The following is a 72,089-nucleotide window of genomic DNA, read 5'->3' as shown; positions in this document are numbered from 1 at the left end:
CCTTTCTGCTGCTTGTTGTACCCCTCTCTATGCAGCCTAGCATCCTTCTGGATGTGGCCACTGCCTTGTCATATTGTTTCATCACCTTGAGATCCTCAGACACCATCACCCCAAGGTCCCTCTCCTGAGCTGTGCTTAACAATCTCTCCCCTCCTATCTCACACATCTCCTTTGGATTTCTGTACCCCAAATGCATCACTCTGCATTTCTTTGCATTAAATTTTAACTGCCAGACCTTTGACCATTCTTCTACTTTTTGGAAATCTCTTATCATGGTTTCTACTCCCTCTGGAGTATCCACTCTATTGGCCATCTTTGTGTCATCTGCAAAAAGACCAACTTTTCCTTCTAACCTTTCAGCAATGTCACCCACAAATATATTAAACAGAATCGGTTCCAGTACCGACCCCTGGGACACTCCACTACTCAATTTCCTTCCCTCTGAGTGAATTCCATTTGCCACCAACCTCTGTCGCCTGTAGGCCAACCAGTTTCCAATGCAGTTCACCACTTTGGGTCCTAAGTTCAGCCCTCTCAGCTTATTCATGAGTCTTCTGTGAGAAACCATATCAAAGGCTTTGCTGAAATCCAATTGGATTACATCTAGCACATGTCCTCTATCCAGTTCTTTGGTCACCCAGTCAAAGAAATCAATTAGATTTGTTTGCAGGATTTTTTTTTGGTAAAGCCATGTTGCTTTGAATCTGGCAACCTATTGGATTCTAGAAAGTTAACTATCTTTTCTTTCAGCATCAACTCTGTTATTTTTCCTACCACCGACATGAGGCTTACTGTGCAGTAGTTTTCTCCTTCTTCCCCGTCTCTGCTTTTGTGAAGAGGGACCACATCTGCTTCTTTTCAATCCAGCGGAACCTTTTGTGTCTCTAAAGATTCTATTAAATAAATCCTTAAGAGGAACTGCCAGGATTTCTCTGAGCTCCCTCAGGATCTCGGAATGCATCCCATTTGGCCCCATAACTTTGTCCACTTTCAGATTTTTGAGTTGTTTTCTGTGAATGATGCAATATCAACTCCATTTCCAGATATACACTTGGCAGCTGACTGCAGTCTTTCTCTAGGATTTTCTTCTGTGAACACCGAAGAGAAGTATTTGTTTAGTATATTCACTTTATCCTCATTACTGTCCACATAGCTTTCTCAGGATCTTTCAGTCTTACCAGGCCATTCCCAGTTTTTCTTTTTTCCCCAATATATCTGAAAAAGGTCTTTTCACCTCTCTGAAAAAGGTCTTTTCACCTCTCTTACATCTTTAACCATTTTTCCTTCTGCCTGTGCTTTCACTAGCCGTATTTCCCTCTTTGCTTCTTTGAGTTTAAACTGGTAATCTTTTCTGTGATCCTCTTGTTGCGTTCTTCTTTATTTCTTGAATGCAGCCTTGTTTGCCTTTATTTTTTCAGCTACTTGTTTGGAGAACCATATAGGCTTCCGGTTTCTCTTGGTTTTGTTTACTTTCCTTGTATGAATATCTGTTGCCATATCTATAGCAGCTTTAAACTTGGACCACTGCCCTTCCACTTCTCATATGACTATCCATGCCGTCAGCTCCTTTCTCAGGCATTCCCCCATTTTACCAAAATCAGCATGTCTGAAATCCAGTAATTTGAGTTTTGTGCATCTACACTCTGCTTTTGCTCTTTTATAAAACCATATCATTGTCTTGTCCACAAGGAAGGTGAGCCCTTAGGTCCTGTAAGGCCCCGAAGGACCTCAAAGGACAGCTGTGCAACCCCAAGTCTTCACCCGCGGCGACCGCCGTTCACCAAGGGTTGAGCCCCCAGCTGCAGGCGGTCAATGGGACTTCAGGAACCGTGGGGTTGACGGACTGACCTGGACTAGAACCAGGAGAGAAGAGGGCAGATGGAATAGAGAAGTCCACAACTGGCAGCAGATCGGGGCAGGCAGCTAACAGAGTAGTCAGAGTCAGACAAGAGGTCTAGGCAGGCGGCTTGTAGAGTAATCAAAGTCAGGCAAGAGGTCAAGGCAGGCAGCTAGCAGGGTAAACCAGGGAACAGTCCAAAAGTCCAAAAACAGCAACACTAGGAAATCACGGAACACAGGAACCACGGAGGCTGGCCTCGGGTAAAAGAACCTGAAGCAACATCCTATCTCAGGCTCATTCCTAATACTGTTCGGCAGTCAGCCGCCCAGCCCCCGTAGACATAGCCGGCCAATCAGAACTTGGTTATCGACAAAACCCTTCTGATTGGCTCTGACCGATCTCCCAGGCGGATCTATCATGCTGGCCTTCCAGTCTAACTCCTCTGAGGCGGAGCTTTGGGTTCCCACGCCCAAGAATGAAGAGGACGCCGGCCATCGCGCCTCGGCGCCATTTCCCTTATTGGCGCAAACACAGCCCCCGTGGCCGGTGATCGAGAGTCCGGCAGCCGCGATCGCCGGCCCCCAGCCTCGGGCCCGGAATGGGCGGCCATCACCATGGCGAGTCCCGGCTCCCCTCCGTGACCTCAAGAAAGCTGGCTTTCGTCGAGGTGGACGCCGGCTCCTGCTTCCCGCGGAGGAGCAGCCGGAGGGAGCGACGGATGTGACAGTATCCCCCCCGGATGCCCCCCTCCTCCTGGGTCCAGGTTTTTGAGGATATCGATCATGGAAGGCTCGTACCAACTCCGGGGCATGTACATTGGTAGCCGGCTCCCAGGAATTATCTTCTGGACCGAAATGCTTCCATGACAACAAGTAGAGCAGCTTTCCCCGACGCCTCTTGGAGTTTATAATTTCTTCCACCTCATACTCGGGATCGGGGTCAGCCTCTGGAACAATTGACTCTTTATTCTGTCGATGCCATTTAGACCCCAGAAAGATCTTCAGTAGAGAAACATGGAAGGCATTATGGATCCGCAAAGTACTGGGTAGCCGCAGGCGGTATGTCACTGCTCCAATCCGAGACTGGATAACAAACGGCCCGATGTATCGTGGCCCCAGCCTCCGAGAGGGTACCTGGAACCTCAAGTATTTGGTGCTCAGCCATACCTTTTGCCCTGGCTGCAAAACCGGAGCAGGGCACCGGTGTCGGTCAGCAAACGATTTATACCTGGCAGCTGCTCTCTGTAACTGCTCTCGGGCCATATTCCAGACCTCTCGCAGGTCAGCCAGGGTTTGAGTGACCATAGGCATGGATGAGTCAGAGGGGATGGGCGAAGGAAGCCGCGGATGTTGTCCATACACCATAAAAAATGGAGATTGCCCCGAGGCAGAGTGTTCGCTGTGGTTATAGGCGAACTTGGCCCACGGAAGAAGGGATGCCCAGTTGTCTTGCCGCTTATTGACTAAAGCCCGCAAGAACCCCTTCAACGTTTGGTTAACCCTTTTGACCATCCTGTTGGTCTGCGGATGGTAGGCAGAGGAGAAATGGGTAGCAACCCCCAGAGCAGAACACAGGGCTCTCCAGAATCGTGAAGTGAACTGGGCTCCGCGGTCACTGATGATCCTAACTGGTAACCCATGGAGCCGGAAGATATGTTGGATAAATTGTTGGGCTAACAGTGCAGCCGACGGAAGACCTGGCAGGGGAACGAAGTGTGCCATACGGGAGAACCAGTCCACCACCACCCAAATTACTGTGTGCCCCTGGGAGCGAGGAAGATCGATGATGAAATCCATTGACAATTCCTCCCAGGGTGCTGCCGGAACAGGCAAGGGCTGCAGATCTCCCCAGGGGCGCCCTACCACAGACTTGGTCCGTGCACAGGTCGGGCAGGTCGTGACAAACTGAAGGATGTCTTGTTTCATCTGAGGCCATTGGTACTGTCGAGAAATCAGACGGAGGGTCTTTTGGAACTCAAAGTGTCCGGCCCATACAGACGAATGTCCCCAACGCATTACTTTTTCCCGGTCCTGAGGGGGCACCAGTTCCCGCCTCGAGGTGACCTCTCCCGGGGCCGCACAGAGGCAGGCCGGGTCCAACATAGGATGAGGCTCTTCAATGTCCTCTGGAGCTTCGAAGGCTCAGGAGAGGGAGTCCGCAGGGGTATTCTGTGCAGCTGACCGGAACACAAGTTGAAACCGGAACCTGGTGAAAAACAGCGACCAGCGGGCTTGCTGCGGATTCAGCCTTTGGGCCTCCTGCAGATACAAAAGATTTTTGTGGTCCGTAATCACTGTAAATCGGTGTTCTGCCCCCTCCAGTAGATGTCTCCATTCTTGCAGAGCTAACTTCAAGGCTAGCAATTCTCTGTCTCCCACAGTATAATTGCGTTCCGCAGGGGAGAACTTCCGGGAGAAAAAGAAGCAAGGTTGACGCCGGCCCTTGGCGTTAACTTGAGAGAGAACTGCCCCGGTGCCCAAGGCTGAGGCGTCCACCTCTACCACAAAAGGCTTGTTAGGATCTGGGGCCTGAAGGATAGGAGCGGATTCGAAGGCTTTCTTCAAGTGACTAAAAGCTGCTTGTGCCTCGGCCGGCCAATTCCGAACATCCGCATGCTTCTTAGTGAGCGCTGTCAGCGGAGCTGTCAATTGCGAATAGTGAGGAATAAACTGACGATAGTAATTCGCGAACCCCAGGAACCGCTGCAGCGCCTTCAGGCCTTGGGGTTGAGGCCACTCCCGGATAGCGCGAGGTTTGTCTGGATCCATTCGCAGACCCCCAGGTAAAATAATATGTCCCAGAAACGGCAGAGTCTGCTGATGGAATGAGCATTTGCTGAGTTTGGCAAACAGGCGATATTGCCGTAGGCGCTGAAGAACAGTCCGTACGTGGGCCACATGCTCCTGGGGATCCTTGGAAAAGATCAGGATGTCATCTAGGTATACAATTACCGTTGCGTAAAGCAGGTCTTCAAGCGCAAAGTTTATGAATCTCTGGAACACTGCTGGGGCGTTGCACAGGCCGAAAGGCATCACCCGGTATTCGAAGTGCCCCTCATGAGTATTAAATGCAGTTTTCCATTCGTCCCCCTGCCGGATACGGACTAAGTTGTATGCTCCACGGAGGTCCAATTTAGTGAAGATCTGGGACCCCTGCAGCTGATCAAACAGCTCCGGGATAAGAGGCAGGGGGTATCAATCCTTAACAGTGATGGCATTTAGGCCCCGGTAGTCAATGCAGGGCCTCAAGGAGCCGTCTTTCTTGGTCACGAAGAAGAATCCTGCCCCGGCAGGGGACGTGGAGGGACGAATGAACCCTTTCTGGAGATTCTCCCGGATGTAGGCTTGCATGACCTTCGTTTCTTCTTGGGACAGGGTATAGAGTCGGCCCCGCGGCGGCATTTTGTCAGCCATCAAATTAATAGCGCAATCAAAGGACCGATGTGGGGGCAGCACATCCACTTCCACGGGACTAAACACATCAGCGAACACCCAGTACTCCTCTGGTAGAGCAGCTTGACAGACTGACACAGTTCTAGGAGTGGCTACTACAGCGGGACAGCTGGATTCCCGACCCTTCAAACAGGTCTCAGTACAGGCGCCACCCCAGGCTTGAATCCTCCCTAAAGTCCAATCTATAACAGGAGTGTGACGCCGTAACCAGGGCAGGCCCAGTACCACAGGATGAATGGTGCGGGGTAAAATCAAAAATTGAGCGTCCTCCCGGTGGTCTTCCCCCACCTGGAGCCCCAAAAATGGAGTCACCTCTGTGATAGGCTGAGGTAACGCTGTTCCCTGGATGGATGTTACTTGTAAAGCGGGTCGATAGGGCAGGGTAGGCCATCCCATTTGCCGCAAGAGTTCCTGACAAATGAAATTTCCCCCGGCCTCGGAGTCCAAAAGAGCTCGGGTGTGAACCATCGTCTCCTGCCACCGCAGGGTCACCGGGAGAGTTATCAGATGATCTGGTAGGGGATTCGAGTGTCCCAAGACCCCACCCCTCAGGGCGCCTTGGGAGCGGCGTTTCCCGGCCGTGCGGGGCAAGTGCGGATGAAATGACCGGCCTCGCCGCAATACAGGCGTTGAGTCCTCTCCGATGGGGTTAACCGTTGACGGCCGATGACTATAGGTTCCTCAGAGGTCGCTCTGGATTCATTGGAGCCCCGTCAGGGGGAAGGTACCCGACTAGACCGGGGCCCGCCTCCAGAACTCCTCCGCCAGTCCGCACGGGCTCTGGCCCTTTCCTGGAAACGGGTATCCACCCGGACACAGAGCGAGATCAATGCGTCCAACTGCCCCGGAACCTCCCGGCCAGCCAGTTCATCCTTGATTCGATCCTGAAGCCCCTCCAGGAAGATCGCGGATAGGGACTCCTGATTCCAGCGCAATTCAGTCGCCAGAGTCCGGAACCGGATTGCATAGTCTGCCACGGTCCCTTCGCCCTGTTGGATCTGCAGGAGCTCGAAAGCGGCGGAAGACGGCCTTCCGGGAAGATCAAACACCATACGAAATCGGCATTGGAACTCCTCGTAGTTGTCCAAAAGCGGATCTTGTTCACATAGCGGGGACGCCCAGGCTAGGGCCCGCCCCGTAAGCAAGGAAATGACATAGGCCACTCTTATCTGGTCTGAGGCAAAAGCTTCTGGCTGCATCTTGAAGTATATGTTGCACTGGTTGAGGAACCCCCGGCAGCTTCCGGGGACACCATCAAACCGAGTAGGCTCAGGGAACCGAGGTCCTGGGAAGGACCCTCCCGGACGGGGAACTGCTGCGGTGACCTGGTGCCCCGCAGTGGCCTGGTTCTGCACCTGGACCGTGGTTAGCTGAGAGCAGACATTCTGCAGGGCCCCCGACAGGGCGTTCAACTGCTCCTGCTGCTGCTGGAGAATTTTAGCCAGGTCCCATAGGTCGGGTTGCGTAGGTGAGCTCATGGCTTCAGGTTCCTGTCTTGTCCACAAGGAAGGTGAGCCCTTAGGTCCTGTAAGGCTCCGAAGGACCTCAAAGGACAGCCGTGCAACCCCAAGTCTTCACCCGCGGCGACCGCCATTCACCAAGGGTTGAGCCCCCAGCTGCAGGCGGTCAACGGAACTTCAGGAACCGCGGGGTTGACGGACTGACCTGGACTAGAACCAGGAGAGAAGAGGGCAGATGGAATAGAGAAGTCCACAACTGGCAGCAGATCGGGGCAGGCAGCTAACAGAGTAGTCAGAGTCAGACAAGAGGTCTAGGCAGGTGGCTTGTAGAGTAATCAAAGTCAGGCAAGAGGTCAAGGCAGGCAGCTAGCAGAGTAAACCAGGAAACAGTCCAAAAGTCCAAAAACAGCAACACTAGGAAATCACGGAACACAGGAACCACGGAGGCTGGCCTCGGGTAAAAGAACCTGAAGCAACATCCTATCTCAGGCTCATTCCTAATACTGTTCGGCAGTCAGCCGCCCAGCCCCCGTAGACATAGCCGGCCAATCAGAACTTGGTTATCGACAAAACCCTTCTGATTGGCTCTGACCGATCTCCCAGGCGGATCTATCATGCTGGCCTTCCAGTCTAACTCCTCTGAGGCGGAGCTTTGGGTTCCCACGCCCAAGAATGAAGAGGACGCCGGCCATCGCGCCTCGACGCCATTTCCCTTATTGGCGCAAACACAGCCCCTGTGGCCGGCGATCGAGAGTCTGGCAGCCGCGATCGCCGGCCCCCGGCCTCGGGCCCGGACTGGGCGGCCATCACCATGGCGAGCCCCGGCTCCCCTCCGTGGCCTCAAGAAAGCCGGCCTTCGTCGAGGTGGACGCCGGCTCCTGCTTCCCGCGGAGGAGCAGCCGGAGGGAGCGACGGATGTGACAATCATGTGATGATCACTATTGCTTAGGTAGGTACCCACCTGCATGTTGGAAACACTTCCTCCATTTGTAGTCACCCTTTCTCTTATGGGTTCCGTCACCATTTGTCTGAGCAAAGCACTTTGACAGGCATCCATGATCCCTTTGCTTCTTTCCGATTCTACTGATAGGATATTCCAATCCACATCTGACAAGTTGTAATCTCACAGCAACTGCACCTCCCCTTTCATTCCAAGCTTATGGATATCTTCAATCAGATCCTTGTCCAGCTTTTTCATTTGTGATGGAGGTCTGTATATAACATCCATTTAGCTAAACGTTCCATCTTCTCTTCCCAAGATGATCCATATAGCTTCTTTCTTTCCCCAGGTTCCCTGTATTTCTGCCACTCTGATATTATTTTTCACATACAGTGCCAGTCTTCCACCTTTTCAGCCTTCCTTATCCTTCCTAAAAAGGTTATAGTATGGTCGCATCCCATTCATGGGAATCATTGAACCATTTCTCTGTAATAGCAACAATATCCAAATCTTCCTCAAACATTAGGGCTTGCAAATCTTGAACCTTTTCACTTAGGCTATGAGCATTTGTGCTCATTGCTTTCCATGGGTTATTAAGCCACTTATTGTACTCCTCTGGTTTACATAGTGTTTCCTCTCCCTTTCCATATGTTGGAATAACTTCATAAAAAGCTACAGTCCTAACCAAAGATTTGAGTCCCTCCCCAAGCTTCTGAAATGCTCACTGTGCTCCAAACTTGCTATTGCTGGGTAAGTTTGTACTCAGGTGGATTACATATCAGAATCCTTAATCTCTTCTCGGACTAAATTCAGAACTTCCATTATGCCAAAGAGGGCTTCCTTCTGAAATTCAGTGGCTGTAAAGGAAAGAAGAACAGATCAGAGGGTATCCCCAACACAATATTGCGTACATACATAGAAAGCAGTGTAGTGGCCACAAGAAGAGATTGTGGATGCAAAGTTTATTAAGTGACCCAACAAGGCCGTGTTTTGACATGATGCCTGCATCTGGGGCCATCAATAGTGACATCTTCCAAATCAGCTTTCTAGAGCATCAGTCCAATGTTATACTGTATGGAAACAAAGTGAATTACATGACAGCAGATTACTAGGACAACCCCATATTGAAAGTTACATTGGTTGTGCTGATTTCTGAAGTTGAAGCTTGAAGAATATACTCTTTTACATCTACACAAGAGCACTCCATCTTTGAGTGACAAATTCAAATTCCTCCAACTTGGCTTCAAGTTTCATCATACAGACTGCTTCAAGTTGAGCAATTTCAATACAAGTGTTAATTGATGACAATGTCTTTATAGAGCAGGGTACATTAAAAGGTGCTTTAAATAGGTGATTCCTTACAAAATTACTTTCCATGTGTGCAACAGGATGTCATCTGCTGAGACTAATATCTGATACTGCTGTTGTGCCTTAATTTAGGGCACATTTAAAAAAATATACATTAAATATAAATTTTATTAATCATTTGTTTTTGTCCTTGAATATGCATGTATAATTGTTACCTACTCAGCAGAATATAAATTTTTTTCAATAAATAAATAAATAAGTAAGTAAGTAAGTAAGTAAGTAAGTAAGTAAGTAAGTAGGGCAATTCTATAAGCTAGTGCCTAAATTTATGTGCCAGTAATGTACCTAGTTTATAGAATAGAAGCACTTATGAGCGTGATTGGCACCAATAATTGGCACTTATTCTATAAACAGAACCCTCCCCCCCAATATTCAAAACTATTTAATTGGCCAGGAACAGCTCCTGGCCAGTTAAATAGCATTTAAGCGCCTAACAGTGGAAATTCAGTGGGAGAGAACTGGTTCTTTCCCGTTGAATATTCTGGTTGGTCTGTAGCTGTTAACCAGCTATATCGTGCAACATAACCAGCTAGGTGCAGATATTCAGTACCTAATCAGCCATGCTGAGTGGCCAAAATAGGCTGCTTAATGGCATAGCTGGTTAACTTTTTAGCAGCCAAAATAAAACCTGGCTATTCAATGCCGGTCGCCGGATATGGCCCCAACATTGAATATCAGATTTAAAGCCGGTGGCGGGCAGCAAATGCATTGCCTGCTGGCGGCTAAATATTGGGCTCAGTGTGCCTAAATTGCTGAGGGGGAAACTTTATAAATGGCGCCAAAAATTGGTCATTGATAAAAATTGGCACTCGTTATTCTTTCAAGGACGCTCCAGGTGGAGCGCTATTTACAGAATAACTGAGCGCTGAATTCCATGCTCAACTTTGGGCATGAACACTTACACCAGCTAAAACCTGATGTAGATCCTGGCATGCAAATTGTGTGTGGATCCCCCCCCTATTCTGTAACACTACATGCATCTTTTTGAACACCCCTGACCCACCCATGCCCCTCCCATGGCCATGCCCCTTTTTGCTCATTGTTACAGAATAGCATGCAATCAAAACAGCACCCAAATCATAATTAGTGCCCTTTAACTATTTTGGGCACCTATCTGGAATGCATACCCAATTTTGGGTGCCTTTGATGGAATCCAGGGTTTAGCATTCAACTGTTGGGGGGCATACATATGGGTGTAGCATGGGCATGTCATGGGTGTGTCACCAAGTGATGCATGCAACTTATAGGATGCTATCAGTTGCGCATGTTGCATGGACACACTGTGGTGCACCCACTTATGCCAGCCATTGACATGTCGTAAGTAGCCATGCCTAACGTTTGGCATGACAATGTGACTCTGCACTAGTATTCTAGAATGGTTTAGGCACACTTTTAAGGTATTACAGAATTGGAACCAAGACTGCCCCCTTCTGGTGCCTAAAATGAGGCATCGGTTAATAGGATTGCCGCTATAATGCTTGCGAGCATACACAGTGCTGTAGAAAGACACATAAGAGACCATCCGCTGGAGCTTATAATCTAGTTAATGCAGACAAATATGAAGAGAAAAGGAATAAGATTTAAAGTCTCATAGTAGGTTAATAGGTATGGTTTACCTGAGAACAGGTACTGCTGTATTTACGTATCAAAGATCCTCAATGGTTAGAACTTGGCCTGGCTAATGGCTCAGATAAACGTAGATTATTCAGCTGTCAATGTGAACTTGGCCTGTGACATTCCCAACTGGAGATGATTCGTCTTAAATATCCCAACAGATCTAACCAGCTTCTGGCACACCACCTGCCTTGGCCAGTACATTATATTTGTGCCTCTCAGTTCTTTCTCTCTATTCATTTTAATCACCTTCTGCTCGTTTCTCAAATTGTCACCTTTGAAGACTGAATAAACTATCACCTGTCCCTTGAATCCTCCCTATACTCCACATCTGATGACATTTTTGGCAGGGTTAATTACCTCCTTAGTTTCATACCTGATATTACGTAGCATTCACTGTGTTTTCTGCCATGGAAGCTTAAATAATTGTTGCATATGAATAGGAAGAGGGAAAGAGGGACTTCTCTCTCTTCTTTATAATCTATTTGCACTTTCATTTGTCTTTGCCATGTTTTTTTTATAACAGGAGTCAATGCCTGTCATGCCCTTCATATTCATTATTTAGCTTTATTCATCCCTAATCCCTCTATGACCTGTCCTAGATGGGGGGGGGGGGGGGGGGGGGGGGGGGGGGGGGGGAGGGATGGTTTTCGACTATTCCCTTCCCCCATCTGCCTCATTATTAATAGATTATTATTGTCTCCAGGGTTTTGAATAATGCTGACTCTAAACCCTTCCAGGATTTCTAGCAAGGACTGGGGTGAAATGTTCCTGCCTTAACCAAGGGGGACCAGTGGAGACATATTTGTTGAATAACTCTTTATTTGTAATGTCTAGACATGGAATATGAACAGGATTTTCTACTGACTCCTCATGATTTTATTCTAATCTCAGGTTTCTATGAGAGTTTGGGGCCAGCAGACTCTTCTATGTCTATGCCATTTTTTGGTCTTCGGTTTCTGTGAAACAGTCTCCCTTGCCTTCCTGTCTGATTTCATGATTTCACTGAAAATCTGGGCATTTGGACCCTTTAACTTAACTTAACTCTAGCGTTTTACAGCTATGGTCCTTACAGACCCACAAAGGCTAAAGATTGAAAGTTTGTTCAACAGGAACAGGACTACACTGCCATCTGAATACGTTCAAGTACTAGTAACCCCCATTCCTCTTGGCTTATGAATTAACCATCAACTCCTCAATAACTCACCTGTGTGATTCTGGCCTTAATGTCTACCACAGCTCCTATTTCAGAGCACTGTGACATCTGTGTAGCTCTACAGTTCCTATTATAGAGGTCCACAATTCTTTGTTGAGACTTAACAGATGATCTGGAGGTCTTCAAGTGGAAAGCACCAGGCAGGGCATACTTAAGTACGTAAGTGTTGCCATACTGGGACAGACTGAAGGTCCATCAAGCCCAGTATCCTTTTTCCAACAGTGGCCAATGCAGTTGTACACTTGTCTCTAGATTGTACACCTGTCTTTTAGATTGTAAGCTCCTTGAGCAGGGACTGTCCTTCCATGTTAAATTGTACAGCGCTGCATAACCCTAGTAGCGCTTTAGAAATGTTAAGTAGTAGTAAGTAGCAGTTCACAAGTACCTGGCAAGATCCCAAAACAGTAAAATACATTTTATGCTGCTTATCCCAGAAATAAGCAGTGGATTTTCACAAGTCCATTTTGATAATGGTCTATGGACTTTTCTTTTAGGAAGCTATCCAAACCTTTTTTAAATCCCGCTAAGCTAACTGCCTTTACCACATTCTCTGGCAACACATTCCAGAGTTTGATTATATGCTAAGTGAAGAAATATTTTCTCCGTTTAAAAAAAAAAAATTACTAGTTTGTAACTTCGTTGCGTGCCCCCTAGTCCTAGTATTTTTGGAATGAGTAAAGAAGCAATTCACATCTACCCATTCCATTCCACTTAATATTTTATATACCTCTATCATATCTCCCCCTCAGCCATCTTTTCTCCACACTGAAGAGCCCAAGCCTTTCAGCCTTCCCTCATAGGGAAGTTGTCCCATCCCCGTTATCATTTTCGTCACCCTTCTCTGTTCCTTTTCTAATTCCACCATATCTTTTTTTCAGATGCGGTGACCAGAATTGCACACAGTATTCAAGGTGCAGTCACACCATGGAGCGATACAAAGGCATTATAATATCCTCATTTTTATTTTCCATTCCTTTCCTAATAATACCTAACATCCTTTTTGCTTTCTTTGCCGCTGCAGCACACTAAGCAGAGGGTTTCAAAGTATCGTCAACGATGACTCCTAGATGCTAGTGGTCAAGTTCCAAGATATGTCCAGCAAGAAATTTCTGATGAAAAGTATCCATGCCAAACTGCACTTTCAAAGTCACTTGATTGAAAGACATGCACATGTAATAACCACTTGAATTTCCTGGCACAAATACTATGATAGTAAAACAATGAACAGGAGAAGATTCAAGTAAAACAGAGAGATAAAATATCCATAGACAGAATGGCTTTTGACATTGAATGTTTGCAGATGGCATTCAGTTATGTGTCAAGGATGAGATGGACCAAGCTGCCATTATCTCCATCTTAACTCAATGCATTTTCTCTCTCTGGCTGAGCGGTCATTACTTAGAACTTAACCCACCCTAATCAATTTTGAGCTCTCTTGGGTAAGCAGGAAAGAAAAGGCTCTTGTTGCCCTGCCCTCCTTAACAGATGCTATTTTACAACCTAAATGGGTGGTTCATATTTAAGGGGTACAGTTGGACTATTTACTTTCAATGGAGAATCAAATCTCTGCAGCAGTAAGGTCTTCCTTTATGCATCTGCATCAGATATGATAACTATGTCATTTTATAGAGAGGTGAAATCTGGCCACTACCAGTGATTTCAGTGTCCCTACTTACATTGAATTGTGAGGTCAGGGAGTAAGATTGTATAGTAACTTAGACACTTCCCAGTGGGAGGTGTGTTCAGAACAGTATGATTCTACAAAAACTATGAGCCCAGTTTGGTTTGTGCTCTATCGTAGTAGAACAGCCATACATGAATTTTTGGAAGGGCCCAGGGGTGGATTGGCTGGGACCGCACATTTCCTCCCCCCCCCATTGCCCCACCCTACCCTCACCCCCAGTGTTAAAATTACCTTGACTGGTGGAGCTCTCCAAGCCCTTCCAGCTGAAGATATCTTCCACTGGAACACTCCTGGGCTATGTGAACACTGGGGAAATTGGCAGCATTCTTCCATCTGCTGACCCAATGTGAGTGCACACCCGGGCCCACCCATGGCTACAGCACTGTGAGGCACTCAGAATCTCTTTACATCCCAGATGATCTGGAGCCTGGAAAAGGACCAGAGTTGGAAGCTGTTGAAAGAGAAGTTAGTTCCACACTGCTGGATTTCAGTAAGTGTTCTTAAATTCCCTTTTTGATCCCTCACTGCAATATCTCTTTCAACTAGCCCTAGAGTAATCTCAGCCAGTCTAAATTTCATGGAATATGCATGAAATAGATTAGCATGCCAACAAAGCTAAGGGGTGCTCCAGTACTGGCTTGAGAAACACTCCTATTATTCTGGGCAGATGAGCAGACAAGATCTCATATTTCAATCAATACCCAGAACTTCCTTTCCCAGACTGACAAGTTACCCAGTTCAAGGAAGGAGACTTTTTGACCAGTCTTGGTTTCAAACTTACATCCCAAAGCAGTGTGGTACTTGTAGTCTTTGATTCTACCCATTGCATCAATGCTGAAGATCCCATAATGCATCTGGATGAGGTAGTCATAAATCCAGGACCAGCCTAAAATCTTCTTCCTGGACTTTGTAACTTAGAAGCTTTGAATTCCCCTAGGTCTTCTACCCAGCATCTCAGCCTTGTTATTATCACTGCCTTCTACATCTCAAGTGGGCTTAAAGACTTACATTGCTTTTAATTGTGCTCATTTTCTGCAGTATGGTGTGCCATTTGGAGAAATTAATAGAGAATGAGAAGCAGAAGGAACTATAGATAGTGTGAGCAGTGAGAAGGTGCAGAGAACAAGAGGAGAGACAAATGCCAAGATTGGAACACTTGGAGTGGAGGAGTAGCCTAGCGGTTAGTGCAGTGGACTTTGATCCTGCAGAACTGGGTTTAATTCCCACTACAGCTCCTTGTGACTCTGGGCAAGTCACGTAACCCTCCATTGCCCCAGGTATAAATACATACCTGCATATACTATGTAAACTGCTTTTAATGTAGTTACAAAACCCACAGAAAGGCAATATATCAAGACCCCTTCCCTTCACTCCATCTAGCTTTCAGTCACTAGACCAGAGCCTTCCTTATTCCCTTGGTAACCGTGTTTAATTGGATTGTTATTACACAGGCTTGCCTACAAGGTTTCAGAAGCTAAAGTACCAAGGATTCACAGTGATTATTACAGTAGAATTGCCTAATATGGAGGCAACATGTGCGAATGCAGGACAATTCAAGAAGCTTTTGAAAACTCATTTTTTTGTTCAGGCCTTCGTGTGATGCAGTTGGAGACCAATTGTTATGTTTGGAGGAGGGGGAGGGGTTTGTGTGGATAATGTTGTATTTGTTGTTTTGTTTTGATTGTTTTAAATGTATGTTATGCTGTTAGCCGCTTAGGTTTAAGCAGGGTATAAGTTTTATAAATAAATAAAATGTTCTTGTTGGTATGTGTATTTTTCAATAAAAATTTCAAGTTAAAAAAATGCATTTGATAGTAATCCATAAACACAATCCCCCCAATTTTATAAATGGCACCTAAAGTTGGGCACACAAATACCTGCCCAGTTATAAAATAGGGTTAGTTATGTGGGTAAATTAGCTAATTGGTGCTAACTGGAGTTATGTACCAATAATTGGCATTAACAAGCACTTATTAGCAGTCATATGAGTAACTGATTTGCAGCTAACTTCTTTCTTACACAACTGCAAAGGGATCATTAATGTGGGAGGGGCTCAGGTGTGTCAGGGTCTTCCAACTATTCCTGAAATGCATTTTATAGAATAAATGTATTTACATAGTAGATGATGGCAGAGAAAGATCTGTACAGGTCATTCAGTATGCCCAATAAGATAAACTCATAGCATAAGGTATGATGTAATACTTCATATGTATACCCGATCTTGATATCTTCTTGCCATTTTCAGGGCATAGACAGTATAAGTCTGTCTGGTACTGGCCTTGTTCTTGTTGGAATAATGTATTGTATTTTACATGCATTGCCTGTCACCAATTTTTTTCTCTGTGATTACTCTGTGACCTCTGATGTGAATTTCCTAGAGAGGTCACACCCATGCAACTTCCTGTGGGGGTTAGGCACAGCACATGGAGCTCATGGTCTCTCCTAAGCTGAGGATCTATGGTGTGAGCATCCATTACCATCTAAGCACATGGAAAGAGCTGATAATCCAAATGTATAGTATTATGTTTATATAAGCCTGTCTGAATATAAATCTAACTACAAACTGTGAGTAAACAGATGTTTTGTTACTTCAACTTTAAAGTGACTCAGCAGTGAATTATTCTGGGGTGTATGTGAGAGAGATGAAGAAAAGAAATTAACATTTCTAAAGCTGAAGCTGTGTGTATAAAATCTGCTAATTATTTACTACAAATAATCCAACAAAAGGGTTATGGGCCCAGCCCAGGAATTGAAAAGGAAGAGAAATATTACCAGGCAGTGAAAAAGCCACATTTTTCTCTTAAGTTTTAAAAGAAAGATTCAGTCTGTCTCTCTCTCCCCCCCCCCACACACTAAACAGAAGGCAAGGCTAAGAAATGGCTGAGGGAGGAAATTCACCATTTTTCCACTCTCTCAAGGTGCCTAAATTAACTGCATTTAATTATCAGCAGTGGGAACTAAGATTCAGATGTCTCCTTCAAGCAAAGAAATTAAGTATATGTTTAGACTAAAACAGAACAGCTGAAAATATGGCTGAATGGGACAATGCAAACTATTATGTGAAGTGCATGTTTTTGGAAGCTCTCTCAGAGAAACAAGCCATATTAGTGGAGGCAAAAGATACAGCAAACGACATTTTAGATAAACTGAGAACTATGTATGCAACTACATATGCAAAACAGCAACCAATTTGGTTAGCAGAGTTAAATGAGACCAAATTAAGGGATAAAAGTAAATGTAATGATCACATTATGCATCTTATGTCTTCATTTCAAAAGTTAGAACTTTCTGGAATTCCCATGTGTGATGCATTGAAAAGAGCATTTCTTTTTACCTCACTATCAAAGAAGTTTGATGTTTTTAGGTCTGTAAATGAAGCCATTGAAGGGCAATCTTTTGAACAGGCAGCATCAAAACTGAGGCAGGAATGCATAATTAATGATTCTGAGGAGATGTGTTCTCAAAGACAGTCAGAGAGAAATGAAACAAATTTCTTGGCAAAGAACAGAGGAAGGCGGAGCTATGGGAAAACTCCACCCAAGGGCAAGCTGATTTGCTATTCATGTGGAAAGGAGGGACATGTATCTAAATGGTGTAAGGAAATACAAAACACCCCCTCTAGCTCACCTAAGCCAATGGGACAAAAGAATTTTCCAAGCAGGACATGTACAAAAGACAATGATAAACATAAGAGCTTTCTAATGGCAGAAAAATCTTTGACTATGGTAAATAATAATTCAAATGAAAGTACTTGGATTTTGGATTCGGGGAGCACATGCCATTTAACCAATTGTAAGGATTTCTTTCAGGAAGTGAGTCCAGAAGAAGGAATTCTTCATACTGCAAACGCAGGGACTACTCAGATCCAAGCAAAAGGCATTGGATTCTTAAAATGCAAAGTGTCTAATGAAGTTAAAGAAATTCCTGTAAGTGATGTCTTGTATATTCCCCAAGCAGTTTGCAATATGCTTAGTGTATCTACATTAGATAAGAAGGGATTTGCGATTCATTTTGAAAACAGTAAGTGCACAATTTCTAAAAATGATGAAGTGTATGCTGAAGCTTTTATGCATAATGATGTTTATAAACTGAGCATTTCAGGTGAAGCCTCACATCTGGCGCAAGTAAGGAAGAATGATGGTAAATGTAGTCTGGAAATCTGGCACCGCCGCCTGGGACATCGTGATTTTAAGGTGATCCAGGATCTTTACAGTAAGCAACTTGCCACAGGCATTCAGATAAGTGCAGATGCTGGTAAAATGGAGAAATGCATAGACTGTGTTACTCAAAAAGGTGTGAGACCCTCATTTCCTGCATACACAGGAAATAGGAGTAATAAAGTACTGGACTTAATACACAGTGACTTATGTGGACCGTTTAATATCCCATCATTGGGAAATAACAGATTTGTGCTAATATTCTTGGATGATTTCTCTAGATATTGTGTGGCCTATTTGCTGAAAGAAAAAAGTCAAGTCACAGACATGCTGAAGAAATACGTAGCCATGGTGAGCAATAAATTTGAAAGAAAACCAAAGGTTCTTCAGACCGACAATGGTGGTGAGTTCACTTCACAAAGCATGCGCACATTTCTAGAACAAGAAGGCATTCAGCATATCACAACAGTAGCTTATACACCAGAGCAAAATTCTGTTGCAGAGAGAAAATTTAGGTCACTTGTGGAAATGACCAGATGTATGCTGTCAGATAGCAATCTCCCTAAAAGACTATGGGGGGAAGCCATTCTCACAGCAGTGTACCTACAAAACAGAATGCCAACTAAAGGCGCTGAGCGCACACCACATGAGACATGGCATGGTAGGAAGCCAAACCTGTCACACATAAGAACATTTGGAAGTACAGCATATGCTCATGTACCAAAGCAAAGAAGGCATAAGCTGGATTCCACAACAGAAAGGGGCATTTTAGTTGGCTATGCTCCAGGACACAAAGGATATAGAATTTTGAATCTGAAAACTGGCATTGTTGGCATAAGACATGTTACATATTTTGATGAAAACAAAAGGGTTGATAAAGGCTGGATTATCCCAGATGAGCCTTATCATCCAGAATATGAAACTAGAACCATAATAGACATGCCAGTGTATATAAATGCCATACCAAGGCAGATGTCTGAAAGCAACTCATCTGTATCTAACGAGGAACAGGCAGAGGAAGCAGACACAGAAAGGATCATTGCAGGAGACAGTACAGTTGGAGAAGGGGAATCAATTGGAGAAGGACTCTCAGATTTAGAGGATGCGGAAAGGTCAGACCAACCTGTTGTCAGGCGCTCATCCAGGGAAAACAAAGGTGTTCCACCCCCAAGACTGTCTTACCTAACAAAGTCAGCAGAAGCTCAAGAGCCCTTAACATGGGATGAGATTGAGAAAATGCCAGCAGAAGAAGCTGCTGAATGGCGTAAAGCTGCACAAGAAGAAATTGATGCATTGCATAAAAATAATACTTGGATTCTTACAAAATTACCTCCTGGCAAGAAAGCTATAGGATGCAAATGGGTATTCAAGTTAAAAAGGAATGCACAAGGAAAAGTGGAAAGGTATAAAGCCAGATTAGTCGCAAAGGGATATCTTCAAAAATATGGAGAAGATTTTGATGAAGTGTTTGCACCTGTAGTGAAACACACGACAATTAGAACACTTCTGAGCATTGCAGTCTCAAAAGGCATGCAAGTCAACCACATTGATGTGAAAACAGCATTTCTTCATGGAGATATAACTGAAGACTTGTACATGGAACAGCCAACAGGTTTCATAAATACAAAACAAAGACAGCTAGTGTGTAAATTAAACAAAGGTCTTTATGGATTAAAGCAAAGTGCAAAATGTTGGAATGACAAATTGCATGAAATATTGACAAATTTAGGATTTAAGCAAGGTGAAGCAGATAAATGCTTGTACACTAGGTGCAGAAATGGACAATATGCATACATTTTAGCTTTTGTTGATGATCTGCTCATTGCAAGCGAAAGTGAGCAAGAGTACAAGGACATTGTAAAATATTTAAACCTGAATGTTGAGATAAAAGAACTTGGTAATGTGTCATACTATCTTGGTATAGAAATTGAGAAACAAAATGATGGTTCTTATCTTCTGAGCCAGAAGCAGAAAATAAATGAGCTTATTGAAAGTTTAGGTATGCAAGATGCCCAAGTTGTAAGCACTCCCATAATCACTGATTTTCTGAAGGATGAAACAGTAAGAGAACCTTTACCAGATAACATCCAATATAGATCAGCCATAGGTAAGCTTTTATATCTGACTACCACATATAGGGCTGATATAGCAAATGCAGTAGGAATTTTGAGCAGAAGGGTCAGCTCACCTACCAAATCAGATTGGACTGCAGTTAAAAGGATGGTAAGGTATTTAAAAGGTACCATTGATTGTAAATTAAAGATTTCAGCCAATAGTAATCCAAAACTAATATGTTACTGTGATTCAGATTGGGCAGGGGATCATTCTGATTATAAATCCACAAGTGGATATGTGTTTATGTATGGAAATGTACAAATTTCTTGGGCCAGTCATAAACAAAGTATTGTGAGTCTGTCTTCTACAGAAGCTGAATATGTGGCCGTATCAGAAGCATGCAGAGAACTGATGTGGATTGAAAAACTTTTGCTGGATTTTGGAATAGCTGAACAGAGACCAATCCAGATAATGGAAGATAATCAGAGCTGCATCAGACTGTCACAGAATGACAAGGTTCAGTCACGCACCAAGCACATCGCAACGAAATATCACAACGTGCGAGAGCTGGCGAAAGAAGGGGTCATCAGTCTACACTATTGTCACACCAGTGAGATGACAGCTGACATCATGACCAAACCGTTACCCAGAGAACATTTTGTGAATCTGCGAATAAAGCTTGGACTTTGTATGAATTAATAATTGCATGACAGTTATGCATGAGAAGGGGTTTGTTGGAATAATGTATTGTATTTTACATGCATTGCCTGTCACCAATTTTTTTCTCTTTGATTACTCTGTGACCTCTGATGTGAATTTCCTAGAGAGGTCACACCCATGCAACTTCCTGTGGGGGTTAGGCACAGCACATGGAGCTCATGGTCTCTCCTAAGCTGAGGATCTATGGTGTGAGCATCCATTACCATCTAAGCACATGGAAAGAGCTGATAATCCAAATGTATAGTATTATGTTTATATAAGCCTGTCTGAATATAAATCTAACTACAAACTGTGAGTAAACAGATGTTTTGTTACTTCAACTTTAAAGTGACTCAGCAGTGAATTATTCTGGGGTGTATGTGAGAGAGATGAAGAAAAGAAATTAACATTTCTAAAGCTGAAGCTGTGTGTATAAAATCTGCTAATTATTTACTACAAATAATCCAACAGTTCTAAATTTCTAAACTTGTTGAAGCTCCTGAAAAGCTCCACTGCAGCCCATGCAAACCTATTCAGCTACGATCAGGGTACAGACCGTAGAAGTCTGTCTGGCACTGACCTTGTTCTCCAACTTCTGGAGCTGAATCTGTACAGCCAGGATTAGAGCACAGACCATAGAAGTCTTGCCCAGCACTGGCTTTGCTTCCCAGTTAGTGGTGTTGCTACCTATTCTCTGCTAAGCTTCTTTAGATCCATTCTTCCAAACAGGCTTCCTTTGTGTTTATCCCATGCATTTTTGAATTCCGCTACCATTTTCATGTCCACCACCTCCCGTGGAAGGGCATTCCAGATACCTACCACCCTCTCGGTGAAAAAATACTTCCCATTATTCCAGAGTTGGCCCCCTTTCAACCTCAATTCATGTCCTCTAGTTCTACCTGTTTCCCATCTCTGGAAAATGTTTGTCTATGGATTTATACCTTTCAAATATTTGAATATCTGTATCATATCACCCTGGTTTTTCCTTTTCTCCAGGGTATACATGTTCAGGTCAGCAAGTCTCTCCTTGCACACACCAAGCTACTGATTTTAGGTGCCAGAATTTACACCAGCCATAGACATGATGTAAGTGTTCACGCCTAACATTTACATTGCACCTAACTACAGACTTATGCTAGTATTCATAACAGATTTGGTGCGCAACTCTGCCATTATAGAATGCTGGCTTAGTAATACCCCCAATACCCCCAATCAGTAAGCTCCTATAAAAAGTTTGACTGTCACTGAGAGAGAATTTGTCTGTCAGTTCATTGACGTGCAATCATCTGCTCTCAGCCTGTGCATGAATACAAATATGGGCAAAAGCTGACCTTTAAAAATATGTAGCAGAGGCCCCAAAAGACAGAAGGCAGAAGCCTGTAGCAATGCAGGATTGCATTTTGTGGGCAGAATAACCTAGGGGGCACTTTTACAAACCCATGGTAAAAAGTGGCCTTAGCATGCCCTTACGTGGGTATTTCCTGTGCAATAACTCCATTTTTGTATTTTTTTGCATTAATGGCCATGCACTAAAGTTTCCATTATCATGCAGCCATTAAAAAAAATGTGTCATGTGAGCACTTACCACCACCCATAGGCTAACCTACAGTGGAGGAGTGGTCTAGTGGTTAGAGCACTGGTCTTGCAATCCAGAGGTGGCCAGTTCAAAGCCCACTGCTGCTCCTTGTGATCTTGGGCAAGTCACTTAACCCTCCATTGCCTCAGGTACAAACTTAGATTGTGAGCCCTCTGGGGACAGGGAAATACCCAACATACCTGAATGTAACTCACCTTGAGCTACTACTGAAAAAGGTGTGAGCAAAATCTAGCTAAATAAATAACCAGTTAGCTCAAAGTAATGTAGCTGCACTAAGATTAGCACAGGAATGTCCACTCTCTGACAAGCTTCCCCCCCCCCCCCCCCCCCAATAAAATGATAAATATTTTTTAGCATGCAGTTACTGCAAGACGCCTGAGTGCCATTTTAAGCTGCATTAGGTGTACCTTAGCTCCTAATGCATCATAGTAAAAGGGCCGCCTAGTGAATTGAGGTTTCCGTTTTTTCCTCAGCATTTCTAAATTTTTGCTGAAAGAGCTTCAGCTGACTTGGGAGTGTTCTTTGAATTTCTTGAAATATTCCAAAATAAGAGGGTTAAAGCAATTTGCTTTCAGAACTGAGTTCTTTCAGGGGTTGAGCCAGACCTAGCTCCTGCCCCTAAGATATCAGTGTAGGGGTGTGTGTGGGTGGTGGGGAAAGAATTGACATAGTCGTCTTTTCACCCATTTTGTATAGGTAGACATAGTCCTACTCTTCTTAAGGAAACCAGAACTGGAACTCCATTCATGCAATGGGGCAAAACCAGGCACTGAACATTCTCTCTAAGTGAGGAGCAACACAAAAAAGGGTTGAACCAGGCAAGAGGCGCCTACTTGGTAAAACCCTGCTGAGCTGGCCATCTGCCAATATTCAGTGGCATTTATGAAGGTAGTGCCACTGAATATTGCCTGTGACTGCCGCGGTACTGTCTAATTAGTACACAAGAAGTAGAGGCTGACCACAGTCTAGACCAACTTGGGAGATGATGTTGATGAAAATGCTTTATTGATCGTTCAAGGGACCCGACATGGTTCGTGTTTCGATGCACAAAGGCGCCTGCCTCAGGGGTCACAAAGGGTATTCTCGTAGCAGTTTCAGAATGCAGAAGGACAAAAACCCAGACTAGGATCAAAAGCCCAGGAGTCAATCCAGCTGGAACAAGCCAGGTCACGTGTTCAAGAACATAAAAAATTTGTTTGTCGAAACACGGACTGTGTCGGGTCCCTTGAACAATCAATAAAGCATTTTCATCAACATCATGTCCCGAGTTGGTCTAGACTGTGGTCAGCCTCTAATTCTTGTGTACTGTGTTGGATCCGTCGTATTGTTCACTGTCTAATTAGTGTCAGGGCAGTTCAGGGGCAGAGCCAGCACTTAACCGCTTAACCAGTTAGCGCAGTGGTTCCCAAACCTGGTCCTGGAGGCACCCCATCCAGTCAGGTTTTCAGGATATCCACAGTAAATATTTATGAGAGAGATTTGCTTGCACTGCCTCCTTTGTATGCAAATCTCTCTCATGAATATTCATTGTGGATATCATGAAAACCTTTCTGGCTGGGGTGCCTCCAGGACCAGGTTTGGGAACCACTGCAATAATTGGTTAAGGAAGTACAGAAAAGAGCCCTTTTACAAAGCTGCAGTACAAAGTAGCCTGTTGTAGTGTGGGCATTTGAAAATTCCCGCATGCCGAAGTCACTTTTACCGCTGCAGGAATTCCCATTATTTTAAATGGAAATCATAAATGGCCATGTGCTAATAAAAATACTGGTGTGCGATGATTTACTGCCTGAGCCTTTACCATCTACTATTTAGTAGATGATAAGGGCTCACACGCTAACCTGGCAGCAATCGGACAGCACACGCCGATGGCCAATTACCACTGGACATGCCTACTCCCTGCCCCAGAAAATAGAAAAATATTTTCTGGTGCGGGAAATGCCACATGGCAAACACAGAACTACTTACAGGGTGCTGTGGTGCGCCATGCGGTAGTACTGTTTTGCCGCACACTACCCATGTGGTAGCCCTACCGTGCCTTTCTAAAAGGGCCCCAAAGTTAGGACAGAAAAAAGCCTATCCTAACTTTATCTGTTAAGCTAACCGAGCATTGGCTGCTACTTAGTAACTTTCGGGTGACAACACATAACCGGATATTCAATGCTGTAGCCCGGACATGGCCCAGCATTGAACATTCAGGCTTAATTCTGCCAGTGTCTTAGAAACCATTGACCGACATGGGCTGAATATCAGATCCTGTGAGTTCAGGGACCAGGGTCCCATTCTTTGCTCAAAAGCGGCATCTATGACTAGGAACCAGGGTGCATACGTACCTAGTTCCAGAAGGATCCATTCAGTCTGTGGACCAGAACTGATGACTTTTGATGCAACTGTTGAGTTTTAACAAGTATGGAGGAGCGAGCAGGAGGCAGGAGGATGATATCTGAACATGAAAAATCTCAGCAAAAACCAGAACTGGCTCGTTTTAATGTATTTATTTCAAGGTCTATTCCACCTGATCTAAACTGTGTTAACTTCAGTGGAAAACAACACAGCTTAAAACATTCTAGTACATAAATGGGCCGATGTTCAAAAGCAGGACCTGCAAACCAGATATGTCCCAGCAAACCCACTATTCAGTGGCACTGTCTGGATAGTACTGATGAGTGCTGAGTATTTCCTCTGATCACCGAGACACTATCCGGATAGTATTGCTGAGTGCTGAGCATTTCCGCTGATCACTAAGGCACCATCCAGGTAATACTAGTGCCAGGGTAATCCGTGGGAGGAGCTGGCACTTTTCTAGATAATAATGATTTGCCATGCCACTATTCGGGTAAATGTTCGTATTCCTTAGGACAGAAAACAGGCTAAGTGAAAGCGGATTGGCTATCCGAGTAGTGACTGAAAATTATCGTTAACAGGATAGCTGGATATTCAGCACCTGCTATCTAGATACTGCCTCTGAATATCCAGATCTTTTTGCCTGTGCTGACCACCGTGGGCTCAATATTACCCCCAAAATATCTATCCCTAAGTACTTCTATAGTCCAAATTTAAACATGAAATGTTTTGACTTCTTAAATTTTAAATGAAAAGATGTTCTGTTCTCTCAGGTGCCTTTATGTTTCATTTGCTCTGTTGATGCCAGGTCTGTTCAGGCAGAGGCATATGCTCTGAGCACCCACAAGTCCTGTTTCTTCCTCCTCATGTCCCTCTCTTCCTTCCAGCCACAGCCTGCAGCCCAGACTCCCATATCCTGAAGTTGCTCTGACCTTCACAAATGTGAAGGAAGATTGATTAGTCTGTTGAGATCTTTGCTGTCTCCATTTCAGCCTCTGCCAGTAAGACTGTATGAGTTCTAGGACTGGTTTCTGCTATAGCACCAGTATACCTATGGAAAATGCAACAGGATGCAATTGTATTGTACAACTAGGCTCAGAACAGCCTCAGCCTAATGAATTGTGCCAACATGTATCAGACAGACTGAACTTGGCACATTTTTTCCTTTGGTCCATTTCTTCTTTTAGTTCATGTTCGTAGGTCTATCTGTAGTTATCTGTCTAAAGTGCTGTACTCTAGCTGGATGGGCAGCGCATACATGTTGAATGTATATACTCTATGGTAGATGAATGGGGTGTGAACCCCCTTGCAAACCGACATTAAAAAAACTTTCTAGTTAATATTCAGCTAGTGAAGGTCCAAGTTGTTTTTAAAAAACACTGACTGTCACAGGCTACATGAGATCCTGACATTCAATATGAGGCCATTTCTGGGCACCAGCATTAAATCTCAGGAGGCGACAAGAGAGTGATAAGCCCCCAGAACCTTATGCAGGTCCTGGCTGATATTCACAAAAATCCTGTGTCCATGTCCTGAGCCCCCTAGGCAAGACCCTCTCCCACTTCCCAGCAAGGCCATACCTACCCCTTCCACCTCCTCTTGGCAAGGTCCAGAACCCCTCTCATCCCCTTGACGAAGACCCCCTCCCAGCCCTCTCCTACAGGTCCAGATCCCCCTCCCAGCCCTCCCCCACAGGGGATCTGTGATTGGGGAGGGTTGGGAGATCAAAGATGTCTGTGATTAGGGGGGCTGGGGGTATCAGAAAAGGGCACTGGATGGTTGCAGGTGGAGGATAATATTGGGGGGCATAGGAGTATATGATCAAAGGATCAGGAGGTCGATCAGGAGCCTCATGGTGTTCACAGTGACTCCACCTGACTCTGTCTAGTCTCTCACTTCCCTTACCCACTCCACATCCTTAAAGCCAGACATTTCCCATTGCAGCTCCATGCAGATGCCCCATTGCCAGCCTCCTTTTAACTATGATCCTTGAAATTCTGACAGAGCTTTCTCTGGTCTCAGGTGCATTTACATGCATGCCCTGACACCTATTCCTGTCCCTGTTGGACATTGACCTTCTTCATGGGTTGTCCCTTTGATGGAACCTTGAGGTCTTTTTTTTTCGCAGACTTTGATCTCCTTCAGGCAGCCTCATCCTACCACAGAACACTACAAGTGCTATGAAGGGGCAGTGAGTTGTTCAACCCTTCACAACCCTCAGCTGGGGAGTCACCCATGTGTGGCTGACTCATCCTGCTTGTCCTTGGAGAAAGTGAGGTTACTTATCTGTAAAAGAGGTTCTCCATGGACAACAGAATAAGTCAGCCACACAAACCCGTCTACCTCCCCTCTTGGATGAACCTGCCAATAGCTATAGAATAGACTGGAGAGGAAATGGGTGGGGCTGGGGGCTGGTGATGGCCTGCACATGCTCAGAAAGGCCTGAAAAAAAGGCTATTCTGAGCTTTAGGAGAGCTAATCCATTCATGGAGCTGTCAGATGACATTACCCATGTCTGACTGACTTATCCTGCTGTCTAAGGACAGCCCCTGTTACAGGTAAGTAACCTCATTTTGTGTATTCTCTGCAGAGACATCTAACCAGAAAAGAAAATATCAGAGGACCCCCCCCCCCCTGATATTTTAATTATTTGGATTTATCCCCCTGGGTCATGATTAGTGCTCTATGTTATGGATATAAGAACACACTGAGGAACACATGACCCCCTCTCCAATCAAAATCCAGGGCTCTTCATATAAGGGTCACTTCTGAAGTCCTTCTAGTTTGCATTTAATACTAGAGCAGTTATATCAACCCTACTCCTTTTAGGTTGAGCCCCATTTCCCCCTCTACAATAATCCAGTCATTGACATTGAGTCCTGGAATGACTTCCCTTGGCATTTGCATACCATAACTATTCCAGTCCAGTGAGGAGGACAGCGTTCATTTCTGAAGTACCAATTTATCGGCTGAGTCACCACGGTGAATGAGACCCTCAGAAAACCCAGCCGCATGCGGACTTAGTCACTGTGAAGAGCAGGCTGCATTGACCCCCAGCTCCCTACACACTCCTTTGCAAGAAGGGGAAAGAATGAGAGAGAAACAGAACCCTCAAGTAATAAAAGGAAAGAAATGTAACACCAAGTGGAGATTAGAAAGTCTGCTGATAACTGAGTAAGGGCAGGCTGTGCCTAGGTATGTACTCTAGAATCCTTTAGCTTCCTTCTTAAATAACCAAAGACAAAGCGTCCCCTGCAAATTTTTTCCTGTTGCTCATCACTTATTCTTCTGAATGCCATAGACAATTCTTTTAAATGTTAGGCTTCTTACCTCTTTGTTAACTTTAGCTCGGTAAAACAGAGGAGCCTAACAGATGGCATAAAGTGTGTATATGCGTGTTCCTCTTATTAATGGAACAGTCAGACCTAGCTACATCAAACTTTCTGTAAAGGTAAGTGTTAGGGAGAACATCTGACGCTTTGACTTTTCAAAGCTGGTGATTCAGAAGGTGGAGGAGGAGGAATAAAGTGTCACTTTTCTCCTAATAAATGTGTGTGGTTTAAGTGCGCGCACTCGCGTGTGTGTCCCTGTTTTATCATTTTGAAACAGATGGATTTAGCTCTACCAACCTGTGCGTGGAAATGAATCTTTGGGATAGCAGACTTCAAACATTGTATTAATGACTTTTTCACTTTTCAAAGCTGGTTCTTGATTTAAGGGAAGGGAGCATGGGCTTAACTGATGTCACACTTTCTGCTAGTATCCTAGATTCCTCATTTTTGTTGCTCCCCCAATCTGTAATCTCCCCTGACCTTGATATATTCAAATGAAAGGAATCCACAAATGGTTAGAAAAAGAAATATATCTAATATATCTATATATATTTTTTGATAATTAATAAAGATTGAATTGGTTATTAAGTGTTGAACAGTTGCTTGATAATTTATATATATATATATATATATATATATATATATATATTTTTTTTTTTTTACTTAAGCCAACCTCATGCATTGAAGTCACAGCTGTAGAATTACAGAAGAATAAGAAATCCAGTGCCGAAATCAAGGAGAAATCTCGGGCAGCCGCTACAGAGCCTCTGCGGTCCAATTACCATAGAGACAAAGAGCCTTTGCTGCTCCCTCTTCATCTACAGACACACGCTGGGAAGAGATGGCATGAGCAGAATGAAAATGAAGAGGGGGTGGAGGGGACTCCAGGAGAAAAGAACGCGCGCGCGCGCGCACACACACACACACACACACATACGCACAGGCTGAGTAGTGTGGGAGCACATCTGGGTGAGTCACTCGGGGGCTGTCGCTGCTTCCAGGAGTGGAGCCAGCAGCCCCACGCTGAGGCCACTGCGTGGATCGTGAAGCATGTGCAGCCGCCTCCCTCCCAGCACACAAAGAGCCCTCCACCCACCGACAGAGAGCCCGGTCTCTTCTTCACCGACTCACCCTTCCCAGGCAGGCAGGTACGGAGGTGGACCAGCTGTGCCCAGTGCTTATGCACCTTCTTTTCCATGCATGGCTCCGTGTGTGTCTGAATGCCTGCGAATATTTATGTTTTTGTGTACCTGCATGTATGTGCCATCCTAACTGTGTGTATGGCTATTTATATTTATCTCTGTGTGCCTCTGTGCAAGAGTCTGTTTCCTTTGTCTGTGTGTGTCTGCGTAGGCATTCAGGTTTCACTCTCTGTATCTTAGATGCCCGCTGCTCTCTCTATACCCAGGCTGTCTCCTTCTTCACCACACCCATTGAGCTCTCCTGGATCTATCTCCTTCTGCTTCCAAGCTGAATCATTTGTCTGCCCCAGTACATGTCTTTCTGTATCAGAGTAATCTGCCTTCCAGCTTTTTGTTTTTGAGATCTATAGCTAGCCACATCTCAGACACTCGGAATCTCGAAGAGTCTACAGAACTCCTCCTTGGGCTTTCTGCATTGTACTGCTGCTTGCTGCCTTTGCAGTAGCTTTAAGACAATCTTCTGTTTCTCCAGCAGGGTCCCTGAGAATCTTATTTTAGACTTCTGAAAATCTGTCTTCCTTCTTGTCTCACGCTGGTCTTTTCCATCCCTGTTTCTCTTGCTAACTCCCTCTCCTCCTGACTCAGCTCTTCTTATCTTCCTTTCTCTTTCTCCCTTCCTCTCCCCTATCCCCACCTCTCTCTCTCTATCTCTCTGTCCAGAGTCTTATCCCTGGCATTAGCACTTCTGTCTTTGTTGTCTCTCTGTGTGTGATCTATTTCAATTTAATTTTGGAAGTTAGAAATAAATCAATGTATAATTATCCAAATTGGAAACATGTATTAAAGTCAAAATATGAATCATGCCTCAAGCTGTGAAGAAAAAAAGGACTAATCCCTCCCTCCCCCCCACACACACAGTTTTTCTTTTTATAATCACCCCATCCCAGGTTCCTTGTGATCTTCGGCAAGTCAAACCTCCCCTCCAGAGACAGAAATATGCCCACTGTATCCGAGGTATGCGGGTGCTAGAGGCCATTAGCGCCAGACTAGTGACTGAATTTGCTAGCGCCGAATACTGAGAGCAAACGAGCACATGAACTAATGAGCTTGCCAGCTCACAGCACAATGAGCATGCTGACGAAGTCCTTCCGTAGTCAATCCCAATGCTCAGAGAAGTGTGCGCCTCATGAGGGCGTTCCTACTGCTGTAATTCCTACACCAGCTCGGAGCTAGCATTAGGGTGTTAGGGCTACAGTCTCTCCAGTCTCTCTCCCCCTCCTACACTAGAGTTTTGGAAACAAAAAAAAAATATTCATATTCAATATGGCCTGTAAATGCTACCATTATATATCTTCCATTGGCCTTTGATTAGCTATGGATTAATAAAACTTTTATATCTTCTTTGGCAGCCTCTGTTTTTGCATACTGCTGCTATTAAATAAATGTGTCAGCCATATTACCTAGCAGCAGGAAACATAGTACAGTGGTCAGCCACTCAGGAGAGTTAGACATCCGAATTCAAAACAAAGAGTATTTGAATATTCACAGCAGCTAGGGAAGGTTACTATTTGGGTTTCTGCCAGGTACTTGTGACCTGTATTGGCCACTGTTGGAAACAGGGTACTGGACTAGATGGACCATTGGTCTGACCCATTATGGCTATTCTTATGTTCTTATGTAAGGCTTTGTTTTGTGACTGGGCAAAAAAATGCATTCACAGAGGTTGACTGGAGTTTGACTATAGATCTTGGCTGCCAATATTAGAATTACTCAATGATTGCATCCTTCATGCAGGGGGGTTACAGAGTCAAAAAGATGGGCAAGACTAAAGAACTGCTAGATGCGTTACGATACTGGGAAGCCCAGCAGAAAACAATAATCAGCACTGCCAACAAAAATGTAAATCTTACCAAGAGGAACCTAAAGCAGAACAGACCTTCATTAGAGACAGAAGAACACACACCTCAGGTCTCTTTCAGCCACACAGTGTAGGAAGGAGCTGCAGCAGCACAAGGACACAGAGGTCTTGTGTGTATGTGCTGGGCACGTCCCCCCCCCTCCTTACTTTCCTATGCTCAGCGCTAACAATTTGCATACCATAAGCGCTGAGCATTGGGAAGCTCTTTCTCAACAGTGTAAAGGCTTGTATTGTGCCAAAGTTTTGAGCATCTTATTATAATTAAACCCTTGGAAGAAAGTCCACTAGGTGCCTTCCCATGGGGTCTGTTGTTGGCTCAGACAGCATTTTTATTTATTTAGATTTTGCTCACACCTTTTTCAGTAGTAGCTCAAGGTGAGTTACATTCAGGTACACTGGATATTTCTCTGTCCCAGGAGGGCTCACAATCTAAGTTTGTACCTGAGGCAATTGGGTTGGCATAGCAGTGACAGCCAGCTCACCACATTCCCCACACAGGACCCTGGTATGTCTAAGCTCTGCTGTCCCTTGCACCACAGTGCTGCAGTCATGCTACCAGGGCTGGCTCAACAAGCAGCCGTATCTGAAGGTTACTCAAGTTCGTTCTAGAAAATTCCTTTTCCCCAGGCTTCTTTCTTCCCATGCCTCACTCTTCTTTTTCTCCCCTCCCCTCACTCACTGTTTCAGTTCTTTTTCCACTTCCTTTTGCTTTGCAGTCACTGCCTCTTCCTGTCATTTTCCATAAGTGCGGCTGAATGCATTTGTTGTAATCAACGTGTAAGGTTCTTAACTTGGGTTAGCAAGACCACATTTCTCTTGTTAGTTCAACACAGATATTCTTAAACAGCAAGTTCAATAGGGATGTGCAAAAGCCAAAAAAAATAAATGGGTCAGCATTCAAAAACATTTATCTGGATAATAGTGCTTGTTATGCAGATCAGTGCTGCTGACTGGGATATTCAGAGATACTATCCGAATAGTGCCTTTGAATATCCTTACAGACTGTCTCAACATGAATCCCCTAATTCTAGAACAGGGTTGTCCAACCTTGGTCCTTGAGGGCTGCAATCCACTCAGGTTTCTTTCTCTATAACATCAGCAAAATCCGTCCCTTCCTCACTGAGCACTCTACCAAAACCCTTATCCACACTCTTATCACCTCTCGCCTAGATTATTGCAACCTGCTTCACACCGGTCTCCCACTTAGCCATCTCTCTCCTCTTCAATCAGTCCAAAACTCTGCTGCGCGACTCATTTTCTGCCAGAGTCGCTATGCTCACATTAGCCCTCTCCTCAAGTCACTTCACTGGCTCCCTATCCGCTTCCGCATTCAATTCAAACTTCTCTTACTGACCTATAAGTGCATTCACTCTACCGCTCTCCAGTACCTCTCCACTCTGGTCTCTTCCTACGTCCCCCCCCCCCTCGGGTACTCTGTTCTGTGGATAAATCTCTCTTGTCTGTCCCCTTCTCCTCTACTGCTAATTCCAGACTCCGTTCCTTTTATCTCGCTGCACCTCACACCTGGAATAGACTTCCCGAGCCTGTACGTCTAGCCCCATCTTTGGCCGTTTTCAACTCCAGGCTAAAAACCCACCTCTTTAACGCTGCTTTTGACTCCTTACCACTACTCACTTGCCCTGTACCCTTTTATCCCCATCTCTTTAATTCCCTTACCTCTTAGTTCTGTTTGTTTGCCTGTCCTATTTAGATTGTGAGCTCTTTGAGCAGGGACTGTCTTTTCATGTATGGTGTACGCATATGCTTTGTAGCACTATAGAAGTGATAAGTAGTAGTAGTAGTAGGTTTGCAGGATTTTCTCAATGAATATGCATGAGATCTATTTGTGTGCACTGCCTCCATTGTATGTAAATAGATATCATGCATATTCATTGGGGAAATCTGAAAACTCGACTTGGCGAGGGCCGAGGTTGGACACCCCTGTTCTAGAAACTTGTACACCCAACTTTATAATTAGTGTGCAAAGTTGAACGCATGTGATAGAATAAGGGCAGTCGCGCATATAAAATCAAGCTGCTAATTGGTGTTAGCCAATAATTGGCTATTATTGGTGTTAATTGACATGTACTGCCCTTAGTCAGTATTCTAAGAGATGCACACACAGACGGCAAAATTCAGTAAATGGCACCCAAATTTGAGTGCCAGAAAAGAAATTGGTGATCAGTGTTATTCTAGGGCACTGTGGGATGAGCACCCTCTATAGAATAGTGTGAAGCGCCAATTCCTGGAACTAAAATACGGTGCCGGGACTTATGCCTGCTGAAACCAGTTATAAATCCTGGCATGCAAGTTGGGCATGCATCCCCCCAGTTCTGGAACACTACGTGTAACTTTTGAGAACACTAATGACCTACCCATTCCCCTCCCATGGCTACACCCCCTTTTCGGTAACACGCAAGAAAATTTAGGTGCATATCTTTATAAAATCGTGCATAGGCAGTTGCACACGCAACTACAAATTAGTGCCAATTAATGCCACTAACTGATTGTTAGCAGCCAATTACTGAGTGCTAATGGCTCATTAACTAATTTAGTTACACGCACAACCCAGGATCATACCCAATTTGAGTGACCTTTATAGAAGCCAGGGGAAAATCTATAGCACTCAACTGCAAGGGGTGTGTGGAAATGGGAGGTGCATGGGCAGGTCAGGGGCATGCCTAGAACTCACACATGCACATCTTCTAGAATACTGGCAGTTATGCGCCTAACTTCCACAGTTAAGTGAGCACTTACTCCGTAGGTTCCGGTGGAGTCTACCTTATCCAGATAGTGGCGCTGAATATCCAGATAAGTTTTGACCATCATGGCCACTGTTTTTGCTGACTGTGGGGGCTGAATATTGATCCAATAGTTTTTAACGCACCTTCAAAGCTTTTCATGCAAGCAAATCATTTGTCAATGACAAAACAGCAGATCGTGAGGATAAAAACCAAAACCACCAAAATATATTTGCCACATATAAAGTAAAGAGTTAAAAGCCCGATACAACCATGTTTTGCCCTACTAAGGGCTTCGTCAAGGGCTGTTAAGACTCAGAGATGTAATCAAAGTGTATCACCTACCGGAAAAGACTTCTGTTCAGATAGCAGCAGCGCTTTTCATCTTCATGATCTGCCGTCTTTTCATTGATTCTGGATCTTTTGGATTGTCTGCCTGTTTGTTTTCTGCAAATCTGTTGTACATGTATTAATTTGTAGGTTAGTGTGTGCTAAATCAATTTTGCATGGATAACATTTTTTAAACACACATTAATAAACTGAATACAGGGTAATTAACCAAATGCTTGTTAACAAATGTACATCCTGAAGGGTTTACATAAATGGTAAGGGAATGGGATTTGATATATTGATTTTCTGTGGTTACAATCAAACTGTTTTACATATTATATACAGTTTTTATTTTGTAGCTGGGGCAATGGAGGAGGGTTAAGTGTCTTGCCCAGAGTCACAAGGAGCTACAGTGGGAATCGAGCTGCACATCCCATTATGCTCAGTCCAAAAAATGAAGTTGGCAGAAATCCGGAACTGGCTTAAAATCTCCCTTCTGGAACTGGGTAACTTGGAAGCTCCAAATTCTCACCATGGTGACTGTGAAATTACAACAGGTTAAAAAATAAAATGACATAAAAGGGATTATGATGTTACTAAGAAAAATTAAGATGACAACAATATTTTTTTTTATTCTTGTTTTGTTTTTAGTTCAGTCATCAATAAAATGATTTCAATTAAAAGGCAATATTCACATTTATATTGGCATATACACGAGTGGCATAGCCAGACCTGGTAGTATGGATGGACCCAGAGTTAATTGGGTGTACCCTTCCACACCCCCCACCATAGATATATAAAATGCAAGAGTTTTTCATCCTTCTTCTCAGCCCCCTGGCATCCCACATCTCTCCCTCTCTTTCTCCCCCATCTGCCTGTGGACCGATAACTGCCCCTCTCTTTAAACCCCCCCCCCCAGTGTACCTCAGAGGCGTCTGGCGGCCACAGTGATTCATTTTTGCTGTCTGCACTAGCCCCGGCAGGCTTCCCTCCGTCACGTCCCACCAGTGAGGAAACAGGAAGTGACATCAGTGAAGTTGTGACACATCAGAGAGAAGCCTGTGGGGCCAGCACAGGTAGCCAATATGAATTGCTGCGGCCACCGGCCACCTCTGAAATACACCAAGGAGGGAGAGGAGGGAAGGGATTAGAGATAAGAGATGGAGAGAGGTGAGTGAAGCACCGCCCAGGTCCACCTGTAGCTATGCCACTGATATACTGTAAATGCAAAAATACTTTTGTAAATTTAACTCCCAAGGGGATAATTCTCTATAGATTGCCTAAAGGTATGCATTGGGATGATGCATGCTAAGCATGAATTTTATATCAGCAATTGCACACACAATTGCCATTATAGAATACTAGCATAAGTCCACATTTACACATTTAACTTTAGACAATAGCACTTAGGCTGGCTCTATGGCTGACGTAAATGCTTGTGCCTAACTGTGGCAATTAGATACATAAATGCTAGTATTCTATAATCTATGTGCTTTACTGCTAGACATGCCCCTGACCACCCCCCCATGCAATTGTGTGTTCTGGATTTTGTGTCTCAATTGATAGAATACCAACTAATGTCAGTTATGTGCGCAACTGCTAATTAGCATCAAGTAACTCCAGTTAAGACCAATTTTTGCCAGTTGGTTGTTAATGCCAATTAACAGCTAATTAAGCTATTAAATTACACACAACTGACATTATTCTATAACGTGTGTGCAGCTTTGCGTGCTGTGTGAAATTGTGTGCGTACATTTATAGATTTAACAGGCAAATGTCCTTTAGTCAGTTGAAAACCCACTTAGGCAGATTCAGCCGTGCTACCTGCATAAACACCCAAGTAAGGTTTTCACAATAAGCCCCAACATCCCCAAACCAAAATGCAATGATTTTCATAAGTTTAATGATGCAAATTTGATGGTGATTTTCACAAAATTTTTAAAGCCACACTACTGCCTTGGAGTTGATCTGCTATTATAAAACACATTTGAGTGTCCCCTGTGACCTTTCATCTGGGGCCCCTCCTGGAAGTGTTGGTAGCCTCTGTCTCAGGTAGCTTCTCTTCCAGTTTTGCCTCAAGTCAGGGTCAGTAGTGTTAGGTGCTTAAATACCAAAGTATCACTGGAGTGAAGGCCTTTCACTAATAAAAACATATGTGGTTAGCAGATAAGGAGCTTTTGATGCACTCAGCCTGCTTGGTTTCTTCCTGCCTATTTGGTCACTGTAGACCCCAGAGCTTGACCTCCAGTCATCAGAGCTGGCCTTAGGGGTGGGAAAACAGGGCAATTGCCCTAGGCCCCCATGACACTGGGGGACCCTAACCTGCCTGAGGTTGAAAGAGGGACAATCTGCAAGCATGTTTTGGGCCCCCTCCCTATCATCTACCCTGGGCCCCATCATGTCTAGAACTAGCCCTGCCAATCATCTTCTTCCCTAATGGTCATGGTCCTCCCTCTTCTTCCTCCCTCCCTCTTACTGCTCACCTTCTGCGTCTATCCCTCCAGGCATCAATTACCCTCTCAGCAAAACCCATCTTCCATTGCTAACAACCTCTCAATCCTTATTTACAGCAGGTTGGTACAAACTGCATCGAAGGGTTTGAAAGGAGAAGTGCAGCAGCTTAAAAGAAATGCTGAGCTGAACATCCAAGAAAAAGATATTGATTTTTTTTGTATGTATTGTGAAATCAAAGAGAGAATTAAAAAAAAATGTTTTTCAGAAGGAGCTTCTTCAGATCTGTTGTACATTCTGTTCCATGTCTCTGCCCCCTCGCTGTTCTCTGTCCCTCCTCCTCCCACCTCCACTTCCTGGTTCTCTTTAGTCATTTATGGTGAAGCCTCAATTAGCCCCTACAGAGTCACCACTAGCCCAGCCCATTCTCCTGGAATCTGTGTGCTATAGCTTTCTGATAAGGGTGGGCAGGATAATAATGTTCATTTGTGCTCTGTTCTAGTGCTTTATAAAATAAATAATACACATTTTGGTTAACTCTAGTGGATATTCACCCTGCTGACCTTGTCCACAGCCCATTCCTCTAGCCCTGGCTTTTTCTGACCTCCTACATCAGATGCCCTCAGCAGGGGACCACATGATTTCAACATATGTCTGATTTACACCAAGAGAAACGTGGTGCAAATGCTTGCACCTAAGTTAGGCACAGATCCAACCTTATTCAATAATTACACTTGTAACTGAAAGAAATGCCCCTGATGTGCCCATGACCAGGGGCGTAGCCAGACTTCGGCAGGAGGGGGGTCCAGAGCCCAGGTGAACGGGCACATTCTAGCCCCCCCCCCGGCACAGCCGACCCCCTCCGCCATTGCCACCCCCCGCTGCCGCCGCTGCCATCACTGACTTTGCCCTCCTGCCGACGACCCTCTCGACCCCCTCCCGCCGCCAACCCTTCCCCGCCGCCTCAGTCATCGCCTACCTTTGCTGGTGAGGGACCCCGATCCCCGCCAGCCGAGGTCCTCTTGCTTCCTGCGCAAGGCTTCGTTCTGTTTCTGATGTTCTGCATGTTGTATGTGCAGGATGTCAGACTCACTGAAACAGAACAAAGCCTTGATCTGCAAGGCTTTGTTCCGTGTCTGTGAGTCTGACGTCTGGAAACAGAACGAAGCCTTCCGCGGGAAGCAAGAGGACCTCGGCTGGCGGGGGTGGGGTCCCCCGCCAGCAAAGGTAGCCCACGGCGACGGCGGGGGAGGGTTGGCGGCGGGAGGGGGGGTCGAGAGGGTCATCGGCAGGGGGGTCCAGGACCAAATCTACGGGGGCCCAGGCCCTCGTGGCCCCACGTAGCTGCGCCCCTGCCCATGACTCTCCCATTTCCACACCCTGTCTCCAGTTCCTGCTTGCTGGCCTCCAGTTCCTGTCTGCCTGTCTTCTGTTCCCACCCTGCCTTGCCTCCAGTTCTATTCCTGCCTTGTCTCCAGCCCCAGCCGTGATTTGTCTCCAGACCCAGCCTTGCTGCCTTGTCTCCAGTATCAGCCTTGCCATATCTCCAACCTACCTTGCCAGCCTTGCCTTTCTTCAGTCCGAGCTGGCTTTGCCTAGTTCTTCACCTAGTATTGTGCCTAGCCCAAGTGACTCACCTGCCACTAGCTGGTGCCCGGCGCTGGCCCAAGGGCTCATCTTCCCTGAGCCGTGACACGATATCTAGGAAGTAGGACTGATGTCTCATGTATGACGAGCTAGCTGCCTTTGGTTACAGAAAGGAAAGGACATTAAGAAGTAGAGATTGGCTCTCGTTTGCCATATAGGAAATGCTAGTGATGCATCCTATGTTAATTCATGTTATTACCAAATGAAAATGAGTAGAAAAAACATTTTCCCCCAGATTCTATATATGACGCCCAAAATTGTGTGCCCAATTTTGGGCAAGTTGGACACACATTTTAATTACGTAACAAGCTGATAACTAGTAATAATTGGGTGCTAACAACTAATTACTGCAATTGCATTTGCATCTTCCTAAGTGCTACTCTATAAAGATGAGTACACATCAGTGGCGTAGATACTGTATGTGGGGCCAGGGGGGCCTGGGACCCCGTAGATTTGGCCCTGGACCCCCCGCTGATGACCCTCTCAACCCCCCTCCCGCTGCCAACCCTCCCCCGCCATCGCCGTGGGCTACTTTTGCTGGCGGGGTCCCCAATCCCCGCCAGCCGAGGTGGTCCTCTTCTTCCTCCGAAGGCTTCGTTCTGTTTCTGACATCCTGCACGTTGTTGTACGTGCAGGACGTCAGACTCACAGAAACAGAACGAAGCCTTGCAGATCAGCTGATCTGCAAGGCTTCATTCTGTTTCTGTGAGTCTGATGTCCTGCATGTTCTACGTGCAGGACTTCAGAAAGAGAACGAAGCCTTTGGAGGAAGAAGAGGACCTCCTCGGCTGGCGGGGATTGGGGACCCTGCCAGCAAAGGTAACTCACGGCGATGGCAGGGGAGGGTTGGCAGCAGGAGGGGGGGTTGAAAGGGTCGTCAGCAGGGGTCGTCAAAGTTGGCAGTGGCTGGGGGGGGGGGGGCTAAAATGCGCCCCCTCACCTCGGGCTCTGGCCCCCTCTCCTGCCGAAGTCTGGCTACGCCCCTGGTACACATATCTTTTAATGCAAGGATTTACACCAGGTTTCAACTGGTATAAATCCTCCCTCACAAAGCTGGACACAGATCCCGGCACTGTGTGCTATTCTACAAACAGTGCCCAACTCAGAGTGCCATTTATAAAACAGCGCTCAGCATAGATTTTTCGGCACTTACATTTGGGTGTCATTTACTGAATGTAGTCCCTTTTGAGTACTGTCATTCGCTATGTGGAAATAGTGTGCGCTATGTTGAAATTGTATTCACTCTTTCTTGATACTGGAACCACCACATATGTGTGAGCCATTGAACAAGTGCAAAATAGTGCATATTCACAAATTCAGGAAAAGAGTGCAGCCTTTTCTGAAATAGTGTGCCCTCCTATCACATAGTGGACAAGATTCTATATAACACATTTTAAATTTATTTATTTATTTGTAGCATTTGTATCCCACATTTCCCCACCTATTTGCAGGCTCAATGTGGCTTACATTGTTCCGTAATGGTGATCACCAATTCCGGAAAAATAGAAATACATAGTTAAGGTGGAGGAGACAGAGTGGGTTAGGTATTCAGTTAAAGAAAGTTCATTTTCATAATAAGAAATAAAAGGTATTGGATTAAACTTCATTCGTGATAAACTAGCTTGAACAATCAGGAATATTAAAACTTCAAATCATGATAAATTAGTATGGACAATCAGGAAATAAAGAGTTATTTAGGCGCATCACAATAACGCGTGTAGCACTATTTTATAAACTGTGTCTATAGTAAGATGCGGCAGGGTCTCTCTCTCCTACTCCTGTCGGGACCCGCAGGAGAGAGAGAACTCTGGTGTCATGGCCGGGACCCCCTTGGAGGCTGAGGAGGACCCAGAGGAGCAACTCCAGCGCTGCTCTTCTGCCCAGCTGAGTGGCTGCTTTTCCTCTCACGGCGCATGCTCGGTTTCGAAACCGAGCATGTCCTGAGAGAAAAAGCAGCCGCAGGGGCAAGCAATCGGCAGAAAAGCAGCACTGGAAGATGTCTTCTGCTGGCAGGGCCTCGGGATCCCCACCAGCCAATAAGGTATTTTGCAGCAGTGATCTAGGGGGGGGGGGGGCTGCAGCCCCTCCCTGGGCCCGGTGGCGTCAGCCCTGCTCCAGGTCTAGTTCAGTCTCTTGGTGGCCCTTTTTCAGCTATGCAAGTTGGAATTTACATGCGCCTCTTTTTAGAATATGCCTAAAAGGAAGCACGCGTAAATTCTAATTATTGCCAATTAGTGATAATTGGTTATCCATCAGTTATACTAATTGGCTTGTTACTCAATCGAGTAGCACATATAAATTGGTTGTGCACCCAATTTAATGCATGCTAGGAGTAGCCTAGTGGTTAGTGCAGCAGAATTTGATCCTGGGGAACTGGGTTCAATTCCCACTGCAGCTCCTTGTGACTCTGGGCAAGTCACTTAATCCTCCATTGGCCCTGGTACAAAATAAGTACTTGAATATATGTAAACTACTTTGAATGTAGTTGCAAAAAACCTCAGAAAGGTGGTATATCAAGTCCCATGTCCCTTTATATAAAATCTGGGGGAGTGCATTATTTCCAAAGACTGTGCACTATTATTGGAACATGACAAAAGAAGAAAATGGCCAAACAAGAATGAATAAAGTAAACAACACGGGAAATGACACAAAATGAAAATTTTCTGGCTACTCATCCCTATTAAGGAGTAACTTGTTGACATTGTTAAGGCTTGCCCCTCATGCTTCTCATTGCCTGATTTTCCTTTTTCTCCGTTTCTTTCCTTTCTCATACTCCTGCTCCTGCCTTCTGTTTCTTGGTGCAGATTTTACAGTTTGAGGCATTATTCAACATGCATGAGGTGATGCAACAAGACAAATCGGATTAAATATGGCTGGAGCTGGTGAGTCAGAATTATTAAAAGTAGCAGGTGCTCCTACTTTGCCCAATTAACCTTACTACCTTTGAGTCTCTTGCTCTCTTTCAGAAATGTATTTCTTTTCCAAGATGCTGTCCTTCTATTTCCATACCACCCATGGTGATTGCTGACTGGATCCTCAGTTAATCTACCAAGTCAGCTGTAAATATAGGGTTTTGTGCAGTAATAGATCTGTATACGAAAGCACGGCTTAGCCATATATGGACCTACATATAAATTTTGCAATTGTGCAAAACTTAAAGAAAATGTTTTCCCTACTAGTTTTTTTTTTGTTTTGTATGGTGTCTGGATGGAGATGAGCAGATCTGTTTTTGAAATGAACACATGTGTCTGCATGTGGTGATGGTACACGTGAACTGACATGTATGTGTGTGTGTGTGTGTGTGTGTGTGTGTGTGTGCGCGCGCGCATGCACGTGCTGAAATTTGCAACTGCAAATATGCACTGTGTCTGTCAAAACCTGTGATTTCTAACAGCTTCAATTTACATATCTAAAGGAAGAGATCTGATGAAAGGCTGAAGTGGCATGAGGACAACTACTCAGGCTACACAGAGGAATTGAGTTTGCTTCAGGACACAGTTCACCCTCTATACTGTAGATTAACCCAGTAGTGAAAGAGAGTGATTTGGATTACACTGAAGAGCTTGGCTGGTGGAGATAGTCCAGTGCTCTGCTGAGCTCTACATCAGTGCCTGGTGAAGAAAATGAAAGATCTGGGGCAGGATTTTCTCAGCTTGCACAGACATTTCTCTCATTCTTCAGCACCTGTTCCTTGCTGTCTCTTTCTATTCTCTTTTTCAATTGTAGGCTGGTCCTGGATTTCTTTTAAATGCATTATGGGTATTTCAGCACTTTTTTCAGTGGGCAGAATCGGGAACCACAAACAGCACAGTGCTTTTGAAAGATAATGTTAAAACTGGATTATTAAAAAAAAAAAAATCTCCCTCCTGAAACTGGGTAACTTGGCAGGTCTGTGTTTTATTACTTGATGAAGTAGGTTGTCACCTTAGATTTTCTACAAGTTTACATGGATTACAACTTGAAAACTGTGTTTTTGCATGTGGGTGTATATAAATGTATCTGTTAGTCTTCTATGTCTTAGTATGCCCAAAACCTGTAATTTCAGTACAGGCATTCATGTCCCACAATGTTATAAGGATCAGGTAATAAAATGGGGATGGGAGCTGGTTTTATTTTCTTCCTACCCAAAACAGGAACATAGGAGTTGCCTTTACTGGATCAGACCAAGGGTCCATCTAACCTGGTATTCTGTTTCCAGCAGTGGCACCAAGATTCCATTTTAGAATACCAATATAAGTCAACATTGGCATGCCCATGTTTAGGCACTCCTTGTTACGCCATGTCAACAGTAGGCATGCTGGCATGCCTAGGAGTGACAAGTGATGTGCCTAACTTATAGTATTCTATAAGCTATGAGGCCCTTTTACTAAAGGGTTGCTGCATGGCACCCTGGAACTACCACCTGCCCAAGGTGGGTGCCGGCGGCAGTTCCATCCCCAGTGCGCACCATTTCTGGTGTTAGTGGATATATTTTAAAAATATTTCCACAGGGGTTTACCCAGTTGTAATTGTCCGGTTACTGCCACGCTAGCGAGGGAGCCCTTACTGCTACCTAAATGGGTGGTGGTAAGTGCTCCCCCCTGAAATAGCCACAAGTTACTGCTGAGTTAGCGCGGGAACTTACCGCATAGCCATTTCTTTTTTCAGTCTTTTTACCTGCTGTGGTAAAAGGGGCTCTGGTGTGTGGCAAAAATTGCCACTGCTGCTAATGCAGGGTCCCTTTTCCCGCAGCTTAGTAAAAGTGCCCATGTGTGTATAATTGGGAGACATGCCTATGCCATTCCCATGCACATAGGTGCTACCTTATAGAATAGTGCCTAGTGCATATAGATGCCTGTCAATTCATGGCACCTTTGATGTGAATAAGAGGTGCCTACCTCTAGGTGTCAGCTTATACAATTGTTCTATTTGAGCATAGTTAGTTTAAATCTATGTCTATGCATTTTTCTGAGAAGGGTTCTGTAGGTTTCAGTAGAATCTCAAGGGGACCATGGCATGAAAAGGTGAAGAACCCCTGGTTTAATGCAACCACTGTGTCCTTCTCCTACATAGGACTCTCTATATCAGCATATTCTCTGTTCTCCACAGGATTTCTTTTTATCAGTATCTCCTCTGTCTCTCTGTGTTAATTCATCTTCTGAAATCTTGTACCTTCTTCTCTTGTTTTTTTCTTTTAAAGGAAAGAAAGAGGAGAGAGGTAATCACATCTTTACTTTATTTTCTATTACTTATGTTTTTCTCTCGCACGTTTCCTCTGTCAAACAGAGCGGAAGAAGGGTCACTAGTGGTCAGGCATGGCCATGATGCATGATCGCCTATCCCAGACCTCATTAGATGTGGTGCTCTCATTTTATTAACTTTATAGAAATCTTGCCAGCTGCTAGTAGCCTTTCGCCTTTGATTTATTGCTCTTCCCTGATGAACATGTCCTAGGAGAGCTGCTTGAAAAATTATGGCCTGGGAAGAAAGTACTTCTTACTGGCAGCCATCAAGGTAAAGCACACTAAAACCTCCTACTGCCCACAACATGGTGGCAGATTAGGTCTGAAATGTACCTTGTCTGTCAATTTTCTCTTGCTATTCTACTCCCATCCTCAGCATTTCCATTCACATCCCTTCTGCCAAGGATCTTTGCTTGCCCTATGATTTCATTCTCCTACCACCTATTCTAGGAAACATTTTATTCCTCTTATGTTAGACATAAAGCTCTCAGAGTTGCCAAGTTACCCAGTTCCAGAAAGACTTTTTGGCCAGTCCTAGCTTTTAACTTACATCATAATGCGGTATGATATTTGTAGTTCCTGATTCTGCCCACTGAAATCATTGCTACAGGTTTCATAATGTACCAGGACAGGGTTGAAAGAAATAAAGGACTGACCTAAAAATCTCCCTCCTGGAACTGGGTAACTTGGAAGCTATGGATCCCCCCTCTCAGCCTCATATCATGACTCTATGTTTTAGAACCTTCCAATAAAAAATGCCTTATGCATATTGCTATTGTTTTGTGGAACCATCTCAATCAAAGATCCAGGATCTGGAGTTATGAAAGGATGTATTGAGACACAAAGGGCAGCATGATAGAGCCTCCCATAGTGATATACAAGGGGAAGATGATATCTGATTTTTGGTGCTTAAGAATAGGATTGTGAAAAAGGTGGCTTGCATATCTCAGGGTGGTAGGAATTATTCTCATAGAATTAATAGCTCAGTAGAGATGAAGGGCACAATGTTAAAAAAAACTGAGCTCTTAAACTTATGCTCCTAAATTGGGCTTACCACCACCCTGTAAAAGGTTCCCTATGGAAACTGAGAAGGATTAGAGATTATTTTCCCAGACAATCATTTTGGTTTATAGTACAATCATTGATATTGTCCCAATTAGATTATTGCAATGCAGCATTTGTAGGATGCAAAGAAAACATGCTAAAATTGCTACAGACCATTTTTGACAAGGCAGCGAGACTGATAATCAAAACGTTGAAATATGAAAGAGTAACCCCATTGCTTGTAATGCTACATTGGCTCCCAATCAAGGCCAGATTGTTTTTCAAAACTAGCACTCTCATTTTCAAAATATTGTTTGGAATGTCTCCTGATTACATGCTAGACTTGCTTGAACTATCACTAAGAAATGGAAGTCCAGGAACCAGAGGTTACTTATTACTTCACTTACCCAACTGCAGAAACATAATTTACAAATCCATCTATATGGCTGGATTTAGGTTTCTGGGTTCTAAATGGTGGAATTCAATTCCCAAGGACACAAGAAGCATTACAAACTATCTTCAGTTCAGAAAAGAATTAAAACCCTACCTTTTCAAGAAATATTATGGTTAATTATACGTGTTACTGATGTTCTATACTGCTTTGTAATTGTAAAACATTACTATAGTTTCTTCTAACCTGTTAACTGTAAGCCACATTGAACCGAAACTTGTTTTTGGATAATTGTGGGATATAAGAATGAATAAATGACTCTGAGGGCTATGCTGTACAGCCACCCATATTAGACAGGCCTCTGGGGAGAAACCAGATGAAGAGTGTCCCAAACCTGTGGGAGTCAAGATGATGTTTGAGGTAAAAGTGCTGTGAGTCAGCTCCTGTGTTGGCATCTGTTTTAAGCCATTTTCTCCCTGTTTGTGCTGGATACAATGGGAAAGAAGAGAAGTCAGATATGTACCTACCCATGGGTGCAAAGTTCTGTTCTCGAGCTGATTCAGGCCTTCTTTGAGGTTGCTGGCATCATGACCCATGGATCTGCTACAGTGCCTTTGGAGGGCCTGACAGTCAATGAATTGGGCTTTAGTGCACAGTGGGTGTCTTTGAGCCCAGAAGATAGACTGGTTCCACTGAGATTGGGAAGCAGTATGTTGGTTTATGCACTGTCTGTGAAGGGGCAGAGTTTAGCCTCATCGAGCGGGGAGCCAGTGCGTGGAATGCCTTATTCCTTCCACCCCTTTTTCAAGGTGGCTGGGAGAGAGGTTATTGGGGATCAAGGCCTGACATTACAACTTTTGGTGCTGCTGGGTTGGTTCAGCACAGCATAGTACCATTCTCAGTGGATTTCAGAAACCAGCAGTAGTTGACTGTGACGCCATATGGGATGACATTAAGATGCTGGATCTATCCAGTGCGTTTTTTCTAGCAAAAAAGGTGCCGATACTCAAATGCCAGGCCAACCTTAAGGGGTGGGGTGATTACTGAGGGACCCACCCCACAATAGCCAGGTCCCCTACAACCAGTCACAGAATCTATGACCAGGACAGAATTGGTGTGTAGATCCTGAGCTCTTTCATTAAAACTTGGGGACAATGGGTCAATTTTAGCAGACAATGGAATAGGTGCTGGTACTCAGTACCCCCAAGTACCCCCTCAAAAAAAGCCCTGGATCTATCCCTATAGCAAACTGTGAAGATATCTTTGGAGAAATATGGGGTTATCAGGTTAAGGTGGAAATACAGGGTGTTTAGATCTACTCTGTTAGTAACCTTTTGCCCTGGAACTAGACAGAAATGTGGTGTTATAAAATGACTTCAGATATATGTATGAACAATTTCTGGGTTCCAATGTTTATATATTTTCCTGATTTTTCATTGGTGACCCCAAGGTGCCATAAGGACTTTTGGGGGGATTTTGCCCAAGGGTCTTGGCGATGGGGCCATCATACTTGTTAAAATTTCCTGTTATATGTCATGTAAAAATTTAATGGTGGTGATTTATTTCTTGAACCTAAGCAACTGTTGGAATTTCTGGTGGTTTGGGAGGGTGGTCCGACTGCAGTGGTAGTTCCCTATTGAGTAGCACTAAGGGGGTCTTTTACTAAGGCACAGTCACGTTTTTAGCTCATGCTAAAATTGGGTGCGCGCGAAATGTTAGAAACGCCCATAGGAATGCAGTGGCATCTCTAACGTTTAGTGTGTGCTAAAAATGTGAGCGCGTCTTGGTAAAATCTAGCTGTCACTGTATAGGATTCCTTTGTTGTTGTGGTTTTATTTTCTATATTTATATTTCTTGCTTGACTCCAGCAATATTGTGGACAAATAAGTGGGTTTTCTGTATTTCTGTCTTTTTCTGATTTCTTTTTCAAGTGTATGGCTGAATGTTATGTTGAAATTCTAAAATAAAAATTAAAAAGAAAAAAAGAATGAATGAACGAATAAATAAATAAATAAGTAAAAGGGGGCATAAATTTGTGACAAATTTTTAGCAAAACTTAGGGGTAAATTTTCAGCTGATAATTAATCTTAATTTAGGAACCTACAAGTTATTTTTATAAATTTAGGCCTGCCATTGATTTGCCTAGATTTATGAGCCTAGTGAATAAATGGAACAGCATCCCAGTGCAGGTGATAGAAACAAGAACAGCAGAAGAGAGGGATTCCAAGGTACAGAGCACAAGGCAAAATAGGAGGGAAAAAAGCACTAAAGAACCTCCAAGTCTTGGATAGCAAAGCAGTTCTTTAATGAGAGACCCAACATGGGCCATGTTTCAGCATAAATGCCTGTGCCAGGGGTCAATTATTGAAATCCACTCTGTCAATAAACACTACCCAATACACAAAGCTGATTAGTCAACAGTTCGCCTCACTAGCGCTGCTTCTCAGACGCCACCGCAATCAGTTTTCAGTGTATTGGATAGTGTTTATTGACAGAGTGGACCCATGTTGGATCTCTCATTAACTGCTTTGGAGGCCTTTGGTGGTAGAAACAAGGACAGTACATTATCTGAGTTCAAGAAAACACAGGACAGATACAGAGGATCTCTGAGGGAGAGGAAAGGATTACCAAGCCCAGCTGTTGATGTGGATGGACAGGCTGGTTAGGCTCTATGGTCTTTATTTATTTATTTTTATTACATTTGTACCCCATGCTTTCCCACTCATGGCAGGCTCAATGCGGCTTACATGGGGCAATGGAGGGTTAAGTGACTTGCCCAGAGTCACAAGGAGCTGCCTGTGCCTGAAGTGGGAATCGAACTCAGTTCCTCAGGACCAAAGTCCACCACCCTAACCACTAGGCCACTCCTATCTTCTGTCATATTCTATATTTTCGAGTTTTTTAAGGGGTGTTATCACCTTGAAATTGTGCTATGACAATTTTCAAATGAAATTGGTTAGTTACATCCACAGAGTTAAAATTGCATCTTTCATTCTGGACAAAAGTAGATGCAAACTTTCAAAATGCATGTTATTTTTTAGCCAGATTAAAACAAGGTGATTCCTAGTGAAGGATTAAATTGTGTGTATAGAACTGAATTTTCAAAGCTATATGCAACATTTTCTAACTAATCCTTAGTCTGCTGATATAGCAAGTACAAAACACGTGGGTAAGCTTGTTTCCTTGTTTGTTGTAGCTAATTTTCAAAGAAAACATAGCAGGGTGGCTTCTGTTTGAAAATGAACTTGAAGGGCCACAGGTAGGAAGTTACACCTACCCTTTCTCTGCACCTAGGAGAGTTACTGAAAATTGTCCCCAGAAGGACTTCCCAAAGGCCACATAGTCCTTGACAGGAGCAGGTTTTTAAAAATTTCAATTTCTCAGTATAGATTTATAAAAGCAAAACAAGAATAAAGTATCACAAAAAAAAAAAAGAAAAGAAAAAGAAAAAACATAAAAAGAAAACCTACAACCAAAACTAACTGTAGTCCACCTCAAGTCACTGCCTTGAGTGAATTCCTTCAAAAAGGCGGTAAATAAATCCTAATAAATAAATAATTGTAAGAGGGAACAACTAAAAAACAGCTAGAATAATGAAAACAAGAAAAACAACTGTGTAATCATTAATTGTTAAGCTCCTTCTTATCTAGTTTGACCAAATTTGAAAACAGGAAAAAAATAAGCAGAATGTTTGATTATTGCTTTGGTCTCTCTAAGGTCCTTTTACTAAGCTGCCTTAGACACTAACACATGCCAAATGCACCTTAAAATGGTGTACTGTGGGAAATGCTCAGGCATAAGAACAAAAGACTAGCCATACTGAGTCAGACCAAAGGTCCATCTAGCCCAGCATCCTGTTTCCAACAGTGGCTAATACAGGTCACAAGTACCTGGCAGAAACCAAATAGTGGCAACATTCCATGCTACCAATCTCAGGGAAAGCAGTAATTTCCCCATGCCTGTCTCAATAGCAGATTATAGATTTTTTTCTCCAGGAACCTGTCCAAACCTTTTTTAAATCCAGTTATGCTAAACGCTGTTACTTCTCCTCCAGCAAAGAGTTCCAGAGCTTAACCATTCAGTGAAAAAAATATTTCCTTCTATTTGTTTTAAAAGTATTTCCATATAACTTCCTTGAGTGTCCCCTAGTCTTTGTACGTTTGGAACAAGTACAAAATCAATTCACTTTTACTTGTTCTACACCACTCAGGATTTTGTAGACCTCAATCATATATCCCCTCACCCATCTTTTTTCTAAGCTGAAGAGCCCTAACCTCTTTAGCCTTTCCTCATATGAAAGAAGTTCCATCCTCTTTATCATTTTGGTTGCTCTTCTTTGAACGTTTTCTAATTCCACTATGTTTTTTTTGAGATATGGCAAACAGAACTGAACACAATACTCAAGGTGAGGTTGCACAATGGAACGATACAGAGGCATTATGATATTTTTGGTCTTATTTACCATCCCTTTGCTAATAATTCATAGTATCCTGTTTGCTTTTTTGGCTGCTGCCACACACTGAACAGAAAATTTCAGCATATTATCTACAATGACACCTAGATCTTTTTCTTGGGTGCTGACCATCAAGGTGGACCCTAGCATCAGGTAACTATGATTTGGATTATTCTTTCCAATGTGCATCACTTTGCATTTGTCCACTTTAAATTTCATCTGCTATTTGGATGTCCAATCTTCCAATTTCCTAAGATCGTCCTGCAATTTTTCACAGTCTGCACATGTTTTAATAACCTTGAATAGTTTTTTGTCATCTGCAAATGTAATCACTCTAATTTTTTCAGGAGTATCTCATGAGGAACTTTGTCAAAAGCTTTCTGAAAATCTAGATATACTACATCAACCGTCTCACCTTTATCCACATGTTTATTCACACCTTCAAAGAAATGAAGCAAATTGGTGAGGCAAGACTTCCCTTGTCTTAACCCATGCTGGCTCTGTCCCATAATTTTATTTTTTATAATAGTTTCCACTATTTTACCTGGCACAGATGTCAGGCTTACTGATCTGTAATTTTCTGGATCACCCTGGAACCCTTTTTAAAAATCGGTGTTACATTGGCCACCCTCCAATCTTCAGGTACTATGGATGATTTTAATGACAGTTCACATATTACTAACAGCAGAACAGCAGATCAGCAATTTCATGCTGGAGTTCTTTGAGTACCCTTGGATGTCTGACCTCCGGTCCAGGTGATTTACTACTCTTTAATTTGTCGATTTGGCTCAATACGTCTTCCAGGTTCACTGAGATTTCTTTCAGTTCCTCTGCATCATCACCCATGAAAACCATTTCTGGTACAGGCATCCTCTGGTAACTCCAAAATGTGTGTGTGCTAACCATTCACTAAAAATATTTTTTATTTTTTCTTAGAGAGGGCATGTCACGGGGGCAGAGAGAGGGAGTTTCTATATTAACCAGTTAGGCCCCTTTTACCAAGCTGTGGCAAAAAGGGGCCTGTGCTGACATCGGCATGTGTTTTTGATGCACACCAAGGCCTCCTTTTACCGTAGCTCGTAAAAGGGTAGTGGAGCAACAGTGGAGATGCTTCAGCTGAGTGCCAACTGCTTTGACAGAACTTTGTGAGGGAAACTTACAAAACACAGGCATACCTCTACTAAAATGCACTGACAGGGGCTAGAAATTAAAACCACTAGAGGCAGGGGAGTGGGACCTCACAGACTGGAGCAGCTGATTTCTGCAAGAAGGCGATTGCCAAAGGGAACTGGTTTTCTATGTGTGATGATGAACATCCCTCACTATTAACACAAGAGAAGATCTCCCTTCACCTCCCCACCCCAAGGATTGGAAATATTCCTTAGCCTCAGTTCTAATAACTTAGGAGGCATGCTGTGACATTGAAGGTCAGGGAGTGGGCTCATTTTCCATTATAGAAAATAGCTTAAAGCAATCATGCAAAAGCCTTGTTAATTTAAAGGCAGAATGCCTGTGGGATCCCACACTCCTCTCACCCACTGTCGCTAAGATGCAGAAAAGAAAAATTCATCTTGTTTCTGGCAACCTCTAGGAATGTGTCAGTCTCTAGCTGGGGAGAGCTGCAGCTATTGTACAGACTTGTACAGGCTTTCACCCTGGAGCTGAGGTAGAAGCCAAGAGCAAAGGCAAGCCGCCAAAACAAGAATAGATAGTGCTGAACCCCTGCTCCACTTCTGCTTGCCAGCCTGGGTTGCTCCTGGCACAAAAGGATCAATGGCAAAACACTTTGGCAGAGCAGGAACCCTTGTCAGATGCATTGCAGGGTCTCCAGACACTATTTTCAAGCCAATCAATTTGGGGCATGACATTCTTCTGTTATATGTGAATCTCATTAGAACCAGGAATAACGATAGGGGCTAAAGGAGAAGGAGAAATGCAAACACCCTCCCCCACTTCCCATCTTTCTGACATTCCCCTCCCCCTCTGTCCACACATGCATTGCTGCTTTAGTCTGGAACTCGTTACCAGTGGACTTTAATTAGAAATGAACTAGGAAAAAAAGTGAAAAACTCATCTGTTTCATAAATATTTACTGGAATTATGTTAGAGTAACTTCATTTTGAACTTGTAATTGTCCCAGTATTTTTATTACTTGACTAATTTATTTTGTACTCCACGGAATCCTGTGGAATATAAATGTAATTTCAATTCAATACATTGTTAGGACAAGTAACACACACAGTGCAGAAGTAATAAATGACATGGCATGGAAAAAGTGTCGCGAGGAGAGCAAATCCTTGACGCTAACCCAGGAAAACTAAGGGGAAGTACTTCATCAAGTCATTAGATGGTTGGGAAGATTTAGGAGAAGAGAAGAGCAATGGTCAAAACTGAAAGGAGATATTCTAGAGGCAATAAACCTTTTTGTTGGGAAAGTAAATAAGGATGACTGGTAGAAGGCCATTGTGGTTTTCTAAAGAACTAGCTGTAACTGTAAGGAGAAAAGGTTAGTGTTCTTCAGTAAATGAAAGAAGAGTGGGATCAGGAGGTGAACATGAGGGATGTGTATTCATTTGAAACAACATGGGAAATGTCAACATTTGGAAATGACCAACTACAACAGAGTATGGAAGAGAAAGTCACAAAAATCAAATACAGCTTGCACTAATTGCAGTTATAAAGGGCTGGATTCAGTAAAAGGCACCCAAAGTTAGGCACCGGAAAGATCTGCGCTAAGACGCTATTCTGCAAAGGGCTTTTACACTGATCTCATGACTAACAAAATCTGGTGCAAACCAGCGTCCAACTTAGGCGTAGATATGACACTGTTCCCAAACTTTTCCGGTTCATGGTGCCCCTAGTGTCCATACAATTTTTCACAGCGTCCCCCACCACACATTTCTCTCCCCCAGCCACATATTTCTCCTCTCTTCTCCCCCCCCAAAAAAAATTATTCTGGGGAAAAATAGTTTTTAAAATTGGATTAATATCAACATTTTTGATTGTATCAATATATATGTATTTCCATGCAGGTTGGTAACACTATAAAAATGGAACAGAGCATCTACCTATATGCAAGATATTTTTTTTTCTTTTTGTTTTTTGCTTTCTCTCATTTGGGAGGTTTAGGGAGGTTACCTTTTCTACCTTACTCCTTGCCCAGTTGGCGGCAGAGGTGGTGTCGGGTTACTACTCTTACCCTCCTATAGATTTCAGCCTCTTCTTCCACCCTCAGCCTCACTGCTTTTCTTCCTTTGAAGTCCACTCCGTCCATCTATTCACTTCTCTACCTTTCTGAGTAGCTGACATTTATTGACCCCCTGATAAGTCCCTTTCTTCCTTTCTCAATGTCTCCTAGCTTTCCTTCCTTCTTGAACCTTCATCTCCTTCCCTCATTCTTGGGGATTTTAATATTCAATCTTAACTGTGCTCCAGTACCCCTACTCACCAGAATGGCCACTGTCTTGATCTTATCTTCTTTTCCAACTGCTCACTCTCCAGTTTCTTTGTCTCAGCTCTTCCCCTCTCAGACCATCATCTGATAACTTTCACACACCCTCCCCCAAAGTCCCATCCAATCTCCAACAATACATTTAGGAATCTTCAGGCTATTGACTCTTGTACTCTCTCCACCAGTGTTTCAACCCTCTTCGCAATCACTATGTTATCCAAGTCTGTCAATGAGGCTGTCTCTTCCTATAATACTATTCTCTCCTCTGCTTTGTGCTGGATACTCTCACTCCTTCCATTATCTGTTCTGTAAGGCATACCAAACCCCAGCCTTCGCTAACCTCTAGAATCCACTACCTAAGTTCCTGTGCCTGATCTGCTGAACGTCTTTGGCTGAACTCCTGTGCCCATGTTGACTTTATACATTTCAAATTCTTGCTGACCTCCTTCCAGTCTGCTCTTCAACTTGCCAAACAGGACTACTAAATCCAATTGACAAAGTCTTTTGCTCAAACCCTTGACATCTCTTTGCCACACTGAACTCTCTCCTCAAAGTGCCTTCACCTCCAACCCCCCCCCCCCTTCACTTTCTCCCCAGACTCTGGCTGAGTACTTTTATGATAAGGTTCACAAGATTAACTATGAATTCTCAACCAAGTTGCTTCCACCTCTCCTTCCCTCAGTCCATTCTCTCAACCCTCCTTCAACCCCTGCCTCCTTGTCTTCCTTTTCTGAAATCACTGAAAAGGAAACTGCACTTTTTCTTTCTTCCTCCAAATTGACTACCTGTTCCTGTGATCCTATTCCTACCCATCTACTTAAAACTATCTCTCCTACTGTCTTCCCTTCTATCTGTCATATCCTCAATCTTTCACATTCACTGATTGTGATTTTTGTTTTTCAATTTTCTTGAATTTATGTTCTGTTTTTCAGATATATGGCATTTTATATGACCAGTGATGCTGTATTTTCCCTGCTGATTGAAGTGTTTGTGTGTTTCACTGATGTCTTTTACATGTATTAAATTTGTTTTTCTTGGTGGTATTTCACTTCATTTTGTATGGTGGCAAACTATACAGAGTGAAGCAAAAAAAAAAAAGTAACCCCCTAAAGGTTTTTTTTTGCTGTTTTCTCAGCAACTGCTTGGAATCGCAGCATAAAACTTTACAGCTTTATGTGCATTTATGTGCATTTATGTGCTTAGTGGAATGAGATCATCTTTAAACACGGCAAAGTTACAGACTTTTTAGTGTGACCACCTCAGCTTACTGTTAATGATGTCACAGTGACATAGACTTTTGTGAACAATAATTTGAATAATTTACATTTGATAATATGAGAATTTACAGATAATTTATTTAAAAGCACTTTGGATCGGAATGACAATCAAGGGCAAGTTGTCAGTAGTACTATTCTCTCCTCTGCTCTGGATACTCTCGCTCCTCCCATTCCCCGTTCTGTAAAATGTACCAAACCCCAGCCTTGGCTGACCTCTAGAATCCGCTACCTATGTTCCTGTGTCCTCTCTGCCGAACGCCTTTGGCTGAAATCCCGTGCCCATGCTGACTTCATACATTTCCAATTCTTGCTGACCTCCTTCCAGTCTGCTCTTTTACTTGCCAAACAGGACTATTACATCCAGTTGACAAATTCTCTTGGCTCAAACCCTCAACATCTCTTTGCCACACTGAACTCTCTCCTCAAAGTGCCTTCACCTCCAACTCCCCCTTCACTTTCCCCCCAGACTCTGGCTGAGTACTTTCATGATAAGTTTCACAAGATTAAACTTGAATTCTTAACCAGGTCACCTCCACCTCTCCTTCCCTTAGTCCATTCTCTCAACCCTCCAACCCCTGCCTCCTTTTCTTCCTTTTCTGAAATCACTGAAGAGGAAACTACACATCTTATTTCCTCCTCGAAACTAACTACCTGCTCCTCTGATCCTATTCCCACCCATCTACTTAACTATTTCTCCTACTGTCATCCCTTTTATCTGTCATATCCTCAATCTTTCACTGTCCACTGCAACTGTTCCTGATGCCTTCAAACATGCCGTAGTCACACCACTCCTTAAAAAACCTTCATTGGACCCTAGCTGTCCTTCCATCTATCGTCCCATCTCCCTCCTCCCTTTCCTATCCAAGATACTTGAACATGCTGTTCACCACCATTGCCTTGACTTTCTTTTATCTCAAGCTATTCTTGATCCACTTCAATTTGGCTTTTGCTCCCTTCATTCAACTGAAACAGAGCTTGCTAAAGTCTCCAATGATCTGTTCCTGGCCAGATTTAAAGGTCTCTATTCTATCCTCATCCTTCTCGATCTATCTGCTGCTTTTGACACTGTTGATCACAGCCTTGATACGCTGTCCTCACTTGGATTTCAGGGCTCTGTTCTTTCCTAGTTTTCTTCTTATCTCTCCCAGCGTACCTTTAGTGTATACTCTAGTGGATCCTCCTCTACTTCTATCCCACTGTAAGTTGGTGTACTTCAGGGATCTGTCCTGGAACCTCTTATTTTCTCCATCTATACTTCTTCCCTCGGTACTCTGATCTTTTCAGTATCATCTTTACACTGATGACTCCCAGATCTACCTCTCCACACCAGAAATCTCAGCTAAAATCCAGGCCAAAGTATCAGCCTGCCTGTCTGACATTGCTGCCTGGATGTCTCAGCGCCATCTGAAACTAAACATGACCAAGACTGAGCTTCTTATCTTTCCCCCTAAACCAACCTCTCCTCCTCCTTAATTCTCTATTTCTGTGGATAACACTCTCATCCTTCCTGTCTCATCAGCTCGTAACGTTGGGGTCATCTTCAACTCCTCCCTCTCCTTCTCTGCACATATTCAGCAGACTGCTAAAACCTGTCGTTTCTTTCTCTATAATATCACCAAAATTCATCCTTTCCTTTTTGAGCACACTACCAGAACCCTGATCCAAACTCTTATCACCTCTCGCTTAGACTACAGCAACTTGCTTCTCACAGGTCTCCCACTTAGCCATTTCTCTCCTCTTCAATCTGTTCATAATTTTGCTGCATGACTAATATTCCGCCAGTGTCATTATGCTCATATTAGCCCTCTCCTCAAGTCACTTCACTGGCTTCACTTCACTTCATTTCCGCATACAGTTCAAACTCCTCTTATTGACCTATAAGTGCATTCACTCTGCAGCTCCTCAGTACCTTTCCACTCTCATCTCTCCCTACATTCCTCTGTTCACTGGGTAAATCTCTCTTATCTGCACCCTTCTCCTCCACTGCTAACTCCAGACTCAGTTCCTTTTATCTTGCTGCACCATATGCCTGGAATAGACTTCCTGAGCCAGTACGTCAAGCTCCATCTCTGGCCGTCTTCAAATCTAAGCTAAAAGCCTACCTTTTTGATGCTGCTTTTAACTCCTAATCCTTATTCACTTGTTCAGAACCCTTTTTTTATCATCCTCACTTTAATATTCCCTTATCTCTTGTTTGTCCTGCTTGTCTGTCCTAATTAGATTGTAAGCTCTGTCGAGCAGGGGCTGTCTCTTCATGTTCAAGTGTACAGCGCTGCATACGTCTAGTAGCGCTATAGAAATGATAAGTAGTAGTAGTAAGTAGTAGCAGATAAAATGAGAATCCAGACACTGTGTGAACAAGGATTCAAAGCAAAGACGATACTGGCTACTTATCATCTCAAGAACTAGAAGCTCAGCAATGTAAAGAAAATTTGTTGGTGTGTTGATCAAATGGGCTTTGCAACACAACACAAAGCCATTTGAATGGTGTTATTTATTTATTTGGATTTCGCTCACACCTTTTTCAGTAGTAGCTCAAGGTGAGTTACATTCAGGTACACTGGATATTTCTCTGTCCCAGGAAGGCTCACAATCTAAGTGTACCTGAGGCAATGGAAGGTTAGGTGACTTGCCCAAGATCACAAGGAGCAGCAGTGGGATTGGAACCGGCCAACTCTAGATGTCAAGAGTGGGGCTCTAAGCACTAGGCCACTCCTCCTCCGTCATTTTACTGTTTTAGCTTGAACATTTTTAACACACAAAAATCGCTAGGTAGTAACGCTAAACAGTAACATCAACATAGTTTAATATAAGTAAATGTTGTTTAATAGTAATATGTAAGTATGATGACTAAATAAGTGTGTAAAATTTCCTATTGATATTCAAAGCTGTTGCTGAGAAAACTGCAAGAAACTGTAGAGGGTTCCTTTTTTTTTTTTTGCCTCACCCTGAATACGTGATTTAAATGTTAACATTTCCCATGTCATTTCATATCATTTATGGCCCCAGATGACAGGAAACTCCCCATATGTTTATTTTCCTGAGTTGGAAACAGAGTGCACTTATTGTGAAAGACTGTGCACTCTTTCCAACACAGCTCTCAAAAGAAACAATAACAAGAAACAACAGGAAAATTCCATGAAACATGGGAAACTGAAACTAAAATATCTGGGCACAAGCTTAGTGAAGGGGCCCTTTTACAAGGTGTGTTAAGCGGTAATGTGTTAGTTTTGCCATCTATCCTGCTTATAATCGAAAAAGAAAAACGCCCAAGTTCCGACCTAAATTGGGAGATGGACGTTTATCTCACAAAAACGAATAACACGGTATAATCGAAAGCCGAACTTGGACGTTTTCAACTGCACTCCATCGCGGAAGCGTACAAAGTTGACGGGGGCGTGTCGGAGGCGTGGTGAAGGCGGGACTGGGGCATGGTTATCACCCGAACAGAGATGGGCGCCTTTCGCCGATAATGGAAAAAAAGTATGCGTTTGTAGCTAGAATTTAGGGCACTTTTCCTGGACTCTGTTTTTTCACGAATAAGGCCCCAAAAAGTGCCCTAAATGACCAGATTACCACTAGAGGGAATCAGGGTTGACCTCCCCTGACTCCCCCAGTGGTCACTAACCCCCTCCCACCACAAAAAAATGATGTTTCACTACTTTTTATTTTCACCCTCAAATGTCATACCCACCTCCCTGGCAGCAGTATGCAGGTCCCTGGAGCAGTTGTTAGGGGGTGCAGTGGACTTCAGGCAGGTGGACCCAGGCCCATCCCCCCTACCTGTTACAATTGTGCTGCTTAATGCTTAGTCGTCCAACCCCCCAAACCCACTGTACCCACATGTAGGTGCCCCCCTTCATCCCTTAGGGCTATAGTAATGGTGTAGACTTGTGGGCAGTGGGTTTTGAGGGGGATTTGGGGGGCTCAACACACAAGGGAAGGGTGCTATGCACCTGGGAGCTCTTTTACCTTTTTTTTTTTTTTTTTGTAAAAGTACCCCCTAGGGTGCCCGGTTGGTGTCCTGGCATGTGAGGGGGACCAGTGCACTATGAATCCTGGCCCCTCCCACGAACAAATGCCTTGGATTTATTCGTTTTTGAGCTGGGCGCTTTCATTTTCCATTATCACTGAAAAACAAAAACGCCCAGCTCACAAATTGTCGAATAAAACATGGATATCTATTTTTTTCGAAAATACGGTTCGATCTGCCCCTTCACGGACCTGTTCTTGGAGATAAACTCCCATGGAGATAGACGTTTTCGTTCGATTATGCCCCTCTATGTGTGCTAAGCACATGATATTTATGTATTTTCTTATTTTTTGGGGAGGGGCATGTCAGAGGCAGAAGATGAACATGGGAGTGCTAACAAGCTAGTGTACTAACGTTATCGCCACGTTAACTTGTTAACATGACCATAATGTTGGAGCCCTTAGTGCCCCTTTTACGAAGCTGCAGCAAAAGGGGGGGCCTGCGCTGGCATCAGCATGTGTTTTTGACAAGCACCGAGGCTCCCTTTTACCACAGCAGGTAAAAAGGCAGGTCTTTCTTTTTTTCAGGAAATGGCCATGCGGCAAGTGAAGCACTTGCTGCGTGGCCATTTCAGGGGGGAGCACTTACTGCCACCCATTGAGGTGGTGGTAAGGGCTCCCATGCTAACCACCGTGTGGCACTTCCTGATTACCGCTGGGTACGAACCAGCGCTACAAAAATAAAAATATTTTTGTAGTGCTGGATATGATGCACACTGGGGGAGGGAACTACCACCGGGCTGCTGCGGTAGTCCAGTGGTACTTCCCTTTTAGTGAGTGGTAAGCCCACATTGGGCTTACCGCTGCTTTGTAAAAAAGCCCCTTAGTGCCTCCTAAATAGAAGCTGGCATAGGCGCCGACTCCGTGGGTGCTGTGGGTGCTCGAGCACCCCCAATATTTCGCCGACTGGAAGTTCCCTTCCAGCCCAGAATTTTAAAAGTCCCTCCCTCCGAGTTCCAGGGCCGTCCGTCCGTCTGTCCATCCCTCCCTCCCTCCGAGTTCCAGGGGCCCGCCGCCCCTCCATCCGTCCAAATTTTAAAAGCCATCTTCTTATCTCGTCAGGGTGTTACGGCGGCAGCTGCACACAGTGAAAAGCGTGCAGGCTCGCGCTTCAGCCTTCCCTCGTCTGTCTGTCAACTCTGGTCCCGCCCTTGTGGAAACAGGAAATGAGTGGGACCAGAGCTGAGAGACAGATGAGAGAAGGCTAAAGCGTGAGCCTGCACGCTTTTCACTGCGTGCAGCTGCCGCCATAACACCCCGACGAGGTAAGAAGATGGCTTTTAAAATTTGGACGGACGGAGGGATGGAAGGGCAGGGGGGCCCTGGAACTCAGAGGGAGGGGGGGCTGAAACTCGGGGGGGGGGGTCTGGAATGGGGGGGATGCACCACCTGTAAAAAAAAAAAATTCAGCCCCCCAATCATTTAAAAAAGTCGGCTCCTATGGAAGCTGGTAAGTTCTCCCGCGCAGTGGCGTGCGGTGTAGCAAGGATGGGGCAGTGGGGGCGGTCCGCCCCGGGTGCACGCCGCTAGGGGGGGGGGGTGTCAGCTCCACTGGTTCCCTGCTCCCTCTGCCCTGGAACAGGTTACTTCCTGTTCCGGGGCAGAGGGAGCAGGGAACCAGTGGAGCCGACAGCCTCACGGCTGCTCCCACCTCCCAAGAGGTAAGAATGCACTTCGGGGGGGGGGGGGGGGGATGGGGGTGTGCGCTGTACCTAGGGAAGGGGTGTGCAACGGTGAACCGCCCCGGGTGGCAGCCGCCCTTGCTACACCACTGCTCCCGCGGTAATTTTTTTAAATGGCTGCAGCACCCTAGATATTGCACTGCTTCATAACTTATCCCCTGGCTTCAGATCAAGGTGATACAACCAAGAACTTGATTTCACTTCTTCTCAGGACATATATAATCATTTTCTGATATCTGGTGAAGTTCATTGGAGGTCCCTTCTCTCCCCATGACCCAGCAGACACTCTTACTGTCTCCATTTCCCAGTCCTGGCCCAAGCAGTCACTCTCTAACTTTCTTCATAAAGCATATGAGGACAGACTTAAAGAAAGGTGGGAGAAGGGAGAAAAGATGGCTGTCTCTCTCAGTTGAAAGAAAACTCTGGAACGAGGGAATATAAGATAAAGGTGAAAGGGGATAGGAGTAATACAAAGAAATATATTTCTTTATGGGAGGGTGGTGGATGTGTGGAATGGCCTCCTAGTGGAAGTGGTGGAGATGAAGACTGTATCTGAATTTAAAAAAAGCATGGGATAAGCACGAAGGATCTCTAAGGGAGAGGAAAAGATTGTAGAACTTAGTAGTTGGTATGGATGGGTAAATTGGATAGGCAGTATGGTCTGTTTCAATGTAAGATGAAGGGCAGTTGCTACAGATGTGTACATTCCAGATGGCAGAACATCTGGACAGAACTGTAGAATCTGTAGGCATTGGCATCCAGGTACCAGATTATCCTGGACTTTACACTTCCACTGTCAGAAAGTGCTTTTTAAAGTTACTCCCCCTGATATTCAAAATCATTTAACCAGCCAGGAATGGCACTGGCAGATTTAATGGCACTTAACCGGCTATCTCTGAATATTAATTTAGCCGGTTATGTTTAAACTGGCCAAAAATAAACTGGATATTCAGTGCTGGTCACCGGAAACAGCCCGGCATTGAATATCCGACTGACCACCGACCATGGGAGTATGCCAGTCTCCCTCCTGCAGTCTGATTATCGGTCCTACTGTATCCTTATATAGCATATGATCACATTTCTTAATTTTTGGAAGGATTATAAATTCTCTAGTCTCTTATTACTTTTTTTTTCTGTGAAACTATGTCAGGAACAATCAAACAAATAAAAATACCCAGAGCTGCTTTCAACACACTTGAGGTGGGAAGTCAGCTGTGAAATCCAAAAGGGAACATCTCACTTAGGCAGTATACAATTTCTATGTCTGGTTCTTTCGCCTGGTGTCCTTCTGTCCCCTTTCTCAGGAGGTTAGGAATTACATCATCATTAACAGGGCCTCTAAATTAGATTTTGTTAATTAGCAGGAATAGAGCTGTGCTGCAGGATTCAAGGACTTTTTGAGAGTCTGAGTGTTTTATTTTTTTCATTTAATAGCTGTCTGACTGTGCTGGTGATGATCTACTTTGTAATCCTGAGAAATGGTCTGACATGTAATGGAAGTGAGCATGGTTAGGAGGCAGGTGGGGACTGAGAATAAATGGCCTAGTTGTTAGTGCAATGGATTAGGATGCCAGGGTTCAATTACTAGCTCTGCCACTGACATACTTTGGGGGAAATTCTATATATTCCTGGAGTTGGTACTCTCCTCTCCGGAACCTGTAAGCCACATTGAGCCTACTGCTATGCAGAGAAAATGTGGGATACAAATGTAATAAATACATGGTACCCGAAGTTAGGTAACAGCAGAAAACAAGTGGGAGATCGACTGTGTGGACTCCAGAAATGAGAGGGATTTATTGATAAAAAGACTCAACACGGCACCGTGTTTCAGCCTACGGCCTGCCTCAGGAGTCTGTCGATGACAACGAGATGACAAAATCTTCTGTTTTCAAATGCAAAAATCATTTAAGAAGGGTCTTGAAAATGACCGTGAAAAAGTATCAAGGTTGTCCCTCTCGTTTCTGGAGTCCACGGTCAATTTCCCACTTGTTGTCTGCTGTTACCACATCCTGTGGGATCTCAGAGTTCTCCAATTCAGTGGACTTCTGCTGGACCCAAAGTTAGGTGCCAGGAAGATCTGCGGTACAATAGTATCCTGGAAAGGGTACGTTGCATAGCGCATCTTTTGCTGAATACCAGTGCAGTGTGGATCTCACGCCTAACTTTGGGCACACATATGCCTGCTGAAATCTGGTGGAAAAGCTGGCAAGCAACTAATGGAATTTAGACATGTAAATGACCCTATTGTACAACATTGTACCTAAATTCTGGGAATGCCCCAACCCACCCATGCCCCACCCATAGCCACACCCCCTTTTCAGTTGCGTGCTATAAAATATAGGCACATACTGCTGGATTCTATATCACACCTAGTGTTCTGCGCCTAAATCTAATCATATTCCATAACAAAGCACGTAACTTAATTGGCTGAACAAGCCAATCAGTATTAACAGCACTTAACAAGCAATAATGAGCACTAATTGGCAATAATTATAGTTTACGAGCATAACTCACATATCTGTATTGCATTATGTAACTGATATATTATATGTGATGTGTGTCACTGTGTTGTATGAGTGTGTTACATGTATATCTGTGTTTGTGTGTGTGTATCTGTGCTGCATGTGTGTATCTGTGATGTATGTATGTAACTGATATGTTGCATGTTATATGTGTCACTGTGTTGTATGTGTGTGTTATATGTATATCTGTGTTGTCTGAATGTGTGTTGTTTGTATGTGCATGTGCATCTGTGTTTGTTAGGGCTGAGTGTGTCTTTGGGGGTGGGTGTGTATGCATTGGTTCTGTGTTTGTCTGTGACCAGGAGAGTAGAGCAGTGATGCTGTTTGAAAGGGGCAATTCCCTAACTGCTATGTTTCACTCCAGCAAATTTACTTTGCTGCATGAGCTGGAACTGCTTCCCCACAGACAGGCATTGGGTCATTTTTAGCAGAGGCTATTTCTTTCCATAAAGTTGGGATGGCAAAATGAACAAGCATTAGTGAACTGGCCCCATAATGGGAATTTCAGACTGTCTAACCCCCTATCTTTAGAAGCTACATCAGTACCATACTCATTTAATTAATATACATTATGTTAAATTTTATTGTATATTGTTTAGACATTGCAAGTAGCATATTATGCCATAATGTATACTGCCATTTTAATATTTTTTCTGCTGTAATTGTATATTGCCTATGTCTAGATTGCTCTTGTTATACACTGTCTTGTGTGAATTTCTTAAAAAATGCAGTACATAATACATAAATCCTAATAAATAAATTGATCCCTTTTCCATAGTTACTTCAATATCCTTCCCATGGGAAGGGTAGAAAGCATGCACAACATCACTGACCAATAGGAGGTGATAGAGAGGTGCCTGCACCATCATAATCCGAGATACAGAATTAGGGTTTCTGATTTTAGGTTTTTACCAGTAAAACACCCCAATGCATTTATTGGATAAATACCAGAAAAGCACCACTTAACACTCTCTTACCCCTCCCCTTGCCTACCTTGGCTCCTCCACTCCATTTTTGAGCTTTTTCTGTGCGGACTATGGCTTACATAAGTACATAAGTAATGCCACTCTGAGAAAAGACCAAAGGTCCATCGAGCCCAGCATCCTGTCCACGACAGCGGCCAATCCAGGCCAAGGGCACCTGGCGAGCTTCCCAAACGTACAAACATTCTATACACGTTATTCCTGGAATTGTGGATTTGTGCAAAAACGTATGTATTGGGTACCTTTTCCAGTTGAATCAAATAATAGTACCTATGCCACAAAAACACTGATAGACACCAATTTTTTGTTCCCTCAATCCCCCCCCCCCCAAAATAGCTGGGAAATAAATCATCTGTTTTAACATTTCATAAGCCCCTAATAAAACAAGCCTTAAATGATATCTGGTCCTCGACTGACAGCAGTGCACCAGCTTTCAGTGTCACTGGTCTGACATCTTTCAATGTTCCCATGATCCAAGAGGAAAAATTAATGAATTGCATGGCAGGCAGAGCGGTCTGTAGTGAGAAGAATCTGCCAAGGTCACCCACAGGCAGTTCCTGGCTGTTTCGTTCTGTGCAGATGCAATTCCAGTCTATAACTGAAACAAGCTGAGGTTTCCCTTTGCTTTCAGCACCAGCTCTTAAACTGCAACTGCTGCACCATGGCTGGAATTAGGACATTGTTGTTGCCAACTAGTGGTTATGTCTTGGCAGTGGCCAGATCCAGTGAGCATTAGGTTGTCATGCATGTTGGCTAATGAATTGCCTTCTATCACAGAAACAGATAAGGATTAAAAGTGGACAAGCAGAGTCCTACTGGGAAAGCCTCCATAGCCTCACTTTTAACACGGTGATTATTTTTGTGGTTATTTCAGGGCAGTCGTCTTTAGTTACTGAACAGCAGTGCTTCAGTGGGGCTCCTCCGTGGGGTTCTGCATGAGCATATGACTATCTGTTTCCTGTTATCAGCTTATCCAATTTTCCCCTGATAACTTATGTTTCCCTCTCTGTCCATCTGTCTGTCTCCGAGACTTCGCGGTGCGCATAGCCTAGAGGCAGTTGCATGCAGAAGAAGCTTGCTAGATGCTGATTAAATATTCAGAGACTGCCTTTTGGGCTGTGTCCACTGCAGCTGGTTTAAAATACCCGTCTCAGCTGGTAGTAGTTTTATATCTGAAGAGATTTACTGTCCTGAGTTGGGACCGTGAGATTTGCATGCTTAAAGCAGTGGCAGCATGAGATACAAGAGGCAGAAGAAGGTTAGTATGCAGGGGAAGAGCCGCATACGTTGGACACTGCATTACCAGCTGAGACTGATAATGAGAAAATATCACCACATATTTATAGCATTGGAGAAATGATCGTATGCAAGTTGATGTCTGGTGTGAAGAAACACATGAGAGAGATACAGAGCAGGAGTGAAAACTGTGAGATCCTGCATCAAAGGTCTTAGGGCAAAGAAAATCGTTCAGCTAGAAAACCAGTCTCATGCGCCGATGCTCAGAACCAAATGCGGGCGCTAGAGACCATTAGCACTGGACTAACGCTCGCCTATATGAGCAGAAGCTCTAGGGCAGGAGACAAAAAGCGCACCAAAGATTAGTGCAAATAGCATGCTAATGTAGTCAAATGGATGTTAATGAGGTCATTTCCTATTGCCTCCCAATGCTCAGAGAACAGCGCACAAAAGAAAACCATCTTACCGCTGAAAATGTAATGCCAGCTCGGAGTAAGCATTAGGGTGTTTGAAGAAAGAATCATGGGAAATCCTTTTTTAAAAATCTGCCATTTTTTATATAATTAGGAAGCACAAGGAAGCCCGTGCAAGCACCTAAGCGCTGCTAGTGAGAGACAAATGTGTGCGACACAGAGCAAACCCAAAAGTGAAAGCACACATTGGCACCTGTTTCCTGCGTTTCAATATAAGCGTTCAAAGTTAAAAAAATTGAAAAAACTTACATTTAAAGGTGCAGAAAACAGAAGCCAATGTGCATTTCACATTCGGATTTGCCAGGCGCATGCGCATGCGCACAGAAGCTGAGCTTACCGCGAAACTCTTCTGTGCATGTGGCAAACTTGTCCCCCTCCTTGCTTTCACTTTTACAGCATGCATATAATTTGAATATTATTTCCTTTGAACATTGGCGAATTAGGTTTCAGTGTTGTTCCGGTGGTATAGTTTCTGTGCTGTTGGCTTACTGCGGCAGTTTTGAGCATCGGCCTGTCAGGAGTTTGAAAGAAAAGTTTAGCAGGAATTTAAATCTGTAGATTTGGTTGATAAGCTCCTTAGGAATTAGCCTTTCGGTGGAGATATGACATCAACTGTCACTATGAAGATGCAGTGTTTTAATCAAACTTGTGACGTGCAGAAGCTAGATTCTATGAGAAAGGAACCTGAAGATTGCTTTCAATCACAAGTATTGGTCAGCTTATAGCGTTAGTAGGGAAATTATATTACAATGAAATGAAGTTTATATATTAGAAAATAATTTGAAAAATGTATGCTCTTTCTCACATTCAGTAACATCAATGCGCTTTTTTTTTTTTATTCTGGATTGTGCATCAGTTTGGTATAATGTCTGCAGTTTAGACCAGTATCTGAACTCCTTTACCTTATTTTAGGAAGAATCTATATCATGCTTGTCCTTTTACTAAATACAAAATGATAAACATCTTAATACTATTTTCATTTGTTATTTGTGCACAGTTTGGGTATGCATAAAAAGCTGGTAGTCAGGGTGACCTGGTTCTCACTAAGCAAATTAGACAGATCTCACCAACTGCATATTCCTCAGGCAACTCTTTATTCCAGCCCCTGGGCACACTTCTTCTAGCTGAATACTTTATACATTCATAGGTCTTCACACTGAGCCTCCCCACACAGATACATGGGCTCAGTACTACATCAATACTTTGGGGACTCCTAACCCCAGGCTTTGCAGCCTGCCTCTCTCAGTACTGGGACACACAGTCCTGGACACACAGTCCCCCCCTTCTTTGGACACCCAGTCCTGGACACCCAGTCCTTCCTTCTTTGGACACACAGTCCTTTCTTCTTTGAATACACAGTTCCTATAAGTACTGAGGACACACCGTCAAACACTAATGCTTTAGGGACTTCTTACCCCAGGATTTTCAGCCTGCTGATCTCCTTTGGACACACAGTCCACCACAAGTCCATAGGGTTAACCCGTATCTTCCAGGGGGATCTCTCTTCTGCTGCTAGCTCACTTCTCCTCTTTTCACCACTCAGGTGGGGTATAAAGTGGTTAATTAGCTACCCAGCCCATAACCTCCCACACCTGTGGACATCCCAGGGCTCTCCCCGGTCCTAGCACCCTCCATCTCTTCTCCTACCAGCGCCCTCTAGTGGCCTACCCCGGATAGGACACCCTCTTACTTATCACAACACGTTCTCACAAAGGTCCTGTCTCAGGGGATATTTAACTACATCTGCTTTGACTTGGGAACCTAAATGTGCCAGACTTGTTGAGAAGTCCATGTTAAAATGTCTGTCCCAGTTGTCAGCCTGTGCTGGCTATTCCTGGGACTGGAGGGTAATAATCTCCTTTAGGTTTAGCAGAGGGCTGCTGACAATCTCCAGTAGGCCTCATTGATTCATATTCACACAATCCAACTTTAGTTTTCAGTTTCTGTTTCAGCCAAAATCAGGTGATAAGTTTTAGCAGCAGTTTCAGTTTCGGTCGAAAGTGTTTAGACTGTTTCAGTGGCAGTTTCGGTTTCGGCAGAAACTGAAAAACCCCCAGTTTTGTTCGTCCTCTATATTTTGTCCTCCTTCTCTGGCTTTCAGTACTATGTTTATAATGATACCCCTATATCTACCACTCTGCCGCCAAACTTTCACCCACAGTTTAGTTTCATATGTCATGTTTGACATCATTACCTCAACATGCTCAAGACAGAACTACAGACTCACTTCCTTTTCCCACCTATTTTAATCTCTGTGAATAACACTATTATTATCTAAGGGGCCCTTTTACTAAGCTGTGGTAAAAGAGGCCCTGTGCTAGCGGCAGCCATTTTTGCTGCATGCCAGGCCCCTTTTACTGCAGAGGGTATAAAGGCTGAAAAAAAAGAAATGTGCGGTATGTTCAAACCAGGGGCGTAGCTATGTGGGGCCACGGGGGCATGGGCCCCCACAGATTATGCCCTGGCCCCCTCTACATCTGCCCCCCGCTGCTGCCCACCTCCCATCGCTGCATCAGGTACCTTGTTTTCTGGTGGGGGTCCCCAAACCCTGCCAGCAGAAGAGTCTTCTTCAGTGCCGGTCAACTCCGGCACCTTCGTTGTGTGATTATCTGTTTCTGATACCTTATGTCCTGCACCATGCATGTAGCCCCATGCAGGACGTAAGGCATCAGAAACAGAAGATCACACAACGACGGCGCCGGAGTCGACCGGCGCTGAAGAAGACTCTTCGGCTGGCAGGGAATGCAGCGGTGGGGCGTGGCGTGGCGGGGGGGTTGCAGTTGCGGCAGCGGGGGGTCCAAAGTGGCGGGGGGGGGGGGGGGTCAGCGGTGGGGGGAGGTGGCTAAACAGTGCCCCCCCACCTTGGGCACTGGCCCCCCTCCCGCCGAGGTCTGGCTACGCCCCTGGTTCAAACTTGCTGCATGGCCATTTTGGGGGGAGCTCTTATTGCCACCCATTGAGGTGGCAGTAAGGGCTCCCACGCTAACCCAGTGGTAACTGGGCAGCGTGCCGCACTGCCCGATTACTGCAGGGTAACCCCTGCACTAGAAAATCAGGACTGATTTTCTGAAGCGCCAGAAATGGCGAGCGCTGGGGGTGGATCTACCGCCGGCACCCACTTTGGGCTGGCAGTAGTTCTGGGTTGCCTCTGTGACCTGTTCCTCACAGGCTTCTCACTGTACTATCTATCCCGCTAAAACATATTCATAATTCAGCTGCATGACCTGTCTTCTTCCAGTGTTTTATAACCATGTAGCCTTTCTTCTCAAGTCACCATGTTGGCTTTCTCTCTACTTCCATGTACTGTTCTGCTTCTCCTACTAACCTACAAGTGCATTCACTCTGCAACACCTCATCACCTCTTCTCTCCTCACTTACGCCTTTTCTTGCAAACTGCATTCGTTGGACGGCCTACTCCTATTTGTGTCCTTCTCTTCCATTGCTAGCCTCTAACTCCAAGCTTTCTACTTTACTCCGCCATATTCTTGAAAATAGATTTCCTGAGTTGAATATGACCAGAGAGGGGGCATGTCACACCAAATCCTGCCTACAAACTTGCCTTTTTGAGGCTGCTTTTAAATTGTAAGTACCTGCTCTTTCTGACCACAGTGTTTTCCCTGATACATACATTTCCTGGTGTATGATTTGTTTGCTTTGTGTGTCTTGATTTGACTGGAAGATCCACTGGGCAGTGACAGAGTAGTGCTATAGAAATGATAAACAATTATAATAGTGATTTTGATCCCTGCAGTTTTCAGTCGCAGTCTCTTCTGTCTGACAACTCATGAAGAGCCTCCAATTAATTTTCCTGGGAAGGGTGAGATGAATATGTTTTATTCAATTGATTCTTAATCTGTACTACAGAAGCATTAATGCAGATGGATCTCAAACATAATACAACTCAGCTAGGCCTCCCTGGTGTGTCAAGCAAGAATCTCATTCCTGATTCTTTTCCAGACACCAACAAGACAACACAGATGTGAGATGTGCTTAATCCAAGCCTTGCTCTGTGACCCTCCAGTCATCTAGCCCATTCTGTTCACATCTACCCATCTGAATATGGATGTGCCTGCCTGCTTCCCAATTTACCTCTCTCTCTGTTCTTCATAGTCAGTGAAATTCACTTTAATTAAAATGATTCTATAGAGAGAATAAATGTATTGGTCTGGGGTTTGCAGAACTCCTGTCTATATAAAAATACATCACATGCTTTTCAGGTCACACTCTGACACACGTGCTATGTATCGTCTTCCCTTATTAATAATAGATTTTGGTAAGACTTGATTAGAGAGAAAAGGGCAAGACAGATGTTTCTGTGATACAAAGTGAGGAGGATTTCAGCTATCCATTTAGAACTAGCTAAGGCTGAGTCTGTCTCTGAGAGAGGATGACAGCATTTTCACACCAAGGGGGAGGCGAGGGGGGAGGGAAGAGTGATGGCGTTAACCCGTCAGGGCTCTGTGCTCTATGACAGAGGAGAAATGTAGATCTCCTGGTGTGTGTCACACATGCTCTCTATGCATCCCTATTAATTATAACCTGGTAAATCAGGAAGCATCTGCATCACCAGGGAAGTGTCTGCCCAGCATTTTCTGGCACTTATTTTAGAAGCCTTATTCACAATTTTCTTGTGGAAATTCTGGTACTTACACATGGAAATGGCATCCATGTGTAGATGGTGATTGTATAAAGGGCTCAATTTAATGCAGATTTCATAAAACAAGGAAATTGCAAAGGGGCATTGTGAGGGGTTATTTAGAACACTGCCACTCACCCTTAAGGATCCCTCAGGTACTGTGAACCTCCTTAAAACACTTAGCCCCACTCAGGGAGGAAGTGAGACAGGAGGGGTGGAGATGAAACCAGGAACTATAAAGGGAGTGTCAGAGTGGGGTTAAGGAAGCCCAGAGAGCAGGAGCGCAGGCTACTAAATACAACTTCACCGCATACCTGTGAACCGGAACTACAACAACTAGGTAGGCTAAGTTTAACTTGGACCTTGTAGCTGTGCATGTTGGATCCTGCCTGAGGCAGGCTGGCTGGTGAAATGTTAAGAACTGTACTAATAACTCTGGGAAACCAGACCAGAGCCAAGAGACTGTAGTGTATGCAGTGGTCCTGCAGGACCAGGCCACGGAGGACATTCTTCTGTTCAAAGACTAGATTTGCGTTGGATTTCTCCTTCCCCTCTGAACTCAACCGGACCCCCTTCCCAACACCTTTAATAAATGTTAATTTTGCTCACTCTAACCTGCTGTGGTGTCACTTTTTCTGGCCCCTGAGCCCAACTCATTCACAGTATCACAGGCATGCTCTATATATGTATTTCCCATTTCATAAAGGGAACACACGTGCAGGACCTAACATTTCCATACGTGGAGTTGCAGCAGCTCCCTAGCATGTGTAAGTGTTTAAAAGATTCTTGTGTTTTGCATGGCTGGGATTGAGGGGCCTTTTACCAAACAGTGGTAAAAAGTGACCTTAGCGTGGGCACACTATGACCACTTTTTACCAATTGGGGCCCATATGCTAAGGCCATTTTTACTGCTGGGGTAAATGGCCAAAATTCCTATTTTTTGTATTAATGGCCATGTGCTAATTTTAACTACAAAATAAATGAGGAAGAGAATCTCAAAAAATAAATCAAAAACAGAAAATAAAAAGATTCTTTATAAAACTAAACATGGGCAGTGAGTGGGCATTTTCAAAATAAGGAGGAAAAAGCCTCAAAAAGCTCCCAGCTAAAAGCCACAGGAGCAGGACTGCTTCATCATTGGCAAAAAAAACCTCCTTAAAAATGATTACAATATTTTAAGAATGAAAAGCCTCTTCAAATTATCTTAGACAATTTAACCAGCTAGCAATACTTAGCTGTAGAATCTTTCCTTCCTCCAGTAGGCAGACCGTGACCAACGGTGGCCAGCGTTTCATCTAGCTGCATCAGGGTCAAACGGCCAAAAATTCCCTCTAGGAAAGATTTACAATCAAACTGTCTCCAGGTAATTTGTGCGATCTCTTGTCAGAAACCTAATTAAGTACATAAGCATTACCTACTGGGCAGAGCAAAAGTTCATCAAGCCCAATCCAGGTCATAAGTACCTGGCAAAATCCCAAAAGAGTAATTAGAGTCTCTGCTAATTATCCCAGAAATAAGCAGTGGATTTTCCCCAAGTCCATATTAATTATGATTTATGGACTTTTCTTTTAGGAACTTGGCCAAAACATTTTCAAAATCCAGCTATGCTAACCACAGTTGCCACATTCTCTTGCAATGAATTCCAGAGCTTAATTACACATTAACTCCCTAATTCTATAAAAGTCGCCAAAAATTGTGCATGCAAATTTAGGTGTGCTCTCAATTTGTGTGTACAATAGAATAACAAGCCAATTAGTGCCAATAATTGTTTTTTTTTAACAAACAACTATTGACACTAATTAGATTTAATTGGGACTTATGCGCCTAAAGTTAGGTATGGGATCTGCACCTAAAGCTTACAGGTGACTGAAAAAAGGGGTACGGGAATGAGAGGGTCATGGGCATTTCAGGGAGGATTGGGGGCGTGGTTTTGAGTCAACTGTAGAATAACGGTGCTCCGCACATAAATTTAGCACAGATATTTTCACCATATTTTTGCTGGTGCAAATGGTGACGCCTAAATTTACATGCAATCTCTCTGCTTTAGGCATGGCTTATAGAATACTGCATAAGTGGGGGTTTTTTTGGGCACCATATATAGAATTTAGCCCTGAGTGAAGAAATATTTTCTCTAATTTGTTTTAAATGTACTACTTAGGGGCCCTTTTATAAGCCGCGTAAGGCTCTACACACACCCAACGTGCACCGAAATGGAGTTACCACCCGGCTAACGTGTGGCTCTTGTAGTAATTTCATTTTTGGCATGCGTCCAATATGCGTGGCTGAAAAATAATTTGTATTTTCCGACGGGCGTATCTGATGTGCACCAAGTGGCATTTAGCATGCATAGGTCATTACCACCCAGTTAACGCATGAGACTCTACCGCTAGGTCAATGGTTGGTGGTAAGGTTACAGGCCCAAAATGGACATGCGGCAATTTTGATTTTGCCGCATGTCCATTTTCGGCAAAAATTTTAAAAAGGCATTTTTTATAGGTGCGCTGAAAAATGATTCTGTGCACGCCCAAAACCTGTGCCTACACTACTGCAAGCCATTTTTCAGTGCACCTTAGTAAAAGGATTCCTCAGTAAGTTCATTGTGTGCTCCCTAGTCCTTGTAATTTTGAAGAGTCTACCCATTCCACTCCACTCAGGATTTTATAGACCTCTATCATATCTCCCCTCAGATGTTTCTGTAGTCATA

At 44.1% G+C, this 72,089-nt stretch overlaps 1 long non-coding RNA gene across 2 annotated transcripts; it reads left to right on the top strand.

Annotated features, from left to right (window-relative positions):
- The first annotated feature begins 34,366 nt into the window (after positions 1-34,366).
- LOC115481318 lies at positions 34,367-41,092 on the top strand. 2 transcript variants are annotated; one of them, XR_003943950.1, is made up of 3 exons: positions 34,367-34,391; positions 40,788-40,865; positions 40,950-41,092. It is a non-coding gene; the product is annotated as an uncharacterized LOC115481318 (long non-coding RNA). The 2 variants fall into 2 exon arrangements; XR_003943949.1 differs by lacking the exon at positions 34,367-34,391 and adding an exon at positions 34,392-34,442.
- The last annotated feature ends 30,997 nt before the right edge of the window (positions 41,093-72,089 follow it).

This window comes from Microcaecilia unicolor, chromosome 12 (assembly GCF_901765095.1).
Source record: "Microcaecilia unicolor chromosome 12, aMicUni1.1, whole genome shotgun sequence".
In the NCBI taxonomy this organism is placed as follows: Eukaryota; Metazoa; Chordata; class Amphibia; order Gymnophiona; family Siphonopidae; genus Microcaecilia; species Microcaecilia unicolor.
This window is presented reverse-complemented; position numbering and strand designations above follow the sequence as displayed.